Genomic DNA, 72,089 nt, shown 5'->3' with positions numbered 1-72,089 from the left:
GCAAACTATACCGATAAAAAACAATGATTAGTATTTTGTGTTAGGAACATCTCATAATAAAAGACAAATAAATTATTAAACTAAACAACGCTTTTTATGTCTGTTGTCATCCATATACTACCTATTCTAGTGTCCCATACCACTAGAATAAACACTATATATCATACCCTGATGAATCGGGATATCATTGGTCACACTCATCATGCAATAAATCAATTTTGATCAATCTGAAGTTCAACTCCATAAACATTGTCATGACAGCAAATCATCGCATAACAATTTCAAATCCAAATCCAAATAGCTGCCAACATATACCCAGGTAACAAAAGCATGCTAGGGATAGTGGTGGCTAGCCACTGCAACATGATTTTGTGAGCGGTGTTGCCTAAATCGGCAAATCTACACCAATAAGATGTGCTGCCTAAATTGAAGAATCTGCACTTATGCTGCCTAAATCGACGAATTGGCATTTGGTATTGTTTAAAAATTATGAACTTATAGTTTGTTGTTGTGTTGTCTAAATTGACGGATCTGCATTGACAAGTGGTGTTGCCTAAATCGGTGCATCTACACCAAAATGAGCATTGACACACTGCCTAAATCGATGAATCTGTTAGCGTGCAAACAAGAAGGAAAATGAATACCCCTATAGCCTTGCACGAGCTACACCTCGGAACGAAGAACTATTGCACGACCAAAAACACTTGCGGTAAACACCTGCAAAGATTTATGAAAAACCCTCCAAGCATGGAACACACTCAAAATCAGCAGAAACAAAGGAAATCATGACAAATCTCGTCTCGTGGAGATGTCTGTAGAGTATCCATAGGCAAAAAACAGAGAAGAAACGAGGAAGTTATGGTCGCTCGAACATGGAGGTGTCCTTTTTCTTGCTAAAAAATGAGCTCTCTGGAAGTTTTTGTAGGTCTAGAGAGAATTGCAGCTATTACAAAGGTGGATTTTTTTGGCTCTTATCCCAAGGGATTTTCTCTCTCTCTCTCTCTCTCTCTCTCTCTCTCTCTCTCTCTCTCTCTCTCTCTCTCTCTCTTAGCCGACATGGTTCTCTCCTTAGGCACCTTTTAATTGGTCCAATTTTGGCCTTTTGTGGGTGAAAAATGAGATGTCGGTGACCATTTGACCAAGGAATGGGGTGGGGGCAAGTGTCCGGGGACTAAAAAAGTGGCCAAGCGCCTATCCAAGCAGTGGGAACTCAAAAAATGCACCATCTCCTTTCCCATGATCCCACGAGCCCCCATAGCCAAGCCTTGAGAGAGATCCTCTCACCTTTGATACACCATAATAGGCACCCAAAGTGCCCTATATACCACCCACTTTCCCCTTTCCTCTTCTCATGTTGGATTACTCCCATGCCACATGGAAACTCTCCCCGCTTGCCAACTTCCCCAAAATTTCTCAGCTTCTCCCAAAGCATGAGAGGGCTTCTCCGACAATTTTCCTCGAGGCATACCTTACTGCTCCGATCACTGAATGACGCGCCGTAATACACGGCTCGAAGCCCATCACCTCGGCTATCTCCAGAATGTAAAACTTCATCATTTCTAATATTAGACCCCCAAGTTGGCCCAGTTTCCCTTGTTGCATGCATCCGCAATCACCTTCTAAGTTGAGACTGCCCGTTTTGAATGCTCATAACTCATGATGTACAAGTCCGATTCATAAGCTATAAAGCATGGCTGAAAATACTTAATAAAAACCATGTTTTGGAGTTTCAAACAACCCAAAACATTAGCATTCAAGCTTGGAAAAATCACACCTTTGTACATGGATTTTTACAAGGCCACTTCCAAAACTTGTAGGGCTATGTACACATATATACATGAGGCTAGCGGGCAAGCTTTTTGGCATGACTCAGTGACTTCATGCTTATCCAAAAAATGCCTGACAACACCAAGGAGGGCATGATTGGGGTTGTCATCTTTGCCAACTAGAATTGACAAACGGCATGTATGTACCTGCGATGCAACTCACCAGATTCTTACCAGACTTTTGCTAGTACTTGGAGACTTATGACCCAAGAAAATCCAAAAGTTGTCAAGTTTGATGCATTATGCACATTGTTGTTGCAAGAGTCACTTTCCAGAAAAAACAAGACTAGACAGCGTGCAGTTGAATAGGCTTTTATTGCTTCTCAAAGAAAGGGTGGTAACAGCAATGCAGCCACTTCTTATGGTTCTGCTGCGAGTGGCAAAACTTATGTTCCTAATGCTTCTGCTGGCAGCACTTCGTCTAGCAATTCTGGTGATAAGGGCAAAAAGAAGATGCGTTGCCATTATTGTAAAGCTAATGATCACTTGATCAAGTCGTGTCCTAAGTTGAAGGCCAAAGAGGCTAAGAAGAAAGAGGGTGGTTCCACTGCAAATGCTGGTTCCACTACAAATGCAGCCATTGTTGAGTCTTCTGTGAAAGGAGACTGTGTTGCTTATGTTGATGCAAAATGGGCTTTTAGCGCAGAGTGCACTTACAATCCTGATGTCCATGATGCATGCTTGTCAGTTGCTGCAGATTCACATATGTTGTATTTTGACAGTGGTGCTACAAAGCATATTACCTCACATCATGAATTGTTTACCTCTCTCGAGTCTGTCCCTCATGGGAATTCAGTCACTTGTGCCAACAATGCCTCTTATCCGGTTCAGGGAGTTGGAAAGATTGTGCTTACTGCTGCAAATGGCAGTTCCTTCACACTTGTTGATGCACTTTATGTACCTGGGATCAAGAAGAATCTCTTGTCTGTATCCGCACTTGCTAGACTTGGACTTGTAGCGGAAATAGCATGAATGTAGTGAGCATTTCATTAGAATAGATTCCTAATGAGAATAACAAGAGTGCTTGGGTGGAGAGAGCAACAAAAAGTATAACACCTAGTTAGATAGCATGAACAATACTTCAAAAGAGAGAGAAATTAAGCTATTGACAACAGTTGAGGACCGGATTTACATGGAGCCGGTCCCCCCTCCAAAAGGCTTTGTATTATGGTTTCTCCCATCAAGAGAGACATTTTACAATACAATACTTTGTGTTCCTTCAATACTAGCTAGTGCAATGAAGATGGAAGCTTCAAGCACTAATCAACACACTTATTAAACACAACATCAATTCCCTCACGGTCTCAGACCCAAGACCTCACACACCTTCGAAGATGGTGAGAGCTAGCGGGGTATGAGAGTAGATTGAGAGGAAGAAGGAGTGGTCTTACGAGAAAGATGTACATCTCCTCACATAACTCATACTAGCATAGCTTAGCTTAGTAATTAGCATGGTAGAGGAGATGAGCATGCATTGAAGCTTGTCTCTTGGTTGGATTTGCATCACAAAGCCAAGAGTTGTTGGTGTAGGCCTCCCTTCTCACAAGCTTGGAGTAGGTGATAAGCTTTCCATTAAATCTTGAGAAGGACAGAGAGAGAGTATTCTTACTCCACACATGGACTAGTGTGAGTGTGTAAACAATAATGCCTTTGGTCGACCCCTCTTGCTATTTGCTCATGCTCACACCCTATTGGCCCATGCCAGGCTTAGCCAATGAAATTTAAGCAGCATAAGTGATAGCCTTCTAACATGTGTCCCCCTTTTCCCTTTTGTGAGAGCTTTAGGTAATTAATTAATGCAACTAAACTCTCATTGAACCCCTTTGTCTCCTGGCCAACAAGAATCAGGCAAGCCATTGGGCTGTTGAATGCTCATTGGACTCCTTGGGAGACTGCCCAATAGTCTTCTAGAGAGCTTAATTCTTATTGGTTCTTTTATTAAGTGTTTTTAAATTAATTAAACTAGTCTAATTCTCATTGGTCCCCCTCCATGGCCATCCAATAGGATTTGAGTACACCTTGTGGGCACTTGGCAGGGAGCTGACATGTGTCCCTCTTTCCCTTTGTGTAAAGGAGCTTGTGTGTGTGTGTGTGTGTTTCTCTCTCATATCCTACTTCTAGGGCTCGCCCCCTCCTATGTAGAGATGCATGAAGACTTTTTGAGCGCACACAAAGCATCCAATTTTCCTAGGCTTTTGACCTTTGGACACATCCTTTGAATTTTGGAACCTTAGCATTTTGGAAGTCTTAATGGGCTGAACCTTAGGTTCTTTTAAGTGTTACCATATACATGTGGTAGTGATGTGTGTGAACACACTAGGACCGCCGGGGCATTTTTTCCCTCTTTAGGAGGTTTTTTCCCCCGAGCATTGTACGCCCATCACTCTAGGGCTATCTATCTTTCCATTGCACACTAAGTAACACACTCTCTATTGTGTGCCTTGAGCTTCCTTCGTCTTCTCCAGGCTGTGTGCGTTTCTCTGCAACCCCAATTCCAACAATTGGTATCATAGCAGGTTACGTCCTCCCGGGCTTAGTCACCAGCTGCTCTAGCACACGCCTGCTCACTTTCTCCGATTTCAATGAGCTTTGGCAAGCATTCACAGGTTGACAAAAATTTCGGGAGGCTCGAAGAGCTCAGTCTGCTCAGATTTTTTATTTGGGCTCATTTCGGCCTCCGTTTCCACTAGAGGTAGTACTGCACATACTATTTTGTCATTCTGTGTAGAATTTCTGTCAGTGTCGTTTTCTGCATAACAGGTGCCTCATAGTCTTCTACGGTTTGTGCTATATAGCACGTGTTGTTCTCGCTCCGTTTCTTCTATTTTCGGGCAGTTTTCACATTAGGTGCAGCATTGACCATAGTTGACAACAACATACGTGTTCAAGATGTTTGCTGTTGAGAACAGGTTGGATGGGGACAACTACCCTATGTGGGCTTATATGATGCAACATGTTCTTGTGTCAAAGGGGGCCTGGAACATTGTGCAGGGCATTGATGTACATCCTGGTTCTAAGGATGTAGGTGATGTTGAGGATGTTGCAGGTCTTGCTGCAAGGATTGCTGCTATTAGAGTTGTTTTGCCTACGGCAGAACAATCTCATTGGGATGTAAAGGATATGCAAGCTCATGCATTAATTGCATTGTCTGTGAAGCGCACCATTGTTCCTCACATCCGTTCAGCAAAATCTACAAAACAGGCTTGGGATATATTGGCTGGTCTTTATGCAGGTCGCAATGAGGCTAAAATTGCTTTGCTGCGTAAAGAGCTCGAGTCGAAGATTATGCATGAGGAAGATGATATGGACACTTTCCTTGCTAGTGTCAAGGATATCAATGAGCAACTTATTTCTACAGGTGAAGTTATTTCAGACAGCTCCCTTGTGCAGACTGTTCTTGATGCCTTACCAGGCTTTTAACCTTTGGACACAACCTTTGAATTTTGGAACCTTAGCATTTTGAAAGTCTTAATGGGATGAACCTTAGGGTCTTTTAAGCCCATTGTTGCACCTTGCTCTTTTGCAGATGGCCCCCCCTTTGGATCCCTACAATGGCCGGTTTGCCAGCTTAACCAATATTCTAGCTTTTTCTCCCCTGGCACTTCCCCATATTAAATGATCAGTTTAACATGAGAAAATCATTTAGGAGAATTAGATATTAGTTATTATGACAAGAATCTTCAGTTTTTTTGGAGCATAGACACAGCTTCGATACCACTACTACAAACGGATGCGCGATGTCTCTGCAAAATACCGAGAAGAATCAATTGCAAGTCATAAAAACGATACATATGCATACCTCGCAAATCCTGTAGCACATAATCGACGATGTACATGAACAGGAAGAGAGACAGAGACAGAGAGCATGGGAGAGCGATAAGGCACGTGCAAGCACACCTCCTTGAGCGGAGTGCTATGCAGGCACGTCGAGAGAAAGGAGAGGAGAGGAGAGAAGAACAATGCAGACACTGGGTGCAATCTCCCCCCGTGTAAGAGTGAGCATTTTCCTCTTGCACATATTTACTTATAGATTTCTTGAATGCTAAAAAGTGAGTTAAAAATGGCCGACAGGTCATAAATGGCCAAAGCTCATAAAGAGCACTTGAATAATAAAATATACATAAAATGCCATATTCTTTCACACAGTCCATTAGCATTCTTGTAATTCGTTTACATAAATGCTCACATATGAATGACATTGTCATTGACCAACAAATTTTGGTTGATTTCATTGAACCTCCAGCCTAGCTGCATGAACCTGAGCACATTCTAGACTATCATGATTTACGTATGCATCATCGTGTGCGTCACCAAGCATTAGTCAAGTGGAAAGACAGACCTAAGGAAGGTGCCACTTGGGAAGATATTAATGTTCTTAAGAAAAAAAATTCAAAAACGCTTCTCCAAGGGGGGAGTAATGTCAGGCCAAGGGCAAATCTGAAGAGAGCTCGGGGGTTGCCTATATAAGGAGCAAGAGGCTGGGAGATGAGACTGGTTACAAACTGCTTGGTCTCACAGTGTGGGCCGAGCATATCATAGTAGAGAAAGGAGAGTCTCTCTCTCTCTCTCTCTCTCTCTCTCTCTCTCTCTCTCTCTCTCTCTCTCTCTCTCTCTCTCTCTCACACACACACATCGATGACGATGGGGATGGAGAGGAGACTGTCCTTAGATCTCCAAGGACTAAAGGTGGCTTGAAGCGTGTAGCCGAGCCGTATTGATTGGTAGGCCGTGTAATGGAATTGATATTGTACTATTTATTGCAGTTGACAGCTGGAAAAAGAATTACGAGAGTGCACAGGTAAAGAGAGTTGTAAGCCATCTCCAACTTGCTTGAGTTCTTTTAAAAGCCCCACAATATCACGGAGATAATTTAGGTGCTGGCCCAGTCTTTAGACTTTTTGAATACTCTGGCACACGTAAAAATACCTCTTCCCTTTCGTAAAGGTAACTTGCTGACGTTCGCAATGCATACTATCTTGTGCTTGTTGAACATTTTGACGAGCAAGTTTTAGCATATCCATGTGGTCTTGGAGAAAATTTTGACTTGCTCAAGTTCTCAGTTGCCAACCCCACTGTAACTGGTGATCTAGGTTGCAAACCATACATAAGCATGAAAGGACTAAAACCAATCATCGCATGTTTGCCACTATTGTAAGCAAACTCTAGAATAGGGAGATAATATTATAATATGATTTCTTTTTGCTAATGTATGCTCTTAGCATATCCTCTAGCACTTGATTAACTCGTTCAGTCTATCCATCCGTTTTAGGATAATTTGTAGTACTGATGTTGAGGTGTGTACCCAATCGTTTGAATACAACCCTTTAGAAATAATTGTTAAACTTGGGATCATGATCACTTACAATATTGTTGGGGGCAACCCCTACATCCTATACAAATTTTCAACAAATAACTTAGCTAACTCTAGAGATTTAATTGTGAACTTGGTTGGAATAAATTTGCAAAGTTTAGTCAATCAATCTACTAATACCCATACCAAGTCATGACCTCGTACACAGTTGGTAAACCCACAATGATTACCATAGAGATACTTTCCCATTTACCATTAGGAATCTCTAATGGATGCAATAAACCTCCTACTTTCAACCGCTCTGCTTTATTCATGACATTTTTGGCAATATAAGTCAAATTCTTGAACATACCCATATAAACCTGGTCAGTAAACCTATCATTGTACCAGTGCATAAGTTTTCTTTATGCATGGGTGCCCTGCACCGGGACTATCATGACGTTCATAAAGAATTTGGCGCTGAATGTCTATGTCCCTTAATACACAAAATCTCCCCTTATGGAGTACATTGATCATCTATGGAAAACTTCTTCCATCTATGCAACTCATCACTCAAAAGAGGAGAACTGGGTGTGGAGGAAAAATACACACTGCCACCATTGGAGTGAGACGAATCTCTCATTTTTTCTGTAAACTATTTTATACTTTCATGGTCAAACATAATCTCAAACTGACCTCCATACAAATACTGTTGCCACATTTTCAAAGCAGAAACTATTGCATAGAGTTCTCATTCGTAAGCAGAGCAATACTATTGTGCAAAATCAAGCTTCTTGCTTTCAAATGCAATTGGCCTTCCCTCCTGCAAAAGACTGCTCCAATAGCACGATTAGTAGCATCCTCTTTTAACACAAACGGTTTCATGGGATCCACAATAACTAAAATAGGAGATGTAGTTAATGTGACCTTGAGAGCATCGAAACTTTTTTGTTGAGCTTCTCCCCACTGAAAGGTTTTCCCTTTGGCTTTCAGTTGGTCCATCATCAGAACAACAATATGAGAATAGTTTTTAACGAACCATCGGTAAAAACTTGCAAATTCCAAGAAAATCAGTAGCTCTTCTAGAATTTTGGGAGAAGGCCATCTCCAACTGAAATTACATACCCAACATAGTGAATTTTCTTCTTGAGAAAATCACACTTAGATTCCTTGTTGGCATATGACTTGTTTTGCCATAACAACTCAAATACCTGCTTCAGATGTTGTAAATGCTTTGCTTCAGAGGCACTATACACTAGAATGTCATCAAGAAAAACAATAACAAGCTTTCTCACATATGGTTCCAAGAAATTATCCATAAGCATTATGAAAGTAGTTGGCACATTGGTCAATCCAAATGGCATAACAAAAAACTCATAAAGTAAAAAGCTTGTTCGAAAAGAAGTTTTGGGTATATCAGTAAGCCTAATGCGTACTTGATGATACCTAAATTCAAGTCTATCTTCGTAAAGATAGAGCATGGGTGAATTTATCAAATAACTCATCCACTCTTTGCAATGGATGCTTGTTCTTAACAATAACTGCGTTTAGACCACGATAATCTACACACATGAACATACTACCGTCCTTTTTCTTCACCAGCAAGATGGGAGAGGCCCATGGTAAAGAACTAGGTTGTATAAACCCTTTATTGAGGTAGTCAGCAATCTGACATTCCACCTTAGTAGCCTTAGAATGGCTCATTCTATATGGTGGTTTACTTAGGGGCTTACTGCCTGCAACCATGTCTATGTCATGTTGCATAGCATGATGTTATGTTGTGGCACATGCACAATGTGAAATAACAACATTCACCTCACTTTTGACACTTTTTGATGCTTTCTTGATTGGTCTGCACTCTCTTGGAGTACAAAGATATGAAGCAAGGGTTGAAGACAGGATGGAATGATGTACAAGATGCAGTCTCCCTATTGGCAAAAAGGCATCATAGAAGAGACAAGATGGTGGTGAACAATGGTACTCCAATTTTTGCTATTTCTTAAAGCCATTCAAAAACTGCTATCATAGCTTCTAAGTATGATGGATCTATGCTTGAAGAACTTGTGAAGGGAATACATGAGGTGAAATTAAAGCTAGCAAGGCTTGAAGGAAAAGGGCAAGGACATCTAGAACAGTCATCAAGTCAAAGACCTCAAAACAAAGAGGGCTTTGTAAATAGGTGCATATGGTGTGACAATTCAGACCATCCAAGAAGGGACTATGAAAGCTTCAAAGATTTTTGGGCAAAGACCTTGTCTTCTTCAAAGAGGGAAAGATACATCTTAGTGAAACAGGAGAGCCCTTGGAAACCAACTTCGGCAAAGGAGGGATGAAAAAGCTAGTTGAGGACATGGCAACCAGTCATGCTATCTCAATGGCTAAAGAAACAACATTTGGCTTAAAGGCTGGTCAAGTCAAATCTTGCACAAAGCTGGAGATTATATCCATCTTGAGACTGGGTGGAATGAACGTGTAGATGCCTTGTCAATGCATGCCTATATTGAAAAGTGTCAAACCAACAAGGCACTTGTTGAAGAAAAATGCTGGAGAGAAAATGAGGATGAAGGTCCCTCAAAGAGGGCTATTAGAGGTGGAGGAAAAAGGATCTGAGTCCGACAATGGCATTTCTTTTTTCCATGATGCAAAGTGTAACGCTACCCTCATTCAATCAGTAAGTGCTCTCTCTCACAATACCTCTAGGCACTAAGTGAGTACTTTCAAAAGTACTCACCTACTACTTAAGTAGTGGAGCGTCGGGCGGTCTGTGCGTACAGCTAGCATTGCCGTTTGATGCATTCCGGATCCCACATGCCATTCGGTGGCATTCAATCTAGAATAATCATCTACGAGGTCTGAACAGGCAAGTTAGGTGAATGTGCACCATATTATGCTAAAAATGGTATTACAGTTAAGATTGCCATATTTTTATTAAAGGGAACCTCTCTCCTCCAAATAGGGTGTCATACCCACGCCAACCCCACAGAAAGAGAAGAGGAATACAAATTGTGCCTAGCCAGATATATATTTTTGGTAAATCTTTCCTACAAGTAATCTTTCTCATGTATTGGTTGAGTTGGCTATCAATGATCCTCCGGTTTTATTTTTTTTTCGAGATTTTGGATCCTGTGAATACTAAGTCCAACTAGTGTAGAAAACTCCTCCTGTTGAGGAGGAATCCCAAAGAGCGAGCAAGATTTTTTGAGCAAGCCAAAATCCGAGTGAAGCCAACCAAAGAGAGGTACTTGCCAAGCCAATAAATATGTAACCCACACCAAGTTCTAAGCATAAAGCTATCTAGCTTTGGAGCTTAGCAAGTCTTAGAGCTAACCATGGGAACGTTACTAGTGTCCAAGCTACTTGTGGCTAGCTTTAGCATAATTACTAGTGAAATGAGTGCATGCCCATTAAACCTCTCAGTCTTACCTCTCCCCTTCCGTGTGTGTGTGTGTGTGTGTGGGGGGGGGGGGGGGGGTGTTTGTCTGTGGTTATTTGAATGCCCTCGAAGGGTGATGAGACGTGGCTGCTAAGTGCATAACATGCATTGGTGTGAAAGTTGTAGAAGGTAAGCATCCTGTTGAACAAGGCTCCTACACAATGTAAGTGTTAGGGGTTAATCGCTATGCACCGATTCAATTGAAAAAACCATTGAGGAGATAAATGGTACGAATAGTAAAAAAAATTGTTGCTAAGCAATGGTAGGTTTGACAATAGTAGGTAGGCAGAGTTAGACAATAAGATGTTTGAGAATTTCTAAGAGATGCCTTAAAGCAAAAATGACAGTACAATTGGTAGAGAGTCTCTGATTTGGGACTAAAGTAGCAATTATCTGTGCAAGCATCATTTGAGAGCTAAAATTTGAGGAGAAGTTGTGTGACTCCAATAGCCTAGTAGGGGTGGCCCAATGAATTTAAATCAAAAAATTCAAAGAATCGAGTGAGATACCCTTTGTTTCGTTTACCGGGGAAACTAAAGCATGAAGATAAATGACAGGTGACGCAGACAAGGAGAGCGACGTAGACATGAAAAGCGTGTATTGGGTGAGGGGGGCTAGATGAGAAGGGAGCACACAGAGGCAAGGTGCAACATGTCATCGTGATAGTCTTGCTTTAGGTGATGAGACATGTAATATTTTTTAATGTACATGGCTTGGCAATGGTAGCAGCTCTTATGGGTGCTCAAGTGGTTGCAAGAGCTATCTGTAAGCCTTATGTCAAGCGTGTGTGAGTTTGAATCCTTGTCCTTGCTTTTGTAAGGGTGAGAGAGAAATTTCTGAGTGGGCAAGGTTGAGATCTGGAAGAATCTCTACGATGATTGAATAAAAATATACAACAAGCTAGTAGGTCTGCCCAATCTAAGTGTGGGCAAAAAAAGTGTTTCTATGATTACAATGTTATCGCTTTGAAAAACAAGCCTACATTGTTAAAATGTAGACTTTGAGCAGCATCTAATGTCATTATTTTATTTCATTTTTTAGAGGTTTAAAGACCCAAGTTCAATACCCATCGACATCTTTCAAAATGTTATTATTTTGGGATAATTATCAAAATACCCCTCTAATTTGTGGAAATTCTCAAAACACCCTTGTATTTATTTTGATTGGATTGTTCAAGATTTTTAATCTTTATTCTTTTTGACAATTGAGATCCACTTTTGAGTGCTTAGCATGTAATTAACTCACAAAAAAGGCAATTATGTCTAAAAATAATGAAGCAATTCATCTCCAAAGCCTACATAACCAACTCAAATTCTAGTTTTAGCATCTTGTATTGGTAAACAATCAATCTTCTTATGAAAAGCGACAAATCTTTGTTTCTTCAAAGAAATTTAATCTCATAACCAAGGGTATTTTGGGAATTTTGGAAAATTTAAAGGGCATTTTGGGAATTTATGACAAAATATTTTGGGAATTTTTGAAATTTGAGGGGTTTATTGCGAATTTCCACAAATTAGAGGGGTATTTTGGTAATTTTCCCTATTATTGTTGAAGGAGTCTTTGCTAGAGAAAAGATGCATCTCTGAGAATCTATGACCCTGAGGTGGGGTGTAGGGTTGCCATGCGACGCATACCAGAGAGAGAGAGAGAGAGAGAGAGAGAGAGAGAGAGAGAGAGAGAGAGAGAGAGAGAGAGAGAGAGAGAGAGAGAGAGAGAGAGAGAGAGAGAGAGCTACGATCTGGATTTCAGCCAGCCAATGGGGTAGCATTAAAATGCAGCCACTTTGATACCCCTCAAAATCTGTCCGCGGTGCCACGGACTGATTTCGTGGCTTTTGATATCTATGTTGTTGCATCTAATTAGGTGGGTTTAGACTACACATTGCACACCAATGCTTGCAGTCCCTTTTCCTTTCGAAAATGCCTGTGGTTCACACTAGGTGGAGGACAACACAAAATTAATAAAATACAAATTTGCTAGGATGAATAGGTTTGGGCCTCATGGCTTCCTCGATTGTCATGGGGCGCGAATTGTCATAGGTTCAATGCCTGCGTTGACTATGCAATCAAACCCAATGTTTCATCTTCATGTTGCTACCTTTGCGCTTGTCCACTATTGAGCATGAATGCATGAGGGGTATGCCTTGGTTTATTTCAGAGAACAGTGGATAAGGTGTTAAGCTAACTAGGGTTTGCCACCTCATCCCAACACATGTTTGAGTAGACATCTGTGTTAGGGGCCTAAGCATTTGTGCTATACATCTTAGCCACCTCACTCATACACGGAGAGCATGGCCTTCATAAATGGAGGCACTCCATGCATGTGAGTACGTTTATGGATTAAAGAAAGAGTTGGCATAACAAAGAGTATGTGAGTCTATACTTGGTTTTGATGTAGACAAGTCGTACATATGGAGCTTATTCATATCTCTCACTTTCTTTGTGGAACTCCAAAAACGTTGTCGATAGTCTCCCTCTCTCTCACTCCTTCTCTGTTTGCTCCCCTATTTGTATGTCTAGAACATTGTTGCTTATCATCATGATGACAATTAAAGAGCCACTGAGTGCCCATGAAGAGTTTAAGCCCTTGTAACCAATACAAGAGAACAATAAGCTCTAGGTGAATGTAATATTCATAGTGAGAGGATTTACCATCAACTAATGGTTTACTGCTAAGATTGGCCACTTCATCCTCGTGAATGGAAGCAACAACTATTGGGACAATCTAATGATTCTCCTCGTTTTGAGACAATTGAAGGTCCTTTTCCTTGAGCAATGCTAAATGCCAATTCAAGAAGCGGGAGAAAAAGATTGCATACTGCCATCTTGGCACACCCACTACCTCAAGACAAGCGACACACACAGATGACATAAACTACCATAATTGCTAACCGATCGAGGCATACCCACAAATGACAACTATCTTGCCCAACCGGCAAAGTCATTGGTCACCATCCATACGTGTGCCCTTGATCTCCAATTTAGACTCCAAGCATCTCATGTTTCTCCTTGGTTTGAGCCAATTGAAGGTCCTTTTCCTTAGACAATGCTAAGCACTAATTCAAGAAGTGGCAGAAAAAGATTGCATCATGCCACCTTAGGAAAACCCACTACCTCGCAACTTCTAAGGAATCACATAACTATCTTGCCCAACCAACAAAGTCACATTATCCATATATGCACCCTTGATCCCCCATTCAGACTCCTAGCTCCATTCTTGGTCACCAACATACTATCTAACTGGTAGTTAATGCACACAATTTTCTTCTTTGAAGCTAAGTTGCAAGTAGATGTATATTTCTGATGTAATTTTCAAACTCATGCAATTTACTAATTTTGAACTTAAAATGCAATTGACACATAGTAATTTGAGTATTAAAAATCCATAAGCTATAAATGGTCAAGATAATGGGGTTTCTTTGCTTTTGCTAAGATATCAGTTAACTTGATACAATAAGCTTGAGTATGAACATAAACCTTAATAAGCTAGCTTTATGTATCATGTTGTAAGTAGATGCATATTTGTGATACAATTTTATTTCTTAGATTTGATGGGCTTTGCTCGATTTTTTCTTTGCTCGAAAAAACTCGCTCGTTGTTTGGTAAAACTCCTTGAGGGAGGCAATAGGCACTAAGTCCAGTTAGAGAAACTCCCCTTGTTGAGGGAAAAAAGAGATGTAGTGAAAAGTATATGTAAGTAAATGTATGTGTGTGTGTGTGTACACACACACACACACACACACACACACACACACACACACACACACACACATATATATATATATATATATATATATATATATATATATATATATATATATATATATATATATATATATATATATATATATATATATATATATATATGTATATCTTGGGTTAATGCATTGACTTTGAAATTGTAATGGCCATCGGAGAGAAGGTGAAGAGTAGGCAGCTGAGGGGTTTCAAAGATGAACTACGAAGACTATGGATGATGGGCAGCCAAGTTTTTTTGGCTTGTGTCCACGACAGTCGATCAAAGAAATTGAAGGGGCTGAATGGGCTTTAAAAAGAGGTGGCTTTGGGAGTTCACTGTGGGCGGACAACCACTTGGAAGCTAAGTTAGGTCAAACCTTCTAAGCTAAAAGGTGTTAACAAATCAGCGAGCAGGTCATGCAGAGAGTATGCATTGGGGAAGACATCGTGATGGCGATCGGTACAGGCCATCTCGACCAAGGTGGGAGAAGGCAAAAAGGCTCCAATTCCCAAGCACCTCTACTGCCACTGAGTGTACGGGATTTTGTGAAGGTCAACAAAGGAAGGATTTTGCGTGCAAGGGGGAATTCCCATACCGGGTTGCCATCAAGTTAGAAGAAGTGATATAAAACTCCCACATTGGTACACAACAACGACTGTAAATTGAAAACCTCGTGGACAAGAACGTGAATCTGATGATCCTTTGTTTTGTGCACCTTCTTCTTGGGATTCTTCTTCCAATTTCCACTTCTTCTTCTTTTCTTTAACGATCGCCCTTCTAAAACTCTTTCAAATCTCTTTGATGCCGGGTCGGATTGACCACCTCATTAGTTGTTCTTCAAGATCTCCTTCTTCGCTCCTTTCCTTGCTTATAACTTCACAAATCCAAGGAGATTTAGCCGTTACTTGGATTAAATGCTACGTATACCCAATATCAATTGTCGTTAAGCGGAAATTGTTGACTAAATTACCAATTAATTCTCTAATTAAGCTTTAATGTGAAATTTTGATGCTGCCAATTTAAGAATTCCTCTTCGAATTTGAACAATTTTCCGATTAACTCAAACCAAAAGCTCTAATACCACTATAGGAGAGGAGATGGGAAGAACGGTTGCTTCCAATTCCAATTTGCTTGCACACTTACCTGTCAACCTCTCACCATCTCTCCCAATTCCCAAGTACACACACAACTAGACTATGACACCTTACACACACACACATACACGTGCACACACACACAGATACACACACACACACACACACGCATAAGCTTGAAAATGAAAGAGTGTCAGAGAGGATATGTAGACTTGATTAGTAATTACACAACATCGCATAACATAGCATAAGCTCCCGAGTGAGAGAATCTTGCAAATCAATGGTCTAAAGATTGTAGCCCCAAACTCCATGGCACCTCTTGTGGAGTTTGGTATTTAATATTTGATATTACTTGTTGAGGCCAAAAGTTGGAGGTTCCTCTTTTACACTTAGTTCCACTTTAGTTATGAGTGGAGCTTATCACTTATTGCATGACCCTCTTAGGGTGAGTTCTCACTATTCTATTTACAAAGCAGTCGTAGTGGCTTATTGATAAGAGATATAAAACACTTTGAAAATCTAAAATGGAAGAATTTTTTTATTCTCAACTCCAAGAACTCCAATTTACAAGTCATCAACTCACCGTTAGTAAAAAATATAGAAGGACAACACAATAATTACCCATTCTTCTCTACCTATCCTAATTGTAGTTAACCATATACAATAGGAGGGAGCCCAGTCTCTCAACAGTTTCAAAAAACACTAATAGCTCACGTATAGCCATGTGGCACAATGAAAAGCACTATGCATTAATTAATAGTTTATAAGAGTCTAAAAGTTTACATCAAAAGAAGTTTATATATAGCGAAGTAATAATAATTAGTTTTATTGTTAAATTTTCTTTTCATTTTACTTAATTGATATATTAATCTATGAGGCTTACTAGACTCTTGAGTCTAAGAATAGTGTTTTATGACATTCATTTATAGGATAATATGTATGCTTGAAAAAAGTTTGGGGAGAAAAGGACTCTTTTATCTTCAAAGATGTGGTAGAGATAGAAGCTATGAACTATGTCCACCTTGATGAAGAGAAGAGAGAAGTGCACCTTGATGGAAAGAAGAGAGAAGTGGAGCAAAATATTCATGAGTATATAGTGAATCCAAAATCTCTCTCTCTCTCTCTCTCTCTCTCTCTCTCTCACACACACACACACACACACACACACACACACACACACAGAGTGCCACCACCCTCACCCTTGTCATTGTCCAAAGGACAAGTCTCACAATTTTTGCTATAAGGCAAGCATAAATAGTCCCATCATTGGTATAGATGAGGATATGCATGCTAACCTTGTACCATACTTGGGGCCACTCTATGTCTTATCATCTTAAGCATTCAATGAAAACCCCTTATCCACAATATTCCAAGAACATGATTATACTTTCTCTATTCAAAGCACATAATCTCCCATTGGTTGGTAACCTTTTGATTATTTCAAATTTGATTACATCTATTGCTATTAGTAGACTCTTAATTTTATTTTTGATGTCATAAAATAATGCTAGTTATGTGGCCAAGCAAAAGTATGAGATAATTATTGGCATGAAAAGAGTTGATGAAGCTTTATTCATCATTAACACAAAGATAGAACCACCTCTAATCTCCAAAGGCCTCGACATAGACAACATAAAGATGCACGTACTACACCCTAAACTATCATCAAGTTTCTCGATCTTGGAATCATAAAAAGTGAGGCTCTCATCATGATTAAAGCCAACAAGCTGCCAAAGTTTGAAGGACAACACAACATTGGAGATCCCATCGCAACTGCACCCTCGAGAAAGAACAAAAAAGGAGAAAAAGATTATGGAAAAAATCGACAAAAGAACTCTCACATAAGCTATGTTTCTCTTTCTACTTTTCATATATACCTCTCTCTCTCTCTCTCTCTCTCTCTCTCTCTCTCTCTCTCTCTCTCTCTCTCTCTAAGCCAATCCATGGATTTTCTAATGCCACCCTCATATCCATTGTCCTTACACACCGACAGTCAATAATGAATCAGCTCAATAATACATATTTCATTTGGTCCTATATATCATATATGTTTGTGGACGATAATACATGAACCTCTCTCTCTCTCTCTCTCTCTCTCTCTCTCTCTCTCTCTCTCTCTCTCTCTCTCTCTCTCTCTCTCTCTGTGTGTGTGTGTGTGTGTGTGTGTGTGTGTGTGTGTGTGTGTGTGTGTGTGTGTGTGTGTGTGTGTGTGTGTGCGCGCGCGCGACGCCCACACACATCTTTTTTTACTATATTGTTTTTGACAATCTAATATTTAACTAAGTTCAATAGTAACAAATTAAAAAATGAAATTTGATCAAATTTCATTGACTACATTACTTTTAGATCTTTTGGTTTGTTTGTTTGTGTGTGTAAAACTAATACTCATACACAAAAGAACATATCAGCTCAAAAGACAGCTGGCTTTAGACAAAAGACAAGGATTAGCACAAAAACGACTCAGTCTTTGATTCATTTTTGTACATCATAGTGAGAATGAGGTATCATTCTGATGATTTGTACATAATATAGTTAAAAACAATTGATACTAAGATGATAGATAGCAGCACAGCTAAAAAACTCCTAAGTAAAGATAGAGTCCTCGCCTGCATCCATATAAACAAGACAATAGATTCGTTAGCCTTGAATACGTATCACAGGTATCAACGAACCTATAAGTTGTTATCCATGTCCTACTTAAAACCTTTTTAAACCTATACCAACCATTGTAAAGAGTTTAATTCACTCAATATCCTTTCCCAAAAATATGTAATGATGCTGTCACAGTGAGATCAAGAAGCCATAATACCTCTCAAGTATAATGTGTGTTTAAAAAAAAGAAAGTATTTCAAGCTTGTGAGTAGAAGGCCATCACCCCTTCTAATCCAAGTGGTATCTTTATAATAGTTTGTAAAAGTAGTTAATTAACCCTATTTTTTAAGGAGAAATTATTATAATAATTAGATTAAATTCTAATGAAAAGGCCATCACCCCTTATGATCCAAGTGTCTTAATCATTTTTTACCTCATGAAGTACCCCCCTTTTTGTTTTAAGATGTTCTTGTTTTGGAAATAAAAAATGGTTTGATCACATCTTAGTCCAAAACCATCTATGGTTTATTCACTATCTATCAAAACAATACACCATACTAGTTTAAGGACATGTAGTTTAGGAGTTATAAATGTTAAATCCTTCCTAGCAAAAAATAGTATCAGCTCAGGCTAGTTAGTAGAAGGTGCTACCATCCGAACAGCATTGCTTAGAGCCAAATCAACTATAGTTTATAGTAGTTTTTTTCTAATTTATGAAAAAAATATCAATAGCCAGGTATCGTAACTCAACTGAGATCATAAGAGAGTAGTGATACAAGAAAACCCAATTTATACCTATCGTAGGGTATATAGGAAATCACTATATCAGCTACGCAATCCAAGCTAGCCGATACCCAAGCACTGCTAGTATCCCATGTCCTTGTATGAGAAGCAATAACCAGGCAATGATCCTAAGTAACAACTATCAGAAACCTGTTCAGCCCCCCAAACTATAAAGTAGTAATTAACTCTTATATCAAGGTATTTCTCTCCATCCGCTTATAGGCGAGGCTTATCACAAATCCATAACCAATCAACATAGTCTAATGAATAACCAATGGCCATTTTACAATACCCAATCTATACCCATAGATTAGGCTATGCAAATGTAATACCATCATCTTTATGCCATATACTAAGCTATGCCATACCATATTGTAGTAAACTGTATGAGATATTCATCAATGCAACAGCAAACAGGTAAGGTAGCTTGTACCATTAGTATCCCTCATGTTTTAACAGTTAAACAAACAGAAAGGCCATTACTTATTTTCAAGCTCTCAGGAACTAGCATGTTCTCATCCAACATGCTCTCACGTTCTCAGCCAAGAAAAAAATCATTATCATTGTGAGAAAAGTAAGCCCAAAGCACCCCAAAAGGGAAGAAATCGTCCAAGGAGACATGAATAATTCCTAAGAGCGGCTTTATAATTAGAGTGTAAGTATCAAAAACAGCATTATGGGGAGTAATAGCCACGTAATGGTCTTTACCCTAAGCAGTGGTAGGAAAAAACCATTAGGAGTATGTTCATTACTAGCAACTAATCCAAGAAGGGAGTGTTAGAAGCAATATAGCTTTTCCGATTGTAAGTGCTCCTGGTTTATGTAATCTATGAACGACAATATTAACCCTAGATTTATCTTTTTCAAAGCCAAAATATACCATGTAGATTCATAAAGTGCATCCAACCCTCGATAGATCCCAAAATGGATGTCACCAAGGTATCCAATATAGATATGCTGGGTAAGTTAGATACTAGGTGAAACACTCCAATCAGTCAACATCTACTACACTTCCGATTATTCATACCCATTGAGAAGGGATAAATCCAATCATGGGCTACCAAAAGCACCCCGAGGGAGTAAATGGTCCATGCAAAACATAATCCATATAAACTTAGTATTTTCAAGAAAATCCAAAAAATAAAAAAATCGAAGAGGGATTATGGGAAGGAGCCTGCCTTGCTCAATCAATCCCAAAATTAACAACCAGATATTTAATACAATTAGTGCAATACCACCAGATATCCGCAATTTATATCTATGTTAAAACAACATTAAGTAAGTTTTGGAAGAAACAAGTTTACAACTCCATCCCAATAATCGTAAGTAAGATCAATCCACAAATAAAAACAGGGTATTTAGGCCTGCTAAACCAAGAAAGCTCAACATTAATCTTGTCATTCTTTTCCTAGCACTAGGTACTTTTAAGTGCCAACCTTTCAAAGGTTTCTTTCCATAGAAATGCACAAAATAGAGCAACATTGAGCATGAAATTTGGTGAATAACAATCCTTTAATCCAAACCAATGAGAAGGAGCTAAGAGTTTGCTCAATCATTCTCATGGAAGAGGTAAAAACTTGTTTTAACAAAAACATCTAGTGATAGCTTGCCCATACCAAGCAGAGTAAAAAAATCAAGAGTAAATTCCATAGTTCAAATACCATGAACATAAAACAGTTATAGCAGAGTGCAAACGATTTAATCAAAAGATATGGTAACAACCTAAGAAGAAGAGCCTTGCTTTATAATAACCGAGGTGTACTATATTAAGAGCAGGAAGCAATGCACCCTCACAATCCCACCAAAACTTGCACTTTAAAAGTCAGTAATAGAATACAAAGCTAAACCTTTTCATGACAAACACACACTTGTAAAGCAAGGCTAAGTGAGGGGGATGAGCCACCCTCACCTTAATATAGCGGTTCCCTTGATGGAATATGGGAGGCAACATTTGCAGGCTCAGCTCATAGAATCCGCAAACCAGCCCGATGATCCGGCCGTGCCATACCATCATCACGCCAGCCTGTTTCCAAAGCCAAGGTGCCGGGGAGATAGAGAGTGAGACAAGGGAGCAATGTAGACCAACAGCCAGAAAAATAGCGATGCCATTCATTACATGCTCGATATTAGGGCCAACCCTTAAGAGAGTGTGCCTAGCACGCCCCTTGTTTTGAATAACCCACTGAGTGAATTTTTAGGGTTATGTTCCCACCATACCACATTATTTTACACCATCAAATGGGTTAGTTCCCACCTGCCCAAGGGTTATGTATAAAGAGTTCCATCTAGTGTGAATGAATTAATATATTCTAGGCTTGGTAATATCCTCAAACATAGTTTTAGGGATGAGTTTCATTTGGTGCATGTAGGCTAGAGAATTTAAGTTTAAATAACAGAAAAACTGTATTGTTGAGATCTAAACCAAGTCAAATCGACACCCCTCATGTGCAAGTGTTTGTAGTTGGGTGAGACACTTATAGCTAGATGGAATAACCAAGACAAGTTGACACTCACTCAATGCTCAAGCTAAGCTCTGTAGAAAGGTTAGTCGCCCAAAAGAAGAGTTTTAGTTGTTTTTACCAATATCACTACAAAGTTCCCATCCTCAATCCAGAGATTGAAGTTTAAGCACAATCTATTAAAAACCAAAGTCACGCTCATTAAAGAATAGTCACTAGTCATATCAGAGCTCAGGTGTAGGTGTTTGTAGCTAAATGAAGCCATTATAGCCAAATAAGGTGACTCTGTGTGTGTGTGTGTGTGTGTGTGTGTGTGTGTGTGTGTGTGTGTGTGTGTGTGTAGTTGTTTTAACATAAATAACAAGACATAATTGAACTTTTACATTCAAAAGACAGCTAGCTCGAGAGAAAGGGAAATGATAAGCACAAAAACAACCCGGTCTTAGAATTATCTTTGTACAATGCTTATAAGAATGAAGCCTCATTCCAGTATACAAATATCAAAAGTACTTCCCCCGCAGTAGGTGTAAGTGTAATCATGTGTAGACAATTGCTTTAAGCCAAAAAAACTTCCAAGATAAGATAGAGTCCTTACCTGCATCCATCCAAACAAGACAACAGATATGTTAGCCTTGGATGTGTTTCACAGGTATCAATGGACTATACCAATTGTTATCCACTCCATCTTACAACTTTTTTTAACTTACAAGCACAATCCAAAGTACTTATGTGTTCCATATTTATTTTTTAATTAAAAAAGTATTTATGTGCTCTATATATGTTTTTTAATTAAAAAAGTTTATATTATTCTGATTAGAAGGCCATAGCCCCTTCTAATCAAGTGTCTCATCCCTCATCAACATCTTATCAGTCTTTTTCTTTGCCAGATTAGTGAAGCTCCATTTCATCTTGCTTTTTTTCAAAACATGAAGCCATTAAGTAAAGAAGCCTAAGAAATCTTTAAAAATTCCATTAATAGTACAAGAATATCAAACTTGTTTTTGTTTGTTTAGGACAGATATAGTATATGCCCATTAGGGTTCATGGAATCCAACCTTTCCAAGTTTGTATGTCAATTACAATAATTATACACCTCCTAGCAACCCAAGTGGCAGAGAACCCTTACTGTAGACGTGGTATCCAGCTAGAACGAATGTCAAACCATGAAGCAAAAAGTAACAGTTGCCTTTAGGGGCTTTTTTCAAACTATACCCGACCTTGTGAATGGTAAAAAAGTGTTTTGTAACACAACAACAAAATAACCAGTATCAAACAAGTCCAACATTAGTACGCAGCTGAGGCATACCCCCAAACCCAAATAACTAGTATCAAAAAAGTCCAACACCAGTACACAGCCGGGCATACCCCCCAACTCCCAATTAGTAGTATTTGTGCGACCTGTATCAAGTTAGAGGAAACAACTAGTAACAGTAAATAGTCCAATACTAGTAAACATCCAAGGTATACCCCCCATCCCTAAAAGATTTGTTTTAGAATAGTATGCAAACGTAGTACGCCTTCTAACCATGCAGTGAATCATTAGAGTATTGTAAGCCAAGTGGCAACAACCACTATAACGTACCCCAATATTTAAGGTATAACTTTGTAACTTTTAATGCACTAGTAACTTGAGTGTAGTGGAAATTGATAACATAGTGAGCATTTCATTAAGAACAAGTTCCTAATGAGCATAGATAGAGTACTTAATTTGAGTAAGCAACATAGAAATTTACACCTAGCTAATTAGGCATTGACAATACTTGAAAAGAGAGAGAAATAGAACAATTGACAACAGTTGAGGACCGGATTTACATGGAGCCAGTCTCCCCTCCATAAAGGCTTTGTATTATAGCTTCTCCCATCAAAGGAGATTTTTGTACAATACAATCTTTGTGCTCCTTGATAAAAACTAGTTGGTGTAATGAAGATGGAAGCTTCATACACCAAATTATGATTGAAAAACACACCTAGTCTCCCTAGCCTCAGTCCCAAGACCTCACACACCTTCAAAAATGGTGAGAGCTAGCAGGGAATGAGGATAAATTGAGAGAAAGAAGAGGTATCTTACCAGAAAGAAGTATTCTCCTCACATAATCACTCTAATAGCATAGCTTACCTTAGTAATTAGCATGGTAGAGGAGATGAGCATGCCATTGAAGCTTGGCTCTTGGTTGGATTTGCATTCCATAGCCAAGAGTTGTTGGTGTAGGCCTCTACTTCTCAATGCTTGGAGAAGGCGATGGAGTTTTTCTTGCACACATGAGTTGTGTGTGTGTGTGTGTGTGTGTGTGTGTGTGTGTGTGTGTGTGTGTGTGTGTGTGTGTGTGTGTGTGTGTGTAGCAATGAGTTAGGGTAAAATGCAACCTCCTCTCTCATCTTGGTTGACCCATCTTGCTATTTGCTCATGCTAGCATCCCATTGGCCCATGTAAAGCTTAGCCAATCACAAATTTGAAGCATAATTGCTAGACTTGTGACAGTGTCCCCCTTTCGCCTTTCGTGAGAGCTTTAGATAATAAAATAATTCATTTAAACTCTCATTGGACCTCTTAGTCTTCTGGCCAATACGAATCAGGCAAGCCATTGGGCTGCCGAATGCTCATTGGACCCCTTGGTGAGTGTCTTCTAGGGAGCTTAATTTCTATTGGTTCTTTTATCAAGCATTTTTTAATTTATTAGACTAAATTTACTCTAGCCTAATTCTCATTGGTCCACCTCCATGGCCATCATATAGGATTTGAGGGAAGCTTGGGGCAACTAGACTAGGAGCCTGACATGTGTCTAGTATTCCCTTTGTGTAAAGGGGGAGCTTTGGAGTGTGTGTGTGTGTGTGTGTGTGTGTGTGTGTGTGTGTGTGTGTGTGTGTGTGTGTGTGTGTGTGTGTGTGTTTCTCTCTCATCCCCTACTCTCATGGCTCGCCCCCTCCTTGATAGGATGTGGGAAGACTTTTTAGTCTTCCCATGACCATCCAATTTTCCCTTACATTGGCCTTTGGACAATTGAATAAGAATTAGGAACCTTAGCCTATGGAAGTCTTAATGGAGCTGAACCTTAGGTCTTTTAAGCCCCATTGAAGCACATTGCTCTTTTACAGACTGTCCCCCTTTGGATCCCTGTAGAGACCGGTTTGGCAGCCTTACCAATATTCTAGCTTTTACTCCCTTGGTACTTCCCCATATTAAATGATCAGTTTAACATGAGAAAACCATTTGGGAGAATAAGATATTAGTTTTCATAACATTACCTCTCTCTTGAAATCATAGTCGTCCTGGACTATGAGGTAGAGAAGATAAAGCCTAGTCATTAGTTCGTTTGCTAGCGGGTAGAGGATCCCTATTTTACCCTACGACGCTGTTCCAGAATGGATGACTAGTCCATTTGGTGCTTGAGAGCCTTAGCTACCGCAAGCATGTCTGCACGTTAGCCCATATCAATCTTCCATAGTAGAGTGACAAGCTCTACTTGGTGTTCGAGAGATGTCATCTCCACAAACATGATCCTAAGCATGCATACTTATTAACATGTGCGCATAATAAAGAAAAAGAGAGTCTTAGAAGACAAAAACTTTGTTCATTTATACATATTATTACATTTGCTTACTGCAGGGAGTCATTGTAAGCATTGACAAGGTTTATATTATCCTTTAATTGTATGCCTTGCATCCATATAGCATCTTCAAAAGGATAATTTTTAAACTTGATAAGATATCGTCGGATAGTCTTACCGCCTCGTAATACCTTGTCTTCGTGTCGAAGAATAGACTCGGGCTACAGCACCTCTTCTTAGTCCTTGATCTCCGGCGGGTCTTCAATAATTGCTTCTTGAGGTGGCTCTCCTTTGTAAGGCTTTAGTAGGCTCATGTGGAAAGCATTGTGTATGAGCCAATGGTTCGGCAACTTGAGTTGATAGGCCATCTCATTGATTGGTCTAAGAATCTGGAAGGGACCATAGTACCTTTTAGCTCACTTAGCATAGTACTTTTGGTGTCCTGTAGGATTCTTGCATGTTGTGTGTCTTAATCGAGCCTTGGGAAACTTAAGCAAGACCCAATCATTTTGTTTAAAGGCTAGGACTCTTCTGTGCTTATCAGTAGCAGCCTTTTGTCTTTGCTGAGAGATGGATATAGAATCCTTAATCTTTTGAAAAGATTCTTGCAGGTCTTGGCTATATTCATCTGCAGTGAAGATCTTCCCATGTACCTTCAGTAGTAGCAGGGGACTTTTTGATCTTCCCTCTATCACCTCAAAAGGTGCTTTTCCCATGGAAGTATGTACAGTGTTATTGTAAGCATACTCCATTAAGGGTAAGTACTTCCACATTGGGACTTTTGACCTACTTCTGTGACATAAGTTTTTAGTAGATCAAGAATGGTTAGGTTAGCTATTTCACTTTGGCCATCTGTTTGGGGATGATAGGCCAAAGAGAAGTTTAGCCTTGTACCTAAATTCTCAAAGAGACCCTTTCAAAAATTATTGGTCATTCTAGGATCTCTATCCGACACTATGGACATTGGTAAGCTGTGGTACTTAAAGATTTATGATATAAAGAGGGTTGCCATTTGATGGGCTTTGATAGTCTTTTTGACAGGTATGAAATGTGCTTGTTTGCTAAACTTGTCTACTATCGTCCATATTCTTGTATTCCCATGGATAGACTTGGGCAATCCAAAGATAAAATCCATGGATATGCTCTCCCACGGTGAATTAGAGATTGACAAAGGTTGAAGCAATCCAAGTTGCTTCCCTCTATCAAACTTCGTCTTTTGGCATACCACACATTTTGAAACATACTCTTGTATGTTTCTTTCATGGCAGGCCAATAGAAATATGTTTCTATCCCTTCTAGGGTAGATTGAATCCCTTTATGCCCCGCATAAGGAGGATCATGAGATTCATACGTTACTTTCTCACGTAGTGAGTTAGTAATGCATAGTCTATTGCCATAGAGAAGATAACAATCTTGTAGCGTAAATGGTTCTTCTTTCTTCCCTAGTGCAAGGGCTGAAATCACATCTCTAAAATCGGGAACAATAGCGTACTCATCTATCATAGAAGATAGATCATTGTGAGTTGCTGTGGAAACCGCATTCACTGTCGGTCATCTTGAGAGTGCATCGGCTACCAAATTACGCTTGCCAGCAATGTGAGCAATATGAAAATGAAATTGCGAAAGGAAATTTTCCCACCTCATTTGTTTGTCACAGAACTTGGTCTGCATCATGAAGTACTTAAGGCTTTGGTGATCCGTTCGCAAAATGAAAGGAGTCCCCAGTAGATAGTGCTTCCATGAATCTAGAGCATGTAGGACTGCTAAGAGTTCCTTCTCATATATGCCTAGATCTTGCTCAACAGGGTTGAGCCTTCAACTGTCATAGGCTATGGTGTGCCCTTCTTGGAGCAAAACAGCTCCAAGGCAATCACCACAAGAGTCAAATTGGACCTCAAATGGCTTTGAGAGATACGGAAGTGTAAGACAGGTTGAGAGATAAGCTTCTCTTTAAGCTTTTTGAAAGCATTGTTCTCTTTGCTGGACCATATATACCTAGCGTTTTTCTTTGTTAGGTCATGTAACGGTCCCACGATTTGTGAGAACTTTTCTATGAAGCATCTATAGTATGCACACATACCTATAAAGCTTCTTAGTTCATGTAGATTCCTTGGATTAGGCCATCATTTTATTACCTCTAGCTTTGATGGATCCATTTGGATGCCATCTTGAGAGATAATGTGACCTAAATACTGAATCTCTTGTAAGAAAAATTCACTTTTCTTTCAATTAATATAAAGTTTATTCTCCCGTAAAACTTGAAATATTACCTGGAGGTGTTGCTTGTATCTCTCATCTTGGTCGACCCCTCTTGCTATTTGCTCATGCTGGCATCCCATTGGCCCCTGTAAAGCTTAGCCAACCACAAATTAGAAGCATAATTGCTAGCCTTGTGACATGTGTCCCCCTTTCCCCTTTAGCGAGAGCTTTAGGTAATTGAATAATTCAATTAAACTCTCATTGGACCTCTTAGTCTTCTGGCCAATAGGAATCAGGCAAGCCATTAGGCTGTTGAATGCTCATTGGACCCCTTGGTAGACTGTCTTCTGGGGAGCTTAATTTCTATTGGTTCTTTTATCAAGCATTTTGATTAGACTAAATCTACTCTAGCCTAATTCTCACTGGTCCACCTCTATGGCCATCCAATAAGATTTGAGGGAAGCTTGGGGGCAACTGGCCTAGGAGCCTGACATGTGTCTAGTATTCCCTTTGTGTAAAGGGGGAGCTTTGGAAAGTGTGTGTGTGTGTGTGTGTGTGATCCCCTACTCTCATGGCTCGCCCCCTCCTTGATAGGGATGTGGAAAGACTTTTTAGTCTTCCAATGACCATCCAATTTTCCCTTACATTGGCCTTTGGACAATTGAATAAAAAATTAGGAACCTTAGCCTATGGAAGTCTTAATGGAGCTGAACCTTAGGTCTTTTAAGCCCCATTGAAGCACATTGCTCTTTTGCATATTGTCCCCCTTTGGATCCCTATTTTGCCTCCTTTGGATCCCTGCAGAGACCGGTCTGGCAGCCTTACCAATATTCTAGCTTTTACTCCCCTAGTACTTCCCCATATTAAATGATCAGTTTAACACGAGAAAATCATTTGGGAGAATTAGATATAAGTTTTTATGACAACTTAATCAAACCAATGAATAGTTTACGCAGAGCTACTCATAATTGAAAACCAATTGCGGAATCATAGCTTGAGTAGGCTAGGTGCTACTCCTCCTAGGGAAGCCAAAACATGTAGCCGCCTCTGATGCGGTCCGCCACATTATAGCAAAGCAGCCATTGCGCATGTAGCGAGGCCGAGTATGCGAGGCCCAGTTATAGAGTAAGAAATTTTTAACCACGTTAATAGCTGCCAGCTAAGGACTTCCAACTATCATAACCCTATAGGGGTTCCTTCCCAGGGTGGATACCGACTTAGTATAGCTAGGAATGATATAAAGCCATATTTTAAGTGGAAATACATAGCCAGGATGACAGCAATAGGGAATAGTTTAGTTTTTTTTTATAACCATAAACATAAAGACAAAAGTACCAGTGTGTGTGTGTGTGTGTGTGCGTGCGCGTGTGTGTGTACCCGCCCTGTCCTAAGCACCAAACAGAATGGGTCGATAATAGGCCCATTGTGAATGGGCCTATCACAAAGTGATGACGTGGCGGACAGCAGAAACCCTAATTTCTGCCAAAAACCCTTAAAAAACCTACAAACCCTAATTTTTGCCACAAACCCTAATTTCTGGAAATTGCGGAGGTAAAAAAAAAGGGGATATTTTTTAGCGACGCAAATCTCAACTTTTGGCCAGAAAAGCATAATTGCTTTTTATCGCTCTCATTGAGAGAGAGAGAGAGAGAGAGAGAGAGAGAGAGAGAGAGAGAGAGAGAGAGAGAGAGAGAGAGAGAGAGAGAGAGAGAGAGAATTTGCTTTTGCTTTCAGAAACTCTCTATGAGAGAGGGAAAAGAGCTTTTGCTTTCAGGGATTTTGATTTTGAAGCTTTTGGGGCTCTACTTTTGGGCATCCCTTGTAACCTTCAAATAAGTGGTGAGGGCTTCACTTCTCAGAGCATCTAGATGCAGAGTCTAAGAGTGAAACCCTAACCGTTCTCTTGTACTTTGATGATTGATTAATACAAAAAGAAATACCGAAAGGGGCGCCAGTCTTTGGGGCCAATATCTCTAGGCACGGAACTCCACCGGGCCAGTGCAAATCTATTGTGATCTGTGAATTGTTTGAAGTGGTTATTTGGTGCTGTCGTGATTGATTCTTGACTGGAGTGTCCAAGTCTGTTATACGGGACCTACTACCTTATTAGAGAAATGAGAATATCATGGTTAAAGTGTAACCCAGGCCAGTCATTTTGAGAGAGTGAGAGTATAATTTTACCAATTATATCACATCTTTTGAAGCCATTAAGGCAATACTTGTGTATAAGTAACTTAATATCTTCCCAAGCAAGGAGGTAGCTGGAGGAGGAGTATATAATCAAGTAAAACGGGTTGATACAAGTGCTAAGAGCCGCTTTGTGGGGTCTATTACTATTCCTTTTTATGAAATCGAAAGGTGGAAGGTTTAGGAGATCTCTTTTCCACGAAAATCTTTGGACATGCTCTCCTACACAAGGTATATGAAGAGAAATAGAAAAGTTAAGGAGTTGTATTGAAGTCCCAAAAAAAAACCATTGGATGTATTGAACCCTTGCCCAAAAGTTGGTTCTATCCAGACCTACTATAAACCAATTTTTTGACAGACTTTGAAATCCAAGAGCCACTTAAGGTGTAATCTAAGAGCTATCTGCAGACAACCATTTTCTAGGTACGTGTGAGATTTTTTGGAAAAAACATTCTTCCACCAATTTAGCTAAGTCTTGTAGGATTGTCTTCTCCAGTCGAAGAGAACTGACAAGGTCAGTTAAGCAGCTAAGTAAAGCTGATAAAGTGAGGTATGGGTTTTCAAGGAAAGTTAGGTATGTGATTAAGCCCATTAGCCAGGAATTCTGGACTGTAAGATTTTCAATGAAGCTAAGATCACAAGTACAAACATGATATGTATCAAAGTCTTTGCAAAATGTGATAAACTGGTTACAGAGACAATCAGGAATGGAGTTGCGTCAAAGAAAATCATTACTGTAGACCAAATTTTTAATAGGTTGTTGATATTTCCAGCAAATAAGTACATTTCAAGTAATTTGTGGTTACCAAAAAGTAAGTCAAAACACTCACAAAAAAGTATCTTAGGGTGTATCGAGTCGAGAAGCTCATTCTGAACGAGACAGTGAACATAAATATAATCTTTGCTTGGAGTTTTTTGGTCGAGAAACCGCCTTCCACATAGGCTCATAGCAACCTACATGTTTATCAATGATTATAAATCAAGAAGGGAGAGATGAAAGTCCACCGGTTTTTCGGGGAAGAGTAGGTCCAGATGGTTGAATAAAACAAATGGCATGATCAAACCACATGATGTTGGATTCTCATGAGGCTTTAGGGTCAAGGATCTTGCAGGCACATTTAACATAGGGTCGAAAAACATTCCAGATGGATTCTGTATAAAAATATGGGTTACTTTTGGCAAACTCCATGTTCCCCTTTGTACGAATGTAAAGGCCTGTATTGGGAGGGCATTTGGAATGGTCAATGAGGTTGAGGTTGAAGGGGGCTTTTATGAGTTCCTCTTTTTCAAGGAATTGTCCACCTTTCAAAATTTTGAGTTTGTAGTCTTCAACAATAGAGGTAGGGAGATTAGCTAGATAAACCCAGGTTTCACTAAGAATTGGTGCTAGAAAGGCTTTGTTAGGTAGGACCCAGAGCTGACGTCCCACCCCAAAAGATTCAATTTCAATCTGCCTAACAGGTAGGAAAGGGAAAACCTTGGAGATTTTTAGTACCATTTCTAAGAGGTTAGAGTCATTGAGGGAGCAAAGATTACTCTGAAATTTTTTGACGGTTTCAAGAGCCGCACTATCTCTACAAATGATACCACCCGTCTGAGGGATGGTTGGAGTAGCCGGGGTACTCATAAAAGAAGGATTGAGGCCGCATAGTTTTTTCAAAAAGTTAAGACGGATCAGCCCCAGAAGATGAAAATAGGGCAAGCTCATGCTGATATTGTATAGAGTATAGGTAGTTGGGCTATGTACTGGGAAATCTAATTCACACCATCTTTGGAATCCTTATCCAAGGTAGCCAAAATCTTGACCCAATCATTAAAAGATAACATGTGCAAGATAGACATCTTTTTGTCTGTAGTAAGAGCCGAATCATATATTAGTTGAGAAGCATACAATACATTTGAGTACAAGAGATGTTACCACAAAGAGAGGTTCAGAAGATAATTCCAAGCCTTGCGAGAGAGAAAGGGTCACAATATACAAAATAGTTAGTAAGGCTATGACTACTTATGGTAGTAAGTAACATAACATTTGGCCTTTCTTGCCAAGAAAGGTTGAGTTCTAACTGCTAAGGCATTTTTTATAGTATGTTCTTTTAGGTAAACTCAATCTGCTCTAGAATCCTTGTATGATTCTCTGGGTTGTATTTTACTTTCATGCGGGCTGTCATTCTAAAGTGTTTGTGATCCTGAAAGGAGATATATAAACATAAATATGATTAGTCTTGTAGATTGGGCCTGCAATCCTTAAACCGGCAAAGTCAGAGACTACAATAGCCATGAGCAATAAACCAAAAAATTAGTCTATGAGGGACCACCTACCACCAGCCAACCAATCAAGGGATTATAGACTGTGGGTCCAACTTAGAACTAAGATTCAGAACTAGTTTCTAAAGCGAGCGTCCCGGTTTATCCAAAAGAATGGAAAAACCTTATGTTTAGGACGTGTGTGTAGCTTTTTTAACATAAATAATAAGACATAATTGAACTTTTAGATTCAAAAGACAATTGGCTCCAGAGAAAGGAAAATGATAAGTACAAAAACAACTCAGTCTTAGAATAATCTTTGTACAATGCTTATAGGAATGAAGCCTCTTCTAATATACAAATATCAGAAGGACTTCCCCCGCAGTACCTGTAAGTGTAATCATGTGTAGACAATTGCTTTAAGCCAAAAAAACTTCCAAGATAAGATAGAGTCCTTACCTACATCCATCCAAACAAGATAACAGATACGTTAGCCTTGGATGTGTTTTAAAGGTATCAATGGACCATACCAGTTGTTATCCATGTCCATCTTACAACTTTTTTATTACTTACAAGCACTGTCCAAAGTACTTATGTGTCCCATATATATTTTTTTATTAAAAAAGTTTATATTTCTTGATCTTTTAGCATAAATATTATTCTGATTAGAAGGCCATAACCGCTTCTAATCCAAGTGTCTCATCCCTCGTCAACATCTTATCAGTCTTTTTCTTTGCTAGATCAGTGAAGCTCCATTTCCTCTTGCTTTTTTCAATACATGAAGACATAAAGTAAAGAAGCCTAAAATATCTTTAAAAATTCCATTAATAGTACAAGAATATCCAACTTGTTTCTGTTTATTTAGGACAAATATAGTATATGTCCATTAGGGTTCCTGGAATCCAACCTTCCCAAGTTTGTATGTCAATTACACTAATTATAGATCTTAGCAAACCAAGTGGCAGAGAACCCTTAATGTAGACGTGGTATCCAGCCAGAACGAATGTCAAACCATGAAGCAAAAAGGAATAGTTGCCGTTAGGGGCTTTTTTCAAACTATACCCAACCTTGTGAATGCCAAAAAAGTGTTTTGTAACACAACATCAAAATAACCAGTATCAAACAAGTCCAACATCAGTACGCAGCCAGGGCATACTCCCAAACCCAAATAACCAGTATCAAAAAATTCCAACACCAGTACGCAGTCGGGGCATACCCCCCAACTCCCAATTAGCCAGTATTTGTGCGACCTGTATCAAGTTAGAGGAAACAACTAGTAATAGTAAATAGTCCAATACCAGTAAACACCCGGGGTATACCCCCCATCCCCAAAAGATTTGTCAAGCCAGGCAGCAACAACCACTATAATGTACCCCAATATTTAAGGTATAACTTAATCAAACCAATGAACAGTTTACGCAGAGCTACTCAGAACCGAAAACCAGTTGCGGGATCATAGCTTGCCCAAAAGTGTTAGACCATTCGACCATTGCCACATACTGTCAAGCATAGCCAACACACATACTGGGGCTTACCAAGCTAAGCGACGGAGATCAAGATACCACACATCCAGTAGTGCCTCGAATTGTCAAGCAAAGTCAACCCACATAGTGGGCCTTACCAAGCTAAGCGACAAGGTACACCAACCAATAACCCCGGTTGTTTATATTATCCTAAGACAAGTATGAAAAAGGAGAGAAAAACCATAATATCAAGCTCAATAAATAGTAGCCAACCTGTGTCGCGGTTGAGTTGCAAGCTGCATGATTGGTACAGTAGAGAGTGAACAAACACACACTCTCCTAACTTTTTATGCAAGTAAAACACATGCAAGGCTAAGTAAGGGGCAGAATGCACCCTCACCTCTTTAAATAGGAGAAGGTAGGTCACGATCACTCATGGTGAATAGCACGCAGACTCGTTATCATCCAAAGCACTAAGTAGGCCAGGTGCTACTCCCCCTGGTGGGGAAGCCAAAACATGTAGCCGCCTCTAATGCGGTCCGTCACAGTAGAGCAGAGGAGCCATTGCGCCTTTAGCAAGGTAGGGTAGGTGAGGCCTAATTATAGAGTAAGAAATTTTTCTTCCCACGGTGGATACAGACTTAGTGTAGCTAGGAAAGATATAAAGCCATATTTTAAGTGGAAATACATAGCCAGGATAACAGCAGTAGGGGTTAGTTTAGTTATTTTAAAACCATAAACATAAAGACAAGTACCAATGTGTGTGTGTGTGTGTGTGTGTGCGCGTGTGCGCGCGCGTCCTAACACAAGCACCATACTCAATGAGTCGCCAGTAGGCCCATTGAGTATGGGCCTACTTCCTCATCAATGTTGATGAGAGTAGAACAGTCCAGCCTTGAAGTAGAATTGTTTTATATTAGAAGATCCATGAACCAGATTGGAGCAATAAGTGATAATGTTAGCAGAGAGGATTATAGTCCAATCGAAGTTTTAAGGCTTTGTCAGCCTATAAAAAATGCTATGGATGTCGTCCATAATCAACCGTAAAAGTTTTCCATGCTTTTCCTAGTTTCAATGGTGGATAGTCATCAAACAAAACGTCCAACCAAGCGAAGTCAGTTTACAGGTAAATGTTCCTGGAATCATAAGAATCAAAATAATTATACACGCATAAATAATTTTGGATTAACTTGCCTCTTTAAACTAGCAAAGTCAAAGAATACAAAAGCTGTGAGCAAGCATCCAATCTATAGACACGGAAGGACTACCTAACACCTGTCAACCTAACAAGGAATTAACGACAGTGGGTCAATCCCAGTCTATAGACAAAAAATTCCAAAGCCAACATCCACGTTACCCAATAAATTCAGAGAACCTTGTGTGTAGGACGTGTGTATTGTTGTTTTCAAATTAATACTTATACACAAAAGAACATATCAGTTCAAAAGACAACTGGCTTTAGGAAAAAGACAAGAATTAGCACAAAAACGACACAGTCTTTGATACATTTTTGTACATTATAGTGACAATGAGGTATCATTCTAGTGTTTTGTACGTAAGATAGTTAAAAACAATTGATATTGAGGTGGCAAAAGTCAAGTATGTCGGTGACAGATAGCAGCACAGCTAAAAAGCTCCGAAGTAAAGATAAAGTCCTCACCTGCATCCATATAAACAAGACAACATATTCATTAGCCTTGAATACGTATTACAAGTGTCAATGAACCTATCAGTTGTTATCCATGTCCTACTTAAAACCTTTTTAAACCTATACCGCCCATCCGTAAAGAGTTTAGATCACCCAATATCCTTTCCCAAAAAATGTAGAGATGATGTCACAGTGAGATCTGGAAGCCATAATACCTCAAGTATAATGTTTGTTTCCAAAAAAAAAAGAGGCTTGTGATTAGAAGGCCATCGCCCGCCCCTTCTAATCCAAGTGGTATCTTTATAATAGTTTGTAAAAGTAGCTAGTTAACCCTATTTTTTAAAGGAAATTATCATAATAATTAGATTGAATTCTAATCAGAAGGCCATCACCCCTTCTGATCCAAGTGTCTTAACCATTTTTTATCTCATAAGGTGCCCCCTTTTTTTGTTTTAAGATGTTCTTGTTTTGGAAATAAAAAATGGTTTGATCACATCTTAGTCCAAAACCATCTATGGTTTATTCACTATCTATCAAAACAGTACAACAGAATGGTTTTACGACATATAGTTTAGAAGTTATAAATGTTAAGTCCTTCCTAGCAAAATAGTATCAGCTCAAGCTAGTTCGTAGAAGGTGCTACAGCCACCAGCATTGCTTATAGCCAAACCACCTATAGTTTATAGTAGTTTTATTTCTAATTTATGAAAAAATTACCAATAGCCAGGTATCATAACTCAATTGAGATCATAAGAGAGTAGGTCATAAAAGAAAACTCAATTTATACATGTAGTAGGGTATAGACTTTCAAAGCACAAAGGTAGGAAGCACTATATCAGCTAGGCTATCCAAGCTAGCGGATACCCAAGCATTGCCAGTACCCCATTTCGTTGCATGGGAAGTAATAACCAGGCAATGATCTCAAAAAATAACTATCAGAAGCCTGTTCAGTCCCAAACTGTAAATTAATCATTAACTCTTATATCAAGGTATTTTTCTCCATTTGAGGCTTATGACAAAGCCAGAACCAGTAAACATAGTGTAATGAATAGCCAATGGATATTTTGCAATACCCAAACTATACCCATAGATTAGGCTATGCAAATGTAATACCATCATCTTTATACCAAATATTAAGCTATGCCATACCATATTGTAGTAAACTGTATGAGATATTCATCAATGCAACAGCAAACAGGTAAGGTAGCTTGTACCATCAGTATCCCTCATGTTTTAACAGTTAAACAAACAAAAAGGCCATTACTTATTTTCAAGCTCTCAGGAACTAGCATGGTCTCATCCCATATGTTCTCATGTTCTCAGCCAGCAAACAATCATTATCACTGTGAGAAAAGTAAGTCCAAAGCATCGCAAGGAAGAAAAAATGATCCAAGGAGACATGAATAATTCCTAGGATCATCTTTATAATTAAAGTGTAAGTATCAAAAACAGCATTATGGGGAGTAATAGCCACGTAATGGTCTTTACCCTAAGCAGTGGTAGGAAAAAACCATCAGGAGTATGTTCATTACTAGCAACTAATCCAAGAAGGGAGTGTTAGAAGTAGTATAGCTTTTCCGATTGTAAGTGCTCCTGGTTTATGTAATCTATGAATGGCAATATTAACCCTAGATTTATCTTTTTCAAAGCCAAAATATACCATGTAGATTCATAAAGTGCATCCAACCCTCGATAGATCCCAAAATGGATGTCACCAAGGTATCCAATATAGATATGCTGGGTAAGTTAGATACTAGGTGAAACACTCCAATCAGTCAACATCTACTACACTTCCCATTATTCATACCCATTGAGAAGGGATAAATCCAATCATGGGCTACCAAAAGCACCCCGAGGGAGTAAATGGTCCATGCAAAACATAATCCATATAAACTTAGTATTTTTAAGAAAATCCAAAAAATAAAAAAATCGAAGAGGGATTATGGGAAGGAGCCTGCCTTGCTCAATCAATCCCAAAATTAACAACCAGATATTTAATACAATTAGTGCAATACCACCAGATATCCGCAATTTATATCTATGTTAAAACAACATTAAGTACGTTTTGGAAGAAACAAGTTTACAATTCCATCCCAATAATCGTAAGTAAGATCAATCCACAAATAAAAACAGGGTATTTAGGCCTGCTAAACCAAGAAAGCTCAACGTTAATCTTGTCATTCTTTTCCTAGGTGTATTGTGTTAAGAACAGGAAGCAATGCACCCTCACAGTCCCACCAAAACTTGCAGTTCAAAAGTCGGTAATAGAATACAAAGCTAAACCTTTTCATGACAAACACACACTTGTAAAGCAAGGCTAAGTGAGGGGGATGAGCCACCCTCACCTTAATATAGCGGTTCCCTTGATGGGATATGGGAGGCAACATTTGCAGGCTCAGCTCATAGAATCCTCAAAGCAGCCCGGCGATCCGACTGTGCCATACCATCATCACGCCAGCCTGTCTCCAAGGCCAAGGTGCCGGGGAGATAGAGAGTGTGACAAGGGAGCGATGTAGAGCAATAGCCAGACAAATAGCGGTGCCATTCATTACACGCTCGAGATTAGGACCAACCCTTAAGAGAGTGTCCCTAGCACGCCCCTTGTTTTGAATAACCCACTGAGTGAGTTTTTAGGGTTATGTTCCCACCATACCACATTATTTTACACGATCAAATGGGTTAGTTCCCACCTGTCCAAAGGTTATGTATAAAGAGTTCCATCTAGTGTCAATCAGTTAAGATATTCTAGGCCTACTGGTAATATCCTCAAACATAGTTTTAGGGATAAGTTCTATTAGGTGCATATAGGCTAGATAATCTAAGTTTCAGTAACACAAAAAAACGTACTGTTGAGATAAAAACCAAGTCTAATCGACACCCCTCAAGTGCAAATGTTTGTAGCTAGGTGAGACACTTGTAGCTAGATGGAATACCCAAGACAGACCGACACTCACTCACGACTCAAATTTAGCTATGTAGAAAGGATAGTCACCCAAAAGAAGAGTTGTAGTTGTTTATATAGTTGTTTTCGCTAAGATCACTACAAAGCTTCCATCCTCAAGCCAGAGATTGAAGTTTAAGCACAACTTATTAAAAACCAAAGTCAGGTTGAATATAGAATAGTCACTAGCCAAATTAGCAGCTTATGTGTAGGTGTTTGTAGCTAGATGAAGCCTTTATAGCCAGATAAGGTGACAAAGTGTGTGTGTGTGTGTGTGCGCGTGCGCGCACACGCGTGTGCGTGTTGTTCTTTTTGTTGGTTTTTTGGTGGGTGGGAGCGAGAGAGAGAGAGAGAGAGAGAGAGAGAGAGAGAGAGAGAGAGAGAGAGAGTGGAATCTCTTGCAAAGAAAATTTATCCAACTGTGTAGACTTGAAGACTACCAATGATATGTGGTTCAAGCTCGTTTTGAAATGTTTGATCGAGATTCTACGATGCGAGCAGTCACCCAGTTATTTGCCATCAAGTTTCCACCTGAAAGTTCCATACAATCATTTCTTTTGAAGACTAAGGTTATTCATGATCAACTATCGGCTATGAAAAGTGCACTGACTAATACTCAATTAGCTGCTTTGGTACTCACGAAAATTGCATGAGCCATATGAAAAGGAGACTGTTAGAGTGGTGGTGACTACACTAGCAAGAACTCCCCCTTCTACAATAGCATTTTTAAATTGTTTCTTAACCACTTTTGAATCAATCTCATTCTGAACATTAGCTAAGAATTTTCAAAAATGACATATATACCAAGTTTAAATAGATAGCTTTCAACATAATCTACAAGAACAAAAGTGTATCAAAAGAAAACAAAATACTTGTACGTTGTATGCGAGAAGCAAATCATTAACTTACATTATGAATCCCAATATAACTATATCCGGATCAAATGTCTACGCAACTAAGCATATCCACAATTTTGGTAATTAAACCAACGATGTCATAACAACATAACAATCATTTCAAAGTGTAATACTTTGGATTTACTTCCATAGCAAGATCTCAAATTATTTTTCTACAATCAATACACAACCTTTTACACTCATGAGACCTCATAATTACTAAAAGATGTACCACACACTACTTAAAATTGAACCTCAATTCCTAAACATCTAGAGACTCTAAGCTTGCTATTGACGATATGACTACTTGTGTGGGGTGTGGGTGTGTATGTGTGTGTGAGAGAGAGAGAGAAGAATTTTAGTGTCGTAGGAAACTATCCTAAGAGACCTTAAAGACCTATCCGGCGAGGAGAGTTGAACTCGACATGTTATTGAAGAGGGTAATGGCATACCCAAACTACCACACTTGGTGATGGAAAGGTTATACCATTTTTGGCCTCCTAAGGAAAGGCCTTAGTGTAGAGCTACCTTGGACGTATTTTCACGGATGGCGTCCACTTGGACGGCCAGCACTTTTCGAGGTGAGAAGGCGTGCGAAATTCTGCTTAGAGCCGTCTGCAGTTGCAGATGAAGAGAGTAAGCACGCCACATGAGCTGTCGATGGCAGACTGGAGTCGCAAGGCGGAATGTAGAGGACGGACTGGGGCTTGTCAGAGCTTAGCATCCAAGCATGCGCGCCATCCCTCACCTTGTTTTTCACGTGTAGTGTTGCTCATAGCAAAGAAGTCAAATCTGCTTGTGCGAGCTTGATGTGTCCTTAAGAGTTCCATCACCTCATTGTGCAAGCTGTCTAGATGTCGCCTAGGCTCCTGCACTTCACTAAATGCAGCCATAGTCATGCAGACCCTCGATTGCCTGAGAGAGAGAGAGAGAGAGAGAGAGAGAGAGAGAGAGCTCTTGCAACGCCGCTTGCGCATATGAGATCTGCGTGGAAAATGGCAACTACGTAGATGTGACAGATTTTTGGTCAATTGAAGGAGATGGCTATGGCGGGCAGTATAACATGAACGCTAGTGAGGACGGTGCTGCCAAGCAGAAGCGAATCCACCATGAACAGTCGCTTGCCCATCATCGCCGTGTTGAAAAGACGTTCTTCCAGCTCGCCAGACAATACGATCTCAAGGTTGATGAGCTGATTAAAAAGCGTGATGAGGTATACAAGGTCGGAGACGAAACCCAGACTCTCTCTGCTAGGGTTCTTCAGCATAGCATGAGGTTGGCCGTGAAATAGAAAAGCTACAGAGAAGATCTCCATGTGCAAGCTTCCTCTCTTCGTCGGCAGAAACGCACCCTCGATGTCAAAGTGGAAGAGTTATCAAAGCTTGTCAAGATTAAAGAGGATTTGCAAGCCAGATCTAAGCGTTGTGCATCAGACGGTCCTGACTACGCTACTAATGATAAACTCCAGATTCTATCATCAAAGGTGCAAGAGAGGAATAGGGTGCTTGAAGCAGAGATTGAGGAACTCATGCGGCTTGTGAAAGTCAAGGAGGAGTTGTTGTAGAAAAACATTGTACACACACAAGAGAATACACAAAGATGGTGCACAGGCTCTTCTTGTTCAGATACTGTTTGATTAGATTAGAATCGTTCGTTAACATTGTGGTTGTGACTCTTTAGAGAGAGACGACGTAAGGTTTTTGATTTAATTTATTAGAGATTATTTTGTATAGTTTTGTTTTAGTTTTCAATAGTTGCAGGCAAAGGCAGAAGCTCTTGATGGACCCACCATTTCTCGTCTAGGTGACCCGCTATGCAAAAAAGACAACTTTGTTCGAAGCTAAAATCGCTACAAAAGGCCTACAAGGTGCTATAAGGGTCTAGGAAATGAAAAATTGGTTTCTGTAATCACCGTGACCAAAGTACTAACAAAACATCATCATGGTACCATCAAAATCACTATGGTATTGCACTTCAACTCTTTTAATGCTGCATGTTTTCAGCGTGTTATGATAGCTTATGACTTGCTGATGATGTTCTGGGTATAGCCTAGGTTATCCAGTCTACTATCATAAAATTACTTAAGTTTTACAAAAAGAGAGAGAGAGAGAGAGAGAGATCATGGTGCAAAGAGTCGAGACTGTGTACTGACGTGTACCTTACCTTCCTTCTACTGGCCATGTAACTTACCTTCCTCCTGCAAACCCTCGATTTCCTCTCTTCTCGATTTCCTCAAAAAGAGAGAGAGAGAGAGAGAGAGAGAGAGATCATGGTGCGCACCTACATGAGAGAAAGAGAGTATTACTTTTTCCCATTGGCTGTGTACCTTACCTTCCTCTTGCAAACCTCAAAGAGAGAGAGAGAGAGAGAGAGAGAGACCATGGTGCGCACCTACATTAGAGAGAGAGAGAGAGAGACTATTACTGTCCAGGAAAAATCATTTTTCCAAACAAGCAAAATTCCTTTCCTTGAGTTTGCCAAGAAGAAATTATAGAAAATTTCATCGGCAAGCCCTCGTGATCCCTCACCTTGTTCTCTTCTTAATAGCGTGCGCACGCACCCTCGCGAGAAAATAAGAGTTTGAAAATAAGAGTTTGTCAAGGTCTTCAATTGACACCAAGTATATCCATTTATGCCAAGTTTGAGCTTCAAATTTAAGCAATGCTGATAAAGTGCTTCTTTTCTATTGAAAACATCTGTTAAAACTGGAGTACAAAATATGCTCATTCAACGATACAAGTTCTCAGAAATTTGGGAGATTCTAGCCCAAATTGTCAATTCAAAAAATTCCATGATTAGGGCATGTCCAATAGGTGTAAGACCAAGCAAGAAACTCTTTCAGGTCTCAAGCACCTTTGAGATAGGCATGGGTAAACAGACTGATCAAGAACCTGCTGATCATTTGATACTTTGCAAACTCAGGTTGAACTATCTAAGGAGCATCTGTGAAAGAAAGTCAGGTTGAACTATCAAAGAAACTTCTGTGAAAGAAAGTCTTTTAACAATTTTCTGGTGTAAACTGTAAAATGAAGTTCACAATTGCGAGACATCCCTCAATACAGGTTCAACACATCGGTACCTCTCTCTCTCTCTCTCTCTCTCTCTCTCTCTCTCTCCACACACACCCAATACAACAGATAACACTCGTAGTATATATCAATAGCTGCCATTGAATTGAGAAAAAGGGTTTTAAGTTCCTGCTGCGTCTAAAAAGCAATTAATTAAGTCTCTGATGCAGCTACTCTACCTGCACAAAGCCATATCCATGAGGCCCCTTGGACTCTACATGGCAACCACTGCACACCACCCGATTGCACGACTAATTTGCATACCACATTAAAAATTATGAGAAAACCTTTAGGCAAAAACACAAAATTGACAAATAAAGAAGAATAACTTAATTTCTTGCTCCACCAAATGACCGCAAAACAGTTCTCAAACAGTGCAAATTCAACTCAACAGTCGAAAATATATCTACAGCCTCACCAGGGCTCATCAAAAACACATTTCTAACCAGTCAAGGAAAGGACACACTCCCAACTTTCCCAGATTGTTTAATTTTACCCGTCTTTTCTTCAAGGCAAGCTCTAAATCTGGATGAGAATTTTCAATTGCAGGAGGTTCAATTTACACAAAGCTCCCGCTTTTTACCGACAACTCACCCTTCAACACCATGACACTTAACATCTATATCTTTCAAAATCCAGATATATGAACTAGGAAGGAACTCTGAATGCAAAAGAGTTGAGCAGCCGCACAAACAATCCAACCAATGACCCCCCACTCGACCCTATCCACAGTTGTAATGTTCCAGCAGGCACTCATAACAGTTCCAAGCCTACACCATACAATTGCAAATAGGCCTTAAATAGCGAACCATTGCTGAGGTCAACACTAAAGGTCAAAGGTGAGTTGATCTCAGTACTTCGAAGCTTTCCAATGTGGTCTCACATGCACATGCACGTTTACCAGAAATGGAAATCAGTTGTAGAGTTGAGCATGCTTCAAGAATAATAGTCCATTTCGAGCTGCAAGGAGTGTGCAACTTCACCTCGATAAGGTCAATAGCATGACTGCACAACTGAGGTAGAAAACACACAAAAGGTCAGACAGACTGCTTCAACTGGCTTCCCAAATACTAGTACCAAATGGCTAGAACAAAGTTTCATTATTCAAGCAGTGCGCAGAGGGCATGGTCCTGATGAGAACCCACAAAAAGAAACTGGTTGGAGCAGCAGAAGCAGGAAGTTAAACACAAAGCCCTTTTACTGACAAAAAACTTAATAGACACCTTGGGGTTGGCCAGCATCTAGCATTGAAAATCAAAGGCGAGAATCACATTAAATATTGGGCCAAACTAAAATAGGCTGTGCCCTCCAAATCACCCATCTGGACATTAAACCTGTAGCGCAATAACTCTGCTCCATCCTTTGCCTAGATTGCACTACTGATTCAAAACAAACAATGAAGCATAAGACAAACAGTTTGATTAACAAAAAAGCCTACAGGTACACAACAATAGCACGAATCAGGCATGGATAACATAGGCATGTACTAAGATACCTGAAAAGCTTGAGAGTTAAGGCTGGCATGGTATCATTGGTGCTAATGAGAAACTCTGCACCGTGATGAAGAATGCAGCCTGGGATAAGAGCCCAGAATATTGATGCATGTTCTGGATTATATAGAAGTCCCACCCTGGCCAGCAAAAACCCCTACTTGATCACAAGTCCCAGATATAGAAAATTTCTGGCAGTCACAATGAACAATAGCACGCCACATGGACAGGTTTCTCGTCGTCATCGCTGCCACATAAGCACTGCCAGGCGTATGGCCAGAGCTCAGGCAATACCCATGGCAGTGCTTACGCCTGCCCCTACTGATCAGCCATCACACCCCTTCAATTCCCTCCAGCACCCTCGGATCCAACACATATCGAGACAACAGCTGCCCACCCCTCTCCCCACGCAGCTAAGCATCAAAATAACCACACACAGCCATCATCAAAAACCCTTTCAGCAAGCTTCACCACATCGAGCTACCTTCAGAAATTATATTAAAACAGGCTTCACAGCAGCAATCACCCTTCAACCTTCAATGAAGCTTCAGAGTAGATATCATCCCTCAAACTTTCAAACAAAGCGCACTTCAACTGCCACTTTTTAAGCACTTCTTCACAGCTCACCAGACAAGATGTTTATAACATCGAGCCACAACTACAAGACTTCCACAAAAGAAACACATCTTGCCTTGTTTCACCACAGCAGTCCACAAGCAAGGCAACATCACCCTCTAAGCCATCTCTTCACAATTCACCAAAAAGGAATCGGATGTTTTCGTCAAGCCATAAAACTTCCACAAAATAATAAACATCTTGCCATGGCTTATCTACTCAAAAAGCGCACACATCTCCCACCTCACAAATCATCCAGCTATGAACTCCTACAGCTACATAAATGTAGTATGTGATGAGCTCGCCACAAGCCGTACACCACCTCTCATTCAGTGCCGGTACCTCATCCCACGGAACATCACAGGATCAGATGGACAGTCCAACGCAATGTGACCACGTCCACCACAAGTTTCACAGATTGCCATAACAAGGCATTCCCTGCTCACATGGCCATACTGATTACAAGTCCTGCAATAGGGAGGCTCCATATAGGGTTGAGGTTGTAAAGAGCGTCCAGATGACATCCGCAGTTCACACTCTCGAGCAATATGCCCTTTAAGATTGCATATGTTGCACACAGGAGTGTTCCTGCAGTCTTTGGCGAGGTGACCTGGTTTGCGGCAATTATTGCAGGCCTTCTCATTTTTGCAATCTGCGGCAAGGTGCCCCACCTTATGACAGTTTTTGCATAGCCTAGTGTCCAAACGATCCTGTGAGCCACAATCCTTAGCAATATGACCAGATTTTAAGCAAACACGGCAAATAGCTTCGTTTGGACAGGAATTTGCATTATGGCCTGCCTCTTTGCAGTTCCAGCAGGCAGGATCATGGGTGCACATAGTTGCTGTGTGGCTACACAAAACATGTACAAGATGAGCATAAAAGAGCCAGAAATGTTTATCTTCTCCATCAGAAACCTTCAAAGAAGCTTATTTACCCCGGAAGCCCACAATTGTTGCACAAAGTTGCTGAGCTTGGACAGTCACGTGCAAAATGCCCAGGGCGGCGGCAGTTATTGCACACATCGGGAGGCAGCCTGCAAAATATGCCATGATCAACTATGTGCACAAGTAAAAGAGAAAACCAGCTCGCCACACAGTTATCACATGCTCTTGTCCGAGATAAGTCGAAGGACAAAGGAAAACTGTATTACCTGAATGTCCGTCTAGACTTCCCTCTCGTAGGACTGCTGACACCACCCCTTCCACGTAAAGATCGGTTCCCATCACCTCCTCTTCCCTTCCGACCACCCAAATTGTCAATGCCCATCTCTTTGATCTAGAGCAGTGACTGCAAAGAGCAGAAAGTTATGAAGAGGTTCGCAGGTTGTGACCTTCAGAAAATGTATTGACCTAAATACACGGCAGGCAAGAGAATCTTAACCTGAGAAACTAAGAGAAGAAAATACAACCTCGCTAGCAGGAGCTCATGCAAGCCCATACGCACACAGGCAATTTCATGTGAGGATTCAAACAACAGTCCGGGGATTTGTTGGGGGGTGTGGGGTGGGGGACCGGGGGTGTGTGTTTGCCAAACGACAATGATTGAAAGAGAGTGGGGTCAAAACACGATTCAGCACAATCACTCAGCACAATCACAGACAAAGATAGACCGCGCACATGCATAGCGCCGACCGGCCCTAGTCGCCTGGAATCTCAACCGGCCGGTTTGGCCGCTTTGCACACATGCACCGCCGGCCACAACCGTGCCGGACACCACCTATCGTCAAGCATGCGCACATGCTGCACATCCGGCCCAGAATCAGCGGACTGGTTGACTGCGCAGCCACAAACTACAGGCGAACAGCCCAACTGCGAGCAGCTCAACTTCGCTGAGGAGTTTGGTTGCAGCAGAATTCGCAGCAGCGCGCAACCTGTGTGTTTTCGCAGGGCAGTGCAAAACGGCTAGGGGAACCTTGCACATGCAGCGACTGCTAAAAATAGCATGGAATCGTAGGTGCACCGTTGCAAACGGCTAGGGGAGCCTCGTTACTTTTCGATACCTGCAGTGGATGACGTTCCAGCTGCGGTGCGCTACTGTCCAACTTGGAGGTGGGGTCGCCTGAAATCTCCACCGGCCGCCGGCTGAATTTGCCTACATGTGCGCGGCCTAAGAGTGTGTACTATGCAGAGAGACAACTCTTACCTATGACGACTCGTGGCTGGGCGAGGAATGGAACCGAGGACAATAAATGACCTAAAGGCCCCCTAAGAATATGTACCTTCATTTACATACCACATAGAGAGAGAGAGAGAGAGAGAGAGAGAGAGAGAGAGAGAGAGAAAGAACATTGATAACTTTGATTTGCACATGAAAGTGTTAATGATGATGTCTCCATGTTTGTTAATTATCTTGTTACTAGGTTGCAACAAGCTATGGGCAACCTCTCTTTGCAAGCCAAAGTTACTCAACAACTTCGTGCTTATGGGATTTCCTTTCCTCTCCAAGAGAAGAGAGAACTTAGGAGGCCTCTTATGAAACCCCCAAAAGAAGACTCTCTCCCATACAAGAGGAGGAATCCAAAGAACGAAAAAGTAATGACTCCCTAAGTTCCTCCAAAGATGTGGCTCCGCGAAGACAGCGGACTAAATGATCACAACTCCTCCCAAGAGGAAATGGTTAACCCATAGTCCTTCTCCTCATCACTTCAAAAAGGGAAGAGAGGAAACAAAGGAAGAAAAAGACAAGAAAAAGGTCACCCTCTTCTCCTTCTTCTTCACCTTCCTACAAAAGCAATAGTTATTCTCCTAAAGAATACAAGAGGGGAGGACATCGTAAATCTTACCCTGCATGACGAAGGTCACAAAAGCTAAAGAAGTTCAAAGAGGGAGGAAAGAGTATCTCTTTTCTCACCTATGATGGCACCTTTGGCGCTACCGACAAAGTATTGGTCTTCATCCAACAATTTGATGCGGCCTTTGGAGACGAGGGCTTCACGGAGTCCTCCACGCTACGCCATGTAGCTATGCACTTCCAAAAATAGGCTCATCAATGGTGGGCTAGCCTTCGTGGCAACGATAAAGGCCCAAAGACATGAAAAACTCTACGAGTTTCCATCATGAGAAGCAATTCCTTGCAAGCAATGCAAAGGACAAAGTGCTCACCGAATGGCGGAGTTTGAGGCTTCTCACTCATGAGTCTATCCACAAATACGTGGACAAGTTTTGGGATTTATATCTCAAAGCTATTGTCTTTCAAAAGATAGAATTTGCCGAGCAAAAGCAACAATTTTGTGTGGGATTATCCAAAGAGATGGCTGAGTATGTCAACTCTCAACGGCTTGGTTCTATCACCGAAGTATTCCACCACACCATGGTTACTTTGCGCATCAATTTCCAACAAGGGGCTAGACGGAATGTCAAGCCCGTGGAAAATAAAGACAAAAGTGATGCCAAGAGGAAAACCAATGTCCAAAATTCTTACCAATGCTATTCCAACAACAACAACAATCGGTGCAAGGAGAAGAAAATTTACAAAGATAAATATAAACTCTCTCCTAAAGAGCTAGAAGCTTTTCATAAGGACCACAAATGTTTTAAGTTTGGGGAGCAAGGCCATGGTTATCGTCCTTGCCCCAAGAGAATTGCCCGCAATGAGACTCCTAGAGCCTCTATGTTTGAAACTCCAAAAGAGGCTGCTCATTGCCAAGGATTTCTCCTTTCCTATGCTTGGGGAAAGATGGAAGCGCATGATGCCTTTATTTTGTTTGACCCTGGTTCAACTCACAACTTCATATCCATGGAGTTGATCACTAAGCTAGGCATACAAGCCCACGAGATGGGAGATGCATTGAATGCCAATGGAGCTATCAAGGGACAAGACGTCTCAGTTACTTCCTTAATTAGAAAATCAAGGCTTCATGTCCAAAGCTATGTGGACAAAAAAGGATTTCTTCATCTCCCCTCTCAAACATGAGAATGTTATCATTGGGGCACCATGGTTTAACCGCATGGCTTCCAACATGAAGTTCCCTGAAAGGAGAATCTACTTCACCTACAGGTAAGAGAGCATGTACATAGATACTAATGAGTCGGGGAACACCATATCCTTGCAATAAAGGGAATCAAGAGGAATTAGAGTTGTCTAATTTCCTAAATGGATCCCAAGATTTTTTCATTGATGACATCCCTAGTGAGCTACCTCTGAAATGAGGGATGATGACCATGCAATTGAGCTCCTACCAAGAAGCTCCCTGCCTAATAAGCCTCCTTATCGAGTTTCACAAGCTCAGCAAGAGGCGATCATGAGGCAAGTGCATGAATTGGTGAAAAAAGGGGATGGTGAGGTCTAGCTCCTCTCCATTTTGTTCACCATTTCTTTTAGTGCAAAAGAAAGACAACACATATCACCACATGTGTGTCGACTATAAAGCATTAAATAAGATCACTATCAAAAATAGATTTCTCGTGCCGCAGGTAGAAGATCTATTTGATAATTTACACGTTTTGGCCTGACAAATTCTCCACACGCATTCAAACTCATGATGGACAAAAATCTTTAGGCCATTCAAATTCTCTTGAAGAGTACAAGCGACACCTCCAGGTAATCTTTCAAGTTGTGTAAGAAAATAAGCTTTTCATTAATCAAAAGAAAAGTGAATTTTTCCTACAAGAGATTCAATTCTAATATCTAGCTAACCTGAATGATTTTCTCATATTAAACTGATCATTTAATGTGGGAGAATAAACGGGAACCTATCTCAACAGTGGAGCAAAAGGAGGGATGGTTGCATCTCAACAGGGGCTCAAAAGGAGACGGTCTACCAAAGAGCAATGTGCAATAAGTGCTTCTAGAGTTATCTCAACAAGGGACCAAGAGGAGAGATGGTTACATCTCAATACGGGTCAGAAAGGAGGTAGTCTATCAAAGAGCAACGTGCAACTAATGGAGCTTAAAAGACCTTAGGGTTAGCTTCATTAAATACTTCCAATGGTTAGTGTTAAAAGTCCTTTGACCTTAGGCAAAAGCTAGGGCTGAGCTTGAAGTGGGAACCTGACCTAAACTTGAGGTGCTTGTCGTGCTTGATGACTAAGGTACTTAGGTGCATGTCATACTTAACGAGGAAGTTGCTTGAGAAGCTTCTCATGCATGGGGAGTAAGGTGCTTGAGTCAAAAAGAGACCCTACAAACTTAATGAGGAAGGTGCTTGAGAAGCTCCCCATGCATGGGGGTAAGGTGCTTGAGTCAAAAAGAGACCCTACAAAGGAGGGGGAAAGTCCCAAAGTTAGGGGAATCTTTGACTTAACCTCCCACTCACCCAAAGGGCACCCCTTTTCCCAAGGGGCACATGGGACACATGTCAAACTCTCCCTATGCTTAGCCACATGGTGTGCTTGATTGCTATTGGTTGGGCTAAAGAGGGGTCCAATGAGCTTCTAGTTCCATCCAACAAATATCTAGATATTTTCAAGCTCTCTCTCTCTCTAAGGGGTAAGGAGGACACTTGTCCAAAGACTACCCATGTACTTAAAATGCATGATGCATGTGATTGGCTAGGGGGAGAGGGGTCCAATGAGCTTGAGTCATGTACAAAAAGTAGAACTCGCCCCAAGTAAGCAAGGGGTGTACTGGGGGGGTATACACCACACACACACACACTCATTTTGTGGATTCATTCTCACTCGGTGAAAGTAGAGGAACTCCACCTCCTTCTCTAAGCTTGTGAGAAGTGAGAGCCTACACCGACACTCTTGGCTATGGAATGCAAATCCATCCAAGAGCCATGCTTCAATGCTTAAGCTTGTCATCTTCTCCATCTTCATTACTATGCTATTATGTATGCTAGCAAGAAGAGTGATGGTAAGTGAGGAACTATTTCTTTCTCCTATGGAATGTTTCTTCTTCCTCTTCCCTACCCTCATTTCCCGCTAGCTCTCTCCACCTTCGAAGGTGTTCGAGGCCTTGGGACCGAGGCTTGGAATAGTTAATGCTTTCTACAAAGTTTATGTTATGTTTCTGATGCATGAAGCTTTCGATTTTCATTGCATCACCTAGGTCACAAGGAACACAAAGATTGTATTGTACCAAGTCTCTCTTGATGGGAGAAACTATAATACAAATGCCTATTGGAGGGGGGACCGGCTCCGTATGAATCCGGTCCTCAACTATTGTCATGTTCTCTAAACTCTCTCTCTTGAAAAAGTATTGTTCATGCCGAGTTAAGTAAGTACCATGTTTATGTTGCTACCATCAATTAAGTTCACCCGCTATGCTCACAAAGTAATCTCACAAAAGTGCTTCATCTAATTTCCTAATTTCGCTACTCTCAAAGTTCATAGGCCATTTCCATTACATGGGAAGTGCATGATTAGAGCTCTTTCCTTTGAAGTTTCCCCATTTCCTTGTGTCTTCTTCCCTACCCTCCATGCCTTTGCATGAGTAGCCTCATTACCCATCATGCGGAGAAGTTCTTTGACTTCCCCTTCCACATCATCTCGGTCTTTTAGACCGGTTATTCGTATGTGCAAAGCTCTAGTCTTCCTTCGTTGCTCTTTTTCTAAAGTCATGTTGATGATTGTAGGAGTGGGGATAGATGTGGTTTCTTTCCCTTTCCCTTTCTTAGCGATTTCTATCCATTTCTCGGTCTCATCCGCCTTCTTCTATGTCTTCGTGATTACATCCACCCATGAAAATATCTTTGCCCTATTCTGTTTCTCTTCCTCTTTGATCATCCGTACCTCTTCCTTGATGACCTTGATTTCCTCGATCACCGAGGGTTGGAATTCACCTTCCTCTAGTTCGTTGCTTGCTCTATCAGCAAGCTCTCGCTTGAGGGTTGAGATCTCTTTTTTGAGTGCTTGTGAACCCACCTTAACTGCTTGTATCTCTAAGTGCAGGTCATGATTATTTCATAGGGAACGGTTCGATTCAAGTCACATTCCTGAAGCAAATCACCTTCACTTATGCTTCCATTGAAGGGCAGTAATGTACCTCTATGTTGCATGGAAAATTGATCCCTATGCACGCGTATAAGTTTATCAATTGTTTAAACCTTCCAAGAATAAAAAAAGAGAAATTAGCATTTGTTGGGTGGCAATAAAATTTTACCATGGGTTCCCTATAGTTTATAACAACCAAGTGAGGACGGTGCCACCTCCCCGCCGTACTTACGTAAGGTTTTTCTGTTGTGGTGGGTTAGGGAGACTTTCATTGTTTTCAGTGCCATGATGGAGACTTACCTTAAATGTTTATTTCACTTTCATTTCAACCTAATGATTTTATCATGTTCTAATTATTTTAGAAATCCACCTTGATTCTTTCACTTGTTCTTTTTTTTGTGGGCACAGCATGCGAGCACATACTGCATTGATCATTATAATCTCGTCGCAAAATGGTACGCGATGTAGGATCTGAATTTTTTGGTCCCACATGCTTGTTTAATATGGAAGACCTGCTATTTAGATCTTCCCCCCTTTCCTTCGACTGCAACGAAGCTTTGTAAAAAGTTTTGCAAGAGGAGAGTTAGCCATATTGATGGTTGCTCCCAAACTTCAACATACTGGTTTGTTCTCACCAAACCCTTTGAAAATGAAAGCTTGCAACAAATGTAAACCAGCCTTTTCATGTTCTATTGCATTCTCTATCTCCTTGTGTGGCTAAGCCAAAGTTTCTATATAGTCTAAAGGCTTGAAATGTAGTTCGATTGGAGATCTGCTAACTTGGGTATCTACACAAATCATGCACATATTCACTTATTTAGAAACATTGATCAACAAAACAAGTAAGCCGTCATATTGCTCTTAATATCATGAGCATTGTGTTATTCCCAACAGAGGACATAAACACTTTGATGATGAGAGAGAAAAATGATCTACACGGTCACACATCCCCTCCCACTACTTTTTCCATTGGTGATTTATCCAGGGGAGAGAGTACATGAACCTGGCTTCCCTTACATGAATCCACCAACCAATGGCCTCTCATCTAGTTGAATAACCTTGAAATTAATTGACCTTGCCAATGAACCAAATGAAATCCAAACTAATTTGGGTAGCCCTGGGATAGAATATCATCTACCTCTTGCATTGTTTCTGCATCTAAGGAGGACTTGTCAATAGTTGCAATCAACCTAGGGAGTGATGAAAAAGGATAATCCCCTCATGACCTAACACAAAGCAAATGCCAACATTGCAAAAACTAGTGTGCCATGCAAAACTCTACAGATAAACCTATAGCAAAAACACCAAATATTAACCCCATCATATAGTGGTTGCTAAGACGTTCTTGTCAAAGTCGGCGATGCGGAAGCGTAGAGACCAAGGGGAGTGAGCACGAGAGAGAGAGAGAGAGAGAGAGAGAGAGAGAGAGAGAGAGAGAGAGGACCACTCCCGTAATGTTTCCACACACCACAAGAATAACCACTCGGGAAAGGCAAAGGGAGGAGGGATTAGGGTTTAGTCACCCATACACTTGGGTACACCTCTACTTCTCCAAACCCCCCCTCCTCCCATATATTTGGATTTCTAATGACACTCCCGTACCCCCTCCCCACAAAGGAAGAACAAGAAGAAAGTTGTGGCTCCCACTCACTAACCCACAAGGCTACAAACTTTTGCTCTTTGGAAAAATTCAAGTTTCAACCTTGGAGCATGGTATCTCTAACTACAAAATCCACAATTTGGCACCTCGAGCTCTCTCCCTCTCCGAAAGGCGATGTTTGGCCTTAGGATTAAAATACATCCCTCCCCCTCTAAACCCTTCCCCTCTCTTACTCCTTAACTCACACCACAATCTTTCAAGAAATCTCAACCTTAAGTTTTTCTTCAAAAACCTTAAACCCTCCTCCCCCTCTCCTTTTAAGGAAACCAACCCTCTTTGGAAACCTCCCCTAATAAACCCCCATCTTAACCAAATTTTGTCCACTAACCAGCATAACTTTAACCTCATGCTAAATGCTTGTAATTTCCCCACTTCAAAGCGACCCCGTCATTGAAGCTTTATCTAGCCTCTCCTTGGACTCATCAATAATCATAAAACCAACCGACAAAAACCTTGGCGTAGTTATCTTACCACTAGATTGGTATGATAACGATGCCCTCTCACATCTCAATAACCACTCCACCTATGAACCTTGCCTTAACTTCCCTTTTGCCTTCTTAGCTTCCCTTCTTACCTCTATCACCCTTCGCTACTCCGCACTCCCCTCTATGGAGCGGAGCTTTATCCTCTCCCCCCTTAATAAACCCCCCAAACCCTGTCCTATCTACTTTATCCCTAAACTCCATAAACCATCCATTGTCTCTCGTCCTATATGCTTCTATAACGGTTACCTTTTTGAAAAAGCATCTATCTGGCTCCATATAGAACTCTACCCAATCCTCCTTGGCCAAAAGCAACACCTTCAAAAATCCCTTACCCTCATCCAAGACTTGGATAAACTTCCCCTTCCACCTAACACCCTCCTTTTTACCTTTGACGTTGAAGCCTTATACCCTAGCATCCCCATTAATCAAGGCCTCTTTGCTCTCAACTTCTTCATCTCTAACTTTTTTGACCTGCAAAAAGCTCACTTTATACTCTCCCTTGCCTCCCTTATCCTATCTCATCACTACATTACCTTTAAAGGAAAATTTTGGAAACAAACCAAAGGCACTGCCATGGGCTCAAACTTTGCCGTGGTATATGCATGTCTTTTCCTCTGCCACTTGGAAGCCTCTTGCCCCCTCTTGCATAACCCTAATCTTTTCTACTTCCAAAGATATGTGGATGATGCCTTTGGGCTTTGGAAAGGGTCCCTCAAAACCCTTACTTTTCTCTTAAGCACATATGGTGAACCTCTTCAAGAGCACATCAAAATCTCTAAAACCATCTCCTCTACTCGGGCCATTATCCTCGACATAGAATTCTTTAAAGGTACCCGCTTCGCTACATCTAGCCTCTTGGATTCCCATTGTTTTCAAAAACCTTTGAATGCCTACAACTATATCCCTTGGATCTTCTAGCACCCAACACATCAAAAAGTCGCTTTCATCATCTCAGAACTCCAAAGATATTGTATTAGAGAATCAACCTTGAAGGGATACCTCTACCTCCGCAACCTCTTCTACTCACGCCTTCGGGCTAAGGATTACCCACCTAACTTCCTCCATAAAGTTTTCAGCAAGGTCTCTTACCTCAACCGCACCTCTCTCCTCCTTCCCCTGCACAAAAAAACAAAAAATCCACCCACCGTGTTCAAAATCCCCTTCACACCTTCCACTAGAAGATTACTACCCTCTCAAATTATTAGCAATCCCATTTCAAAAGCTTGCCAGCTTGATGCTAACCTCTCCTACCTCCCTAGGCCTACTATTTGTTGGACTTTAGGCCCCAACATCCACAGCCTATTGGTGCATAGTTCACACCCCCCTTAACCCACCCCCACCCCCCCACCCCCCCCTCCCTTTTTTTTACCCCTCACACAGTCTCTTTTCAAAACCTCCCAAGCCATCCCAAAACCACCTGTATATTGCTAGCCTTTAATTCAGTTTACTGAATTTTCTCTTTTTAAAAAAAAGCACCATACCATCTAGAGCTTCAATTTTTTGGATTAATCCTTTGGACACCCCTTGCACTCTTGTTTCATCATTACACTTCTCTCTCACCTAAAATAGCCCCCCCCCCCCCCCCCCCCCCCCCCCCCCCCTCACACCTCTACCGCCAACCTCTCATTCCCAAAAACTTGTACCTTAAAACCTGATATTTTTCTAGCTTACATCCACACCTAACCCACCATAACTTCCCCCCCGTACCCTAGTACTTAACCTTTAAAGCCACTTCTCCCAAAAAGTGATGTCCCCCAAGATAGAAACCTCAAAAAGACTCCTCCAAGCTCCCTTTATAAACCCCTTGCCTCCTCCTCTCTTACAAACTATATCCACTTAACACCACCACTGATGAGCTCATTAGAGCGAAACGCGTTTGGTGGTACTCTCCCTATCTTTACCAACTAATTTTGGCACCTATGCTAATCTTATGAAGTCGTTTTCGCACGCTTGAGTACTCGTTTTATTTTTATTTTTTACAAAGGTTTGAAATGTAGTTCGATTGGAGATATGCTAACTTGGGTATCTACACAAATCATGCACATATTCACTTATTTAGAAACATTGATCAACAAAACAAGTAAGCCGTCATATTGCTCTTAATATCATGAGCATTGTGTTATTCCCAACAGAGGACATAAACACTTTGATGATGAGAGAGAAAAATGATCTACACGGTCACACATCCCCTCCCACTACTTTTTCCATTGGTGATTTATCCAGGGGAGAGAGTACATGAACCTGGCTTCCCTTACATGAATCCACCAACCAATGGCCTCTCATCTAGTTGAATAACCTTGAAATTAATTGACCTTGCCAATGAACCAAATGAAATCCAAACTAATTTGGGTAGCCCTGGGATAGAATATCATCTACCTCTTGCATTGTTTCTGTATCTAAGGAGGACTTGTCAATAGTTGCAATCAACCTAGGGAGTGATGAAAAAGGATAATCCCCTCATGACCTAACACAAAGCAAATGCCAACATTGCAGAAACTAGTGTGCCATGCAAAACTCTACAGATAAACCTATAGCAAAAACACCAAATATTAACCCCATCATATAGTGGTTGCTAAGACGTTCTTGTCAAAGTCCGCGATGCGGAAGCGTAGAGACCAAGGGGAGTGAGCACGAGAGAGAGAGAGAGAGAGAGAGAGAGAGAGAGAGAGAGAGAGAGAGAGAGAGAGAGAGACTCTTGAACCAATCAACCTTGGCAATGAATAACTGAATGTGTATACAACAAAGGCAAGGTGTTGCTTATATAGCAATCCCAGTAAAATGCCCTACCCAAGACTTTGACAAATAAGTAAAATAAATGCCTAAAAGCCAAACTAGATAATGGGATCACATTGGGCAGTTCACTTGAGATGCCTAAACTTTAACACCCTCTCTATAGCTCATAGTGGACATCAATAGTGAGACCAAGTCGATGTAGAAGCTACCATGGACACGCCAGTAGGCCACCAACTGGATACACCTCGTTGTTGCTCTCCTCAACTTTGTACCTGAAAGTAATGCCATCTTGAGCATCGGTTGCCTTTGTAGAAACTTCGAACTGTAGACCATACTACGTCCAATAATCCCCGTTTGTGAACTGTGAAAACATCACGTCCAAAATATAAAACTCCAAGATAATGAACTGTTGGAACACATCCTGTCCATGATCCAACCAACAACAATGGATTGGTGCACTCATCCATAGTGTTTTAGACGTCTGATTGGTTCCCTGCCAGATGCCTGTGCCTTGAACTCCGACCTACCGGTCCAAACACCAATAACTTGAACTCCAACACGAGGGTCCAAATTAATTATAAGGAGCGGTGCTTGCCCCTCTTTGCCTTTCACAAGCCTCCCTCTGGCTGAAGCTAGTGGTGACACCTGTCATTTGACTAGAAATCTGACATCGAGGCCACTGTGGCCACCGCCAAGTGTGCCATGTCGATCTCCTCTACCAAATCTTTATAGTCATAATCTCTGTCCAAATTGCCTTTATCCTTGTCTTCCTGTGAGTTCCTGCTTTTGCCTTTGGCTTCAAACTCTCAAGCCAAACAAAGCGTCCAATCACAATCATGGCAATTGTGATCGTACCTCATGGGTACCAAGGCAGCTAACTGAGTATTGATATTTCCATCCTTGTTCAACTGACCTTTGCCACTGTCCTCTAGCGAACTCCGCCATTTGCTTTTGACTTCACAAACTCAAGCCAAACAATTTTTCGGGTTCCTTAAGAACTGTGCTGGTGCATAGGCCACTAAATGGATGGTTGACGATCCATTATACATAGTAGATGGCCGGTTGTGGTCATGGTTCTCATTGGCACTTGAGCAGGGGGGGGGGGGGGCAACTTGAGGTACAAGATTTGGAGGAAAGCTCCTCGCACTCCCAAAGGACCTTAAAAAGTTTCCCAAGCCGCACAAAAAACTGTGAAGAAGGGGCTCTATACACTTTACTCCAGATTTCCAAAGTTCTATTGACTTTATACCAATTTGCCACCCTAAGGCACCTGCCATGTTGTTCATCTAGCATTTTAAAATGCAAAGAAAAAAAAACGAGGGGAGGGGTCATCGATGGGAAGGAGGTATGTCGCCACCAAGGGTGTTGCTGCTAAGGCATTTCAAAATGCTATAGGTAAGGGGTCTATTTCTTCGGGAGCCTCTCAAAATGCTAGCAAAAAGCACAGTGTTATTGTCCATTGTTGTCACCAAGGGAGAGGAGGCGGTCCCCACTGCGAGCTCCTACGGCGCTGCCTTTCAAAATAGTAGCAAAACCGGTAGCAGTGTCATCATCCTCTTGTCGATGGCATCCCAGAACGCTACCAATAGCCATGCCTATTGCAAGGAGGAATTGCAAATTGTGCGAGCTTTTCAAAATGCTGCCGACACCTCAAACAAGAAATATTCCCTTTGCTACCGGCGTTTTAAAACGCCACAATTGAGGTTCTTCTCCGAAATTGCCACGGTCTTCAATTGCACCTTCTCCACGGGTTCTCTTCAAGATGCCTTGCTCGCCCAAGGTCACATATCACACCGCTCTGATACCATGTCAAAGTCGGTGATGCGGAAGCGTAGAGAGAGAGAGAGAGAGAGAGAGAGAGAGAGAGAGAGAGAGAGAGAGAGAGAGAGAGAGAGAGAGAGAGAGAGAGAGAGAGAGAGAGTCTCCTGAACCAATCAACCTTGGCAATGAATAATTGAATGTGTATACAATGGAGGCAAGGGGTTGCTTAATATAGCACTCCCAGTAATTGCCCCACCCAAGACTTTGAAAAATAAGTAAAATAAATACTTAAAAGCCAAACTAAATAATGGGATCACATTGGGCAGTTCACTTGAGATGCCTAAACTTTAACAGTTCTTGCCCAATGTTCGGCACATTGATTCCATAGATTATCAATCAAATATTCTATCTTGTGTAGCAAGCAAATTTGTAGGCATGGCCTCAAATATCCTCTAGTTGTTAGACCATGTATCCTTCAATGGTGATGATATCATAATATACCATCAATGCTTACAAGTTCCAGAAACCATTAAACTAACACAAAGCCAATGCCAACATTGCAAAAACTAGTCTGCCACGCAAAACTCTACAGATAAACCTACAACAAAAACACCAAATATTAACCCCATCATATAGTGATTGCTAAGGTGTTCTTGCCCAATGTTCAGCACATTGCTTCCACAAATTATCAATCATATATTGTATCTTGTGTAGCAAGGAAATTTTTAGGCATGGCCTCAGATCTCCTCTAGTTGTTACACCGTGTATCCTTCAATGGCGATGATATCATAATATACCATCAATGCTTACAAGTTCTAGAAGTCATTGAACATACAGGTCTACTTAGAGCTACTTACTTGTTCCACTTGTATTCCAATCAATTGCTCTTAGCTTAAGTCTAGCTTATTTGCTTTTGTGAGGATTCCACATTAGGTATATATGTTTTGCAAATCATGCCATGATTAACATCTCAACCAAACACTCTTTCCATGCAACACCCTCCCATGTTGGGCATACATTGAAATAATGCACTCCTCGACCATAAAGTTTTTGGTGTAATGCTAGACAATATCACAGGACTTCAAGTTGTAGCATATGTGATTTCAATAGAAGAGACGACGTGAGTTTGCATCCACCAAACTCAACCCAAACCTTCTCCACCAAACCCTTAGACTGTAATCAATGCAATCGACGAGTCAACATCGTGAACAAAAATGTCAGCTTGGACAACTTCTTTGCATTGAAAGTACATGTGAATTAAAGCATTCCAAAGAATAACCAAGCCATCCTAGTTTACAAATCACCAAGTATCATTATTTGAAACAAATTTGAAAAACCAAGAACTTTCACGCCTTTGAGGGGAACTATGTCGTGCTACAATTATAGATATTCTGAGTGAGATATCTGAGCTCACCTATGCAACATGCTCAAAGAGAGGGGTGACTGCTAATACCAAAGATTGGAAACATGCACTTAATTGCATTGGCCACTTGAGTGTTTTGTCTTAGAAGCTCATTGTATGACTCGTTTTGTATCACTATACCTACCCTTTTGAAAGATTTGCCTCTCAAATCACATTTTGTGCTTGATGTTGATTGTATATTCTGAACCGAGTTAATATAACATCTCCACTCACAATTGTGTATGGCAAAAAAAGGCATTCCAAATCATAACATGACTAATAGATCATATTACTATTATTATCATGAGAACTATATTTGCTTCTATGGATGTGCTTATGTGAGGATTCCGCATACTTAAAGCATTACCAAGCATGATCGTCTAGAATAGGACCTTGGTAAGAACTTGTCATTTTAGCTACCCTTGAATACTTATTTCAGTCATTGTCCTAGCATTGCACGCACTTTTAGAGAGGCAAATCTGGGACCCTCGTGCTCCAATATACCAAAGTTGTGCACCTTTGCTTCTCTCTCCTCGGTTGTATAGACTCTCAATACAAAGTTGCGCATGTCTGAATCTCTCTGTATCTATCACTCCTTTGCTCGGTTTGGAGTTTGCTTGAGGGGTGCACCTTGAGAGATCATATGTATCATGTGAGATCAAAGTTTAATATAAAACCCCCTCTACACATTTTTTTAATTCGAATTAAATGACCCTCTTTCTTCATAAACTTACAACTTTAGAAGGTGCACACCTCGGGGGAGTCAACAACAAGCTTTATAAATTTGAAGGGCTACAACATATCATTTTTTAAATAGAGATTAATTTTAAGGTCGACTTTGGTCTTTCAGTTCATGATCACGATCGTGCTTTTTGTGAGTCCTTCTATCATCATCCCTCTAGCTACGGTCATGTGTGCACTCTTTCTACTTTTGGACACTGCTTTGGGTGCTATTAATATCAATATTTTTATTGAGGGACAAGTGTATTTTGGGGGGGAAATGACATAGAAAAATCTCCAAGCAAGATTCTTAGAAACTCTTGTAGAAAACCTTTGAAGGATGCTCCTTGTATGCATGTCGGTGTCTCACATGCGCTCAACATCATGAGGAAAAATTTTAAGTCAATTCTCAAAAATAGTTAATAGTTTTATGAAGACACAAGGGTAGGTTTATTCCAATCACAAACTATGTAAAGGGGAGTTTTATGACAGTGTTATTAGCTCCGATCACACGTGCTATAGAGGATTTTCTAAGGTGCACCCCCTCAAAAACCCATGGTGATAAAAAACTAGTCTTGCCTGGTTGGCCTTGCCATAGAAATTTGTTGATGCGGTTTAGTATTGATGTGTTGTTGCAAGTCCAAAACAATATGTTTACGTACAATAGGAGAAATGCAAAAAATAAAGGACTACTGACTTGGCAATTGAGCAGTGGGCTCGTTTGAGTGTGCAAGGTAGAGAACATTCTTTTGTCAAGCTATGGAAAACCATGCAAGTAGTTAAACTTTTAGTCATGCAATGAAGAAATGACACAAACTAAAACCCATATATAGTGCACATCTTCTTTTGAAGGCCGAAGTTATCCTATGAGACAAATCAATATACATGGATGTGTGGTTTGGATATCCAGTATAATGATAAAAGGCACAAAATAAAAGGGCTAGTAGGAAAAACCCTAAAAAGTTGTGAGGTGAGGGTGATGTAAACATGTGCAAGGGGGTGGTGATGATGAGGAATCAAACCTCTTTATGTAGGGGTATGAACCTATATGCTTAGCGAGCACAATCATGATATGCATAAATCTACTTAGCTCCCATGCAGTACCAAACTCAGGGTGTATGATGGGGTGGGTAGATGATCAAGAACCCGCAAGGTATAGCTCTAAGGTTTGATGTCTCCTATTCTATGTGCTCCCATCTAGCTGCTCGATGTCGTGCTTAGATCTCCCTCTGTTGTACTCTCTGAGCTTTGTATCGTAATGCTCTAGGATGTCTACAAGTGGGAGCAATTGCATGATGTGACTCCTCTCTGGGTGGTAGGTGGGAATGTTGGACTAGTTCTCTAGAAGAAATGAGAGAGTTAAGACTATCATCCTTCATTATATGTTGTAGGCGACTATGAAGTGTCCCAAGGGTCTCTGATATCTTGATTGCGTCATCTCTACGAGTGTCCACTGTCTCGAATAGACATGCGTCTCATCTTTGTATGATCTAATAAGCCAGGAAATTGCATGCATAACATTAGGTGATGTTGTTTTTGGCTTAGAGGCAACACAATAATACAAGCACAATGAAGAGAAAAAAAAGGTCTTCAATTGGTTTTCCAAGCTAACGTCATAAACAAGTACCCAATCACCATCTTTGATAGCATGAGGTTGCAACCTATGCTTCTCATCAAATGCTACTTTGTTCTTCAAGCGTGCCTCATTAAGCTCTTCTTTTGCATGTTCAATGCCTTCTCAGTGCCTCTCAGGTTGAATAATACACAAAGCAAGCAAATATTCCATTGACATACATGTTTCACATTGCAACATTCTCCAAGACATAACTACCTCCTTTGTGGGCATGATGAGTTTTTGTCCACACATCAACTCAAATGGCATAAAACATGTAATAGAGCTATGTGTAGATCAATCAATCCATAAAGAAAAAGGTAAAAGCTTAGTCCAATCACCAATACGTCCTCGGCATGCCTTTGCTAAACCTTTAACAAGAGGTAGATGTCCTCTTTCACTTTTCCCATTACCTTTATAGAAATTTTAGCCCACATCATCACTTGTGGTAAGCATCTCCTCCATCTTCATACTTGGCCCTTGACAAAGTATCTACAATATGGTTGTCTCTACCACAATTGAAGCTCTAATAAAGTATTATTTGTTAAAACTCAGGGCAATAACAACATCTCAAAGTTCTCTCTTAGCCTATGGGTAATCACATTGACGAGCATTAAGCACTTTAGCTTCGAACCGAATTACATATTCATGACCTTCTTCATCATCTTGACCTATAGCCTATCCAATCCCTATAGAGCTATTATCAATTGTCAAGATCATTGGCCTTCCACATTTGTAGTCAACCTTTCTCAAAATAGGAGCCTCAAGAAGCATCTTCTTCAATTTCTTGATACCCTCTATACGTAATTCTTCCCCACAAAAAGATTTTTCTCTTTTGTAATAAGTGGTAAATTACCTCTGCAACACGAGCAAACTATGATCACCAAATAAACACATGCACCTAAACATTGACGAACTTCAATAACTAAAGTGCATGTCTCTTTCAACTTCTTTATAGCTTCAACCTACATTGGACTTGGACTTCTCCCATTTGGACCACACATATACCCTTCAATTGATACCTCTTGAACACAAAAAATCATTTTTTTTCTTTGAAATTGTTAACTTCTTTAAGGTTGGAAAAATCGCATCACAATCCACAATGTGTTGAGCAATAAATCTTTAGCACCCCCTCTGACCTTTTATCTCATCTTCTAAACTTTCTTCACAACAATTAATTGGAAAATCATCAATGAGAGGCATTGTAAAATAAGGAATAAAATCTTTCAACATGTTATTCATACTATTCATCATACAAGCAACACAATTAGTCTCACAATGCACATCTTTACCAACCCAAGAGGTGTATGCATAGTAGTGAGATCCCTCCCCTCCAAAGCAACCTGAAACCCATAGAGTGGATAGCCCTGCCTTCAAAGGCTTCGACAAGTTCATCAATAATTGGACCTATAGCCACATTATTGCAGACTCGACCCCTGAAAATAATTAAAGTTCTCATAACTTCCCCATCTGGCCTCTGCCATAAAGACAATCTTGGAGAGCATTTTGAGCGCAAGATAATAACCCCATAAACTTATACTTGATGTGCTTGGATTATTGAGACATTACTATTACCATATACACGTGGTAGTGATGTGTGTGAACACACTTAGGACCGTTGGGGAATTTTTCCCCTCACTAGAAGGTTTTTCCCTCCGTGCATTGTATATACGCCATCATTCTAGGGCAATCTATCTTTCCATTACACAGTAAGTGATACAGTCTCTGCTGTGTGCCTTCAGCTTTCTTCATCTTCTCCAAGCCGTGTGTGTTTCCCTGCAACCCTAATTCCAACAATTGGTATCAAAGCAAGTTGCGTCCTTTTGAGCCTAGCCGCCAGCAGCTCTAGCACACGCCTGCTCACTTTCTCCAATTTCTATGAGCTTTCGCGAGCGTCAGTAGGTCGACAAATACTTTGGGATAGTTCGTAAAGCTTGGTCTGCTCAAATTTTTGATTCATACTCATTTCGGCCTCCGTTTCCACTACATGTAGGACTACATAGGGTATTTCGTCATTTTGGTAAAAATTTTGTCGGTGTCATTTTCTACATAACATGTCCCTTACAGTCTTCTACGGTTTGTGTTGTATAGAACATGTTGTTCCCGTTTTGTTTCTCCTCTTTTCGGGCAATTTTCACATCAGGTGCAACATTTGCCATGGTTGACAACAACACATATGTGTTCAAGATGTTTTCTTGCTGATGGATGAGTTACCCAGTTGATGATGGATGGGGACAATTACCCTATATGATGCAACATGTCCTTGTGTCAAAGGGTGTTTGGAATATTGTGCAAGGCATTGATGTACGTCCTAGTTCCAGAGTTGTTTTGCCTATAGCTGAGCAAGCTCGTTGGGATGTAAAAGATGCACAGGATCATGCATTGATTACGTTGTCTATGAAGTGCATTATTACTCCTCATATTCGTTCAACAAAATATGCCAAACAGGCTATGGATATCGCAATGAGGCTAAAATTGCATTGCTATGTAAAGAGCTAGGGTCAAAGATTATGCACAAGGAAATATGATGGAAACTTTCCTTGTCGGTGTCAAGGATATAAACAAGCAACTTGTTTCTGCAGGCGAAGCCATTTCTGACAGTTTCCATGTGCAGACTGTTCTTGATGCTTTGCCAGATTCTTAGGAGACTTTTGCTAGTACTTGGAGACTTATGACCCAAGGAAATCCCGAACTTGTCAAGTTTGATGCATTATGCATGTTGCTATTGCAAGAGTCACTTTCCATGAAAAATAGGGCTAAACATCGTGCAATTGAACATGCCTTTATTGTTACTCAAAGAAAAGGTGGTAACAACAATGTAACCACTTCTCATGATTCTTCTGCGAGTGAAAAATCTTATGTTCCTAATGCTTGTAATGGCAACACTTCGTCTGGGAATTTTGGTGATAAGGGCAAAAAGAAGATGCGTTGCCATTATTGTAAATCTAATGATCACTTGATCAAGCGGTGTCCGAAATTGAAGGCAAAAGAGGCTAAGAAGAAAGAGGCTGGATCAACTACATCATCTAATACAAAGTGCAGCTATTGTAGAGTCTTCTGTGAAAGGAGATTGTGATGCTAACATAAATGTAGAGTGGGCTTTTACACCACAGTGTACTTATGATCCTATTGTCCATGATGCATGCATGTCAGTTGCTGCAAATTCATATGTGTGGTATTTTGACAGTGGTGCTACAAAGCACATTACCTCACATCGTGATTTTTTTACCTCTCTTGAGTTTATCCCTCATGGGAATTTAGTCACTTGTGCCAACAATGCCTCTTATCCAGTTCAAGGAGTTGGAAAGATTGTGCTCACTGCTACAAATGGTAGTTCTTTCACACTTCTTGATGCATTGTATGTACCTGGGATCAAGAAGAATCTTTTTTCTGTATCTACACTTGCTAGACTTGGTCTTGTAGTCAAATTTGTGGATGACAGATGTACAATACATGATCTCAGTTTTGATGATGAAATTGTTTCATCTGGCATTTTATGACGTGGGTTGTATAAGATCACTTTGTATGACATGTGTGGGCATAATTTTGCAAATACTATTGTGGATTCTAAGGCTATTTCAGATGCAAAACTTTGGCATGCACGTATTGGGCATCTGAATTTTGCCCGTTTGCTGCATTTGCAAAAATATGATATGGTTGCTTCTTTGCCGCCTCTTGAAGCACATGTCAAATATGTTTGTGAAGGCTATATATTGGGTAAGATGCAGCCTTCGAAGTTTCCAAATGATGGTTCAGTTAGGGCTACATACAGGTTACAACTTGTGCATAGTGATGTTTGTGGGCCCATGCAAACTTCGTCCTTGGGCAATTACCTTTACTTCGTGACTTTCATTGATGATTACTCAAAGCATGCATGGGTGTATCCGCTTAAAGCAAAGTCTGAAGTGTTTATGTGCTTCAAACAAATTCTGGCTATGGCTGAAAATGTATCAAAATGTACTATGGGCACTCTCCATTCACATTCAGGGGGGGAGTATATGTCTCATGAATTTAATGCATTTCTGGCTAGTCGTGGGATAAAACACCGACGTACAATGCCGTATACACCTCATCAAAATGGTGTTGTTGAGAGGAAAAACAAGTCACTTATGGAAATGGCACGATGCACGGTCAAAAGTCAAGCTATGCCGCATTTGTTTTGGCTTGAGGCCATCATGTGTGCCACTTATGTACTTAACATGTGTCCTACAAAAGCTTTGCAGTCTACGACTCCATATGAAGGATGGCATGATAGAAAGCCTTCTATTGAGCACGTGTGTGTTTTTTGGTTGTTTGGCATATGCTTTGGTGTCACAAGTGCAATGCAAAAAATTGGATGATAAGGCTATCAAATGTATTTTGTTGGTTATAGTGCTGAAAGCAAAGATTACAGGTTGTATCATCCGCAAACAAAACGTATCTTGGTCTCACAAGATGTTGTGTTTGTGGAAGATTATATTCAACCCTTGTTGTCATGTACTAGAGACAGTAATGTAAGCTCAGAGGACAATTATGACGCTTTGTTGCCTCTCTTCAGTGGTGTAAGTACGCATGTAAATTCAAATGAGGCAAATAGACAACCTATGGGGGTTTTAGAAAATGTTACAGATCGGCCTATTACTGATGTAGATGTACATGATGTACTTGATGAGGAATGGTTGAGAATGAGCAGGCTAGAGGTATGCCAAAATGGTTGGTGCATACTTTGTGTGACAGTGAATTGGATGCACCTTTGTCTAGTCGTACTCGTTCAGGTTCTCACCATGCTTCTTATACATCAGATTGTTATGCTTTGGCTGTGTCTAGCTTATGTGATGTTGAGGAACCTCTATCTTTTGATGAAGCACAAAATTCAAAAAAATGGATGACCGCCATGAAATCAGAATATGATGCTCTTATAGAAAATGACACATGGAATTTATGCGATTTGCCTCCTGGAAAAAAGGCCATTGGTATGACTGGGTTTACAAGTTGAAACGCAAGTTGGATGGTTAGATTGATCGCTATAAGGCTCGACTTGTTGCAAAAGGTTAAGCATAGCAAAAGGCATAGATTATGAAGAGACTTTTGCTGCCACTTGTCGTATGACTATTGTGCATTTTCTATGTGCATTGGCATCTCATTTTGGTTGGGATCTACATCAGTTAGACATTGTTACTGCTTTCTTGAATGGTCATTTATTTAAGGAAGTTTATGTAATGCAGCCTCGCAGTTTTGTCATCAAAGGGCAAGAAGATAAAGTGTGAAAATGTAAGAAAGATTTGTATGGGTTGAAGCAATCTTCTAGTGCTTGGTATGAGAAAGCTGACACTCATTTGGTTAAATGAGGCTTTCATAATATTCCAACAAAAAGCACTTTGTATGTAAAGCATGAGGGTGATGTACTTCTCATCATCGTTCTTTATGTTGATGATTTGCTAATCACTGGACCCAATGAGACACATATTGTTGAGTTTAAGGCTGATTTGAATGCTACTTTCAAGATGAAAGATTTGGGGTTGTTGCATCATTACTTGGGCATACAGTTTAAGCAGTGTGATGGTGGTATCGCCTTGTGTCAAACACGTTACATAAAGACATTGCTATGTAAGTTTGGACTTGAGGACTATAAACCTATTGCTACTCCCATGGAAACGGGTTTGAAATTGAGTCTTCATGATGCTGGTGATCTTGCCGATGTCACTCTTTACCAAACTACTGATATTCAGTTTGCAATCTCACAAGTCAGCATATTTATACATAACCCATGGTCTAAGCATTGGTAGGATCTCAAGAGGAATTTTTGCTACTTGAGTGACACTTTACATCTTGGCTTGTTTTATCCCAAGGGGGGATCATTGCCGCCAAATTTACATGCTTTTTCAGACTCAGATTGGGCTAGTTGTTTTGACACGCAGGTGTCCACAAGTGGTTTTTGCTTCATGCTCAATAGCTCATGCATATGATGGTTGAGCAAGAAGCAACCTAATGTGGCCACTTCCAGTTTGTGAGGCTAAGTACACGAAAGTCTTCACAGCTACAGGGTAGTGTGTATGGCTCAGACGCCTTATGGCTGATTTGGGTGTTGAACAGGACATTGTCAACATCATCATGCTGACAATCAAAACGCATTGGTAGTTGCGATGAGGAACCCAGTTTTTCATGCTCGTACAAAGCACATTGAGGTGCATTATCACTATGTTAGTGAGAGACTCTCAACATGAGAGATCAACTTGGCTTATGTGCCAACACATGACAACTTTGTAGATCTATTCACGAAGGCATTGCCTCGTGAGAAGTTTGAAGCTTTTCACAAAGCTTTGGAATTACTCCCCTTTGTGGATTGATCATGCACTTAGGGCATGGCACTTCCCTATACACTATCTACCATCTCTCATTCACCGCATGGGGTTTCGTTACCCTACATATGTGGTAATGGTGTGTGTGAACACACTTAGGACAGCAACGGCATTTTTCCCCTCACTAGGAGGTTTTTCCCCCTTGCATTGTATATACTCCCATCACTCTAGGGATAACTTATCTTTCCATTTCACACTAAGTAATACTACTCTCTGTTGTGTGCCTTGAGCTTCTTCATCTTCTCTAAGTTGTGTGTCTTTCCTTGCAACCCTATTTCCAACATCTCTCTCTTTAGATTTCAAAAAAGTACTCGCCATGAAATGCTCACCAAAAAAATCCCTGCTTCCCATTGTAGCGGAGAGGGCTTACTTGCTTTTTGTCACATTTGTTAATTGTTCCCATCCATCTTTTGCCACCACTTCTCACTTGATATCAGAGATCCATGTTTCAACATTGAGCCTAACACATTCAAAGACATGGATGTTTGTTGAAAGAGCCCATATAGAAATTCTTGGAGATAGGAATTCAACATAGCAACTCTCTCATAGATTCGCAATGGCAGACAAAAATCAAATGAATCTATTAGAGACGCTTCTCTTATGATAAAGTAGTACATGGAACAATGTCCTGGAGACAAGTTACAACTCAAAAGCATCTAGTATCGTTATGCATAATACATATTCACCCATCACAAATTCAAAAGTGGTTCAAGGAGTCTATTGCAATTCAAGGGACCCATATGAGTATGTAGTATCCTTCAAGCAAGTCATACGAGCCGAACAAGTGCCACATGCAATTTAAGGGATTTGGACTTACCATGATTCTCATTTCCAATGCATGTTATCAATAAGAAACAAAATTGCTTAACTTTACTCCTTTAATATGAAATTTAATGCTTTATTCACATGTATACATGTATCCCCCACCGTAAATTTGGTGGCATTATCCTCACCCAATTTTATAAACATAGGGAACAAGCCCGCCCCACATGTACTAAGTTTCACCTCTAATAATGAAGGGTCATGATATGCTCCTTCTTTAGGGTTGGAGGGGATCTTTTGATGTGAGCTTTCGAAACACCTCTTCCCCCATATACTTGTTTTCACCTCTAATGTTGAAGGGTCATAATATGCTCCTCGTTTAGGGTTGGAGGGGATCTTTTTATGTGAGCTTTCAAAACACGATAGTTATTGTATTACCTTGGTTTTGTGCTCCCATGGTATGTGTTTATGATTAGGTTCTTTTGTAGCAACATTACGCTAAATTTGTATTGTTTCCTACTTCTAAAACAACACATCAGATTAAGGATAATGATCAATTTAAAAAGGCAACTTAAGGGAAAAAAAGGTTGATCAAGACAAGTGAAGGAAATCTAGTATGAGAAACAAAAGTTTACAACTACAAAGGACCACAAACACTTGCACACAACTCCTACACTCAAACTCGCTCTAGTAGTTACAGAAGGAAGATGTTGTCACGGTTTTGCAAGACTTTGTCGTGGTTGATTTCACATTTATGCCTTTAATGGAAATGCTTTACATTCAACTACCACATATGTTAATTATACATTAAAATTAAAAACCATTAAAATGCCATCCACCACAACGTTTTTAAAAACACGTATGATCACAAACTTGGCCTAAGGAAGAGTAACATGTCCTGATGCATTCAATGAATAATCCCCAACAAAAAAAGAGGTATATTTGAAGCATAAAAGATAGCAAGGGCATGTATTCCTTTGTGAGATGAGATTCATGCTTACTATCTCATTTTCCAAATCGTGAAGCTAGTGTGCATCCTGGTTTTACAAAATCTCATCACTAGGGAAATCGATTAAAGTGTTGTGAATGTAAAGGTCAAACTCTAGTGAGCCAAGCTTGGGAAGCTCTACATGTATTTTAAGGCCACTTCAATATTCTTCAAGATTAGTACACGCCTTACCAAGGCTATTTGTCAAAGCATACAGAGAAATCATGTTGCATTTTATGGCCAAGCATTAGAGCATTTTGAATTTACCTTCTTTGATATACATTGTTATACTTCATTTCATGGTTAAATTCTTTATTTGAGTCAATTCATTGTATATATGCTGAGTAAGACACTTTCTGCTTAAGGGTCAATAATCTACTATCTTGTGTGGTACCTTGGGCATGAATAGGCGGGGTCACCAAGTGAGGCCCCACATTTTGCTTATTGCACCTCCCAATAAACTGTATTTGTTGCTACTTTGGTGAAAATGGGAGGAGAGGTTCCCTCTACACATATCAAGAAAGAATTGACATCGAGAAACTAATCCATATAATTCAATGAGTAGAGTATATTGAGGTTGCACTCGAGAGTGATCACCTTTTTAATGCCTAGAGGGGTAACGTTTGGTAGCCTAATACAAGAAATGGTTGGATGATGTGGACCAAGTGAAACTCGTGCTATCCAAATTCACTTGGCCCGTGGTCACCTTCAAGAACTTGGATCAAAAACTTCTCTCTGTATGTAAGTTCTCCTGCACCAAATTTCTCTTGCATGCTTCTCTCTCTCTCTCTCTCTCTCTCTCTCTCTCTCTCTCTCTCTCTCACACACACACACACACACACACACACACACACACACACACACACACACACACACACAATTTAAACAAATTTGTCATACAATCCGATTCCCTATGAATGCGAGTTGTTCTCAAAGGATGCGAGTAAAGGTGATTGAAACCTGAGAGAAAAGGCCACTTTGCATCCTTTGAGAACTACTCACAACTTCCTGGCCCTACCGTTGTCGGTAGGAATGTTCTACAGTGAATTCACTCTAAGAGATGTCCTTTCACATTAGAAGCTTGCTAATAGGCCTTTGGTCAGATTTCATATAAATTGCCCCGTCAATAACATGATATCCTCCATCAAAGCACAAATTAATTGGATTTGACATCCTAGAGGTTCCATTTCTTCCGCTCTTCTCTATATCAAATCATCTAGATGGACCTAGATGCCACTAGTCCGTGGTTACACCTCTTCTCCATAGTTATTGAGTTGACCTTACTCTACCCAAGGACTTCATCCTTATGGGAGCTTACTTTCTCTTGAACTGTAAGTAGCATTTTCTCATCGGCTATTTCAACACTAGCTACTAAAAGATCGTCATTGCAAAACGGACTAGATGTATTTCTATATATGGACTCTAGTATTTAGCACTTGACAACTCAATTGTGCTCTCACGCTTTTCACCCAGGTTGTTTCAACTTTAGTCTCATTGGGGTTATGCATCGGGCACCAAGAATTCCAATTTGAAGGTGTCCCAAGGGTTTTTTCTATAGCTGTCGGTGGTAGGACTCTAAACCTTTCATATATTTAGCACTAGTCTACGGTGTTCTTTACCACTCTTCTCTAGATCAAACCACCTAGATGCCACTAGTCTAAGGTTATACACCTTTTGCATAGTTATCCAAGTAACCTTATTCTACCCAAGAACTTCAGCCTTAGGAGAGCTACTCTCATGAGACTCGTAAACCTCAAGCAATGTTTACCCATCAAATGTGCTTCAACAACAACAAAAGATCCTCACTCCAAAGCAGATGTTCATCTTTTTTACCACTCTGGTCTTCATTGCTTGATACCCCAATTGGATTCTGACGCTTATCTCAAGATGCCAAACGTTCTCACCCAAGTCATTTTAGCTTAAATCTTAAGTGACAACAAAATGTGGGCACCAAGAATCCGGATTTTAAGTTGTTCCAAGGGTTTTTCCCATAGCTATTGGTGGTAGATGTGTGGTGGCAAGAGAATGTATAAATCACCTCATCAATACGCAAGATCCCATATAAATCACCTCATCAATATCATGATATTCCCCCAACAAAGCACAACCCTTAGATGGATGCTATCCCTAAAACTTCCATTTGCTATCCCATTCTCTCTAGATCAAGCCCCTTGATGCCACTAGATCTCTCTCTTATCTTATTAAAATACATATGTCTATAATCTCTCAAACTTGAGTGCCTACATGCATTGGATACATCAAGATGTGATTGCATATGGCTTATTTTGCACCTTTTGGGAACATATAGCAGTCGTACATATTAAGAGATCAGATCCAAGGCATGACACTTGTTACTATTGTTTTGGTGGATACATGTTGGTTGGATACTGCAATTCCTTTCTCACTTTGACTACGATACGTGAAAATTGATTGCATGTTATTAGTAATTGTTTGTGTGGTTTTGTGCATGTGCCCACTTGCTTTTTATTTTGAGTCAATTAAGCAATTAAGGTAACTTAGATATAAGGGGGATGAATTTGGAGCGAGCTTCCCACCACCCCTGTTGCTCACTACCACTAAATGCTTCCCACTACCGCCTCTACCACTTGCAGCAAGTGGCCTTTCCTTTGAGCCACTACAACACCGCTTGCTCCTCCATGTTGCACCATTAACTTCCAGTTGCTCTCTCTCTCTCTCTCTCTCTCTCTCTCTCTCTCTCTCTCTCTCTCTCTCTCTCTCTCTCTCTCTCTCTCCCCCCCCCCCCCTTTCTCCACCTATCACACAATCTTTCTTAATTCCTCCCCCCCCCCCCCCTCCACTTTTCTTTTTCCCTCTCTCTCTCTCTCTCTCTCTCTCTCTCTCTCTCTCTCTCTCTCTCTCTCTCTCTCTCTCTCAATCCCTCTTCCTCTCTCACTCTCTCTCAATCCCTCCTCCTCCTCCTCCTCCTCCTCTCTCTCTCTCTCTCTCTCTCTCTCTCTCTCTCTCTCTCTCTCTCTCTCTCTCTCTCTCTCTCTCTCTCTCTCTCTCTCTCTCTCTCTCTCTCGTACCCTATCTTCCTCTTTTTGTACACTACATTATATCTTCTTCAGAAGCATCACAATGGTCACCTATAGCAAGCACTATGTTGGTTTAGTGCATGTACACAATTATTCTCAATAGTTTCCTTCGATACATGTCTCTATGTGAAAAAATGTTACATGTAAAAGTTTGAATCAAATGCATAAAATCTTTTAACAAAA

The 72,089-nt window shown here is 40.5% G+C and overlaps 2 protein-coding genes and 1 pseudogene across 3 annotated transcripts; 1 reads left to right on the top strand and 2 right to left on the bottom strand.

Annotated features, from left to right (window-relative positions):
• The first annotated feature begins 37,933 nt into the window (after positions 1 to 37,933).
• Positions 37,934 to 40,557, top strand: LOC147461606 (uncharacterized; annotated as a pseudogene).
• A 2,234-nt stretch (positions 40,558 to 42,791) lies between these two features.
• On the bottom strand, positions 42,792 to 43,624 carry LOC147461605 (uncharacterized). Its single transcript, XM_086509106.1, has 2 exons — positions 43,524 to 43,624; positions 42,792 to 43,036 (listed from the first exon to the last, which is right to left on the bottom strand). The coding sequence occupies exons 1-2, from the start codon at positions 43,622 to 43,624 to the stop codon at positions 42,841 to 42,843; spliced, it is 297 nt and encodes a 98-aa protein (XP_086365232.1). The 3' UTR covers positions 42,792 to 42,840.
• Position 43,625: 1 nt separating this feature from the next.
• Positions 43,626 to 45,059, bottom strand: LOC147461604 (uncharacterized). 2 transcript variants are annotated; one of them, XM_086509104.1, is made up of 4 exons: positions 44,923 to 45,059; positions 44,665 to 44,801; positions 44,449 to 44,547; positions 43,626 to 44,363 (listed from the first exon to the last, which is right to left on the bottom strand). In XM_086509104.1, exons 2-4 carry the CDS (start codon positions 44,778 to 44,780, stop codon positions 43,841 to 43,843), a joined length of 738 nt encoding a protein of 245 aa, XP_086365230.1. In that variant the 5' UTR covers positions 44,781 to 44,801; positions 44,923 to 45,059; the 3' UTR covers positions 43,626 to 43,840. The 2 variants fall into 2 exon arrangements, with proteins under 2 accessions (XP_086365230.1, XP_086365231.1); XM_086509105.1 differs by having other exon boundaries at positions 44,895 to 45,042.
• Positions 45,060 to 72,089: the final 27,030 nt, after the last annotated feature.

Source organism: Adiantum capillus-veneris, chromosome 3 (genome assembly GCF_014529385.1).
Source record: "Adiantum capillus-veneris isolate H3 chromosome 3, ASM1452938v2, whole genome shotgun sequence".
Lineage (NCBI taxonomy): Eukaryota > Viridiplantae > Streptophyta > Polypodiopsida > Polypodiales > Pteridaceae > Adiantum > Adiantum capillus-veneris.
This window is presented reverse-complemented; position numbering and strand designations above follow the sequence as displayed.

Bases quoted from the DNA above. Each gene is read 5' to 3' on its own strand.
- LOC147461604 (XM_086509104.1), bottom strand. From the start codon at position 44,780: ATGGGCATTGACAATTTGGGTGGTCGGAAGGGAAGAGGAGGTGATGGG. The intron at 44,548-44,664 runs GTAATACAGTTT...CATATTTTGCAG, and splicing joins AAGTCTAGACGGACATTCAG to GCTGCCTCCCGATGTGTGCA. The intron at 44,364-44,448 runs GTAAATAAGCTT...TGTTTTGTGTAG, and splicing joins AACAATTGTGGGCTTCCGGG to CCACACAGCAACTATGTGCA.
- LOC147461605 (XM_086509106.1), bottom strand. From the start codon at position 43,624: ATGTTGCCTTGCTTGTGGACTGCTGTGGTGAAACAAGGCAAGATGTGT. The intron at 43,037-43,523 runs GTGAGCTGTGAA...TTTGCTGGCCAG, and splicing joins TGTTATAAACATCTTGTCTG to GGTGGGACTTCTATATAATC.